Consider the following 71,003-nt stretch of genomic DNA (forward strand, 5'->3'; position numbering starts at 1 on the left):
TTGTTTCTCTTTGTATTTTAAAGATGGCTCCCTTACTTGGGGCAGATGACAGGTGCCAGTTTGAGGAAAGGAAGGACTATGGGTATTGCAGGGACAAAAACAGATGACAAAACTGCATAGAGTCAAACATTTTTATTTCCTTTATTTTTTTTAACTCCTTGGTAACTCCTTGATTCTCAGGGGAAGATACTTTCTAGCCAAAGTGTCCCTTACTTGCAAGAAGTCTCTGTTCGGAATCAGCTTCTCCAGAACAGAACCCAATGCTGGGTACCTCATGAGTACTCAAGGACTGTTCTCCAATGTCAAGTCAGCTGCTGCCATTTAGCAATGTTATCTGGGGCTGGCCCTCGGCGCTGTGTGTAGTCCATGGCCAGGTGGCTCCTGTACAACTTGGCCTCTGCCAGTCTCCAGCCTCAAGTCCAGCAAGAAGCTCTTCCGCCCCTGTAAAGTAGCTGGAGGGCAAGGCAGTGTCTGTCTGTGTACACTGAGCCTGACCCAAACACAGATGGACAGGACCTTGCTCTGGCCCAGCTGACCAGAGGCAAAGTGAAGGAATGGGGCCTGCAACCCTGCCTCCCACTACATCCCTGACACCACCAGTTCCCTCTGATACAAGCTCTGCTCCGAATTTTTCCTCCTCCTCCTCCTTCCCCTCCTCCTCCACAGACACAGAGCCCCATCTTTCTGAGCTCTATCTCCTTAGTCCTAGACCTACAGCCAGTGAATCCGAGGCAGAGTCTGGATGGCACTGGGGTCCCTGGAAGCCTGCAGGCCATTTAGATAGGGCAAGACCCAGTGGCCGTTCCTCATAGGTAAAGAGGGAGAGACATTTGTCAGGGTCCTCTTGGAGGCCACAGCTTGCCCCAAAGAGCCATAGGGCTATGATGAAGCGAGGCATGCCTCCATTCTAGCTAATGAAAACCATTCTAGCTAACGAAAACCACATCATGCTGATAGTCACCTATTCTACCTATAGGAGTGGAATTTGCTCCTTAAACACTATACTCAAAGTCTGTCCATAAGTCATCACTGTCAACAAAAGAATATAATTCTTGTACTTGATATCTGGGAACTTATTTATTTATTTATTTATTTATTTTTATTTAGAAATTAAATTTAATGGGGTGACATTGGTCCATAGGAACACATGGGTCTCAGGTAAACATCTTTATAGTGTTTGAACTGTTGATTGTGTTGTGTGCCCATCCCCCAAAGTCAAATCATTTTCCATCACCGTATATTTGGCCCCTCCCCCCCGTAACCACTTCATTTTTGTCTATGTCCACGAGTCTCAGTTGTATACCCCACCTACGTGTAAAGTCATAGTTTTTAGCTTTTTCTGACTTACTTATTTCACTCAGTATAATGGTCTCAAGGTCCATCCATGATGTCTTTTCTGAATCTTTATACCTTTGCTCATGCTCTCTCACCTAACAAAAGTACCCTTTGCTGCTTCTTCATTCATCAGGTCCCAGCTCTCCTTTAAGGTCAAATTCAAGTTCCTCCTCTCCTGACAGCCTCACCTCACCTTCCCAGCCCTGGGTGCCATGCTCTCTGCTCAGCATATTTTCACATCTCTTGTCATGTTATATGGTAATATAAAGACCATTGAATGACCTTCCTGTCTCACTCAACTTAGGTGGTGAACTCCTTGGGCAGGTATGACATCTTTGTGTCTGAGATGTTACTCTATTGTGTATCACACCTTTTACAGTGAATCCATCACTAATTAAGGTTAGTGTGCAAAGATGTTTTCTCTCCATTTAGTCTTCACAAACACCCTATTTAACACTTCCCATTTTACAGATGGAGAAACTCAGGCTAAGAGGGGAAAATTTACCCACATTTATGCAGCTAATATACAGCAGAACCAGCATTCAAATTCAGGTCTATGAAACTTCAAAGTCCAGGCCCTTAATCAACTATACCATGATTAGTCAGGTTTGAAAAAATGACAATGTCATCCTCACAAAGGTGACAAGTGACAGGATAAACCCAGTGTACAAAAGGCTCCCGGCAGCCTTGTTATATAAAAGAGGCAGAAACTGGAAAATAAAACCTTATATCTAGTTGAAACCAGAGGACATAAGTTATAGCTGTGGATATAAGTGCTTTGAAAATGCAAAGCACCGAGCTGGACCTTAACGTCATATTATAAAGAAAAAGACAAACAAAAAATATTGTGGGCCAGATCCATCGATAACACTAAGAATATAAATATGACCTACACTGAGATAAAAGTCCTGCCTGACCTGTGCTGGCACAGTGGATAAACATTGACCTGGAACACTGAGGTCGCCAGTTCAAAACCCTGGACTTGCCTGGTCAAGGCACATATTGGAGTTGATGCTTCCTGCTCCTCCCTTTTCTCTCTCTCATGTCTAAAATGAATAAATAATTTTACAAATGAAAAAAAAAGAGAGATAAAAGGCCTTTCTTGTCATCGCTCTATTTTTATTTTTTTTATTTTTTTTGGTATCTTGTCATTATAAAATAGACTTATGTCTAGTTTGTTAGCCAGAAGTTTTTGTTGGCCAGAAGTTCTGAGACATCTCGATATATTAACTTCAATGGCTGATTTTTAATTTCACACAACTTGGAGAATGATTTTGTTTTACTTTATGTTGTGAAACTTTATTTTACTCATTATATGTTTGTTTTAGGAAGTTTAACTTCCTTTAAGGAACATAGGAGCATAAAGAAGCTTTTTAAAAAACCATAATGCGCCCTGGCCAGTTGGCTCAGTGGCTCAGTGGTAGAGAGTCGGCCCGGCATGTGGATGTCCCAGGTTCAATTCCCAGTCAGGGCATACAGGAGAAGCACCTATCTGCTTCTCTACCCCTCCCCCTCTTGTTTCTCTCTCTCTCTCTCTCTCTCTCTTCCCCCCTCCTACAGCCATGGCTCAATTGTAGCGAGTCGGCCCCAGGCACTGAGGATGGCTCCATGACCTTTGCCTCAGGCACTAAAGAAGAGCTCAGTTGCCCAGCAATGGAGCAACACCCCAGATGGGCAGAGCATCATCCCCTAGTGGGCTTGCCGGGTGGATCCCAGTCAGGGTGCATATGGGAGTCTGTCTCTCTGCCTCCCCTTCTCTCACTGAATGAGAAATAAAAATAAAAATAATGAAGAATCCCAATTTTCCAGGACAGTACTATATCCTGAGAAGCTGAGTATATGGTGTGTGAAGCTAGAAGTTCTGAGACCAGCCTGGCTTTCATCCCAGCCCTGTCACTTGCCATGAGGATTCTAAACAAGTTACTTATCCTCTCCATGTCTCAATTCTTCTTTAAAACGAGAATAATAGTATCTACTTCACAGGTAATATAAAATATGCTAAATAGCCCTATCACTTTGTAAACTTTCAATAAATATTAGCTATTTTGTTCTTGCTGACATTTGTGAAATAAGCCAGGGTGTGAAGGTGTCATAACTAATCTAACCGTTCCCTCACTGATGGTCATTACATGTTTCCTGTTGATGAACAGGACAATGTCCCGCCCTGAAAAGGGTTTGGTCTGGTGGAAAGAGGCAAAAGGAAGAAATGAGCAAGATAATTCAAGCTATGATACATTAAATCAAATTAAATTAATAGCAAGAGCAATATATTGGAGCACATAAGTGGGCAAAAAGTACACACATTATGGAAGGTGGTCGTCAGGGAAGGACTGCTGGAGAAAATGGCATTTGAGCAAAGCCATGATGGACAAGAAAGAGCCAGCTATGAATAGTGGGAGGTCAAGGACTCAGGCAAAGGAATGACAAGTGCAATATCCCTGAGGTGGGAAAGAACTTGGCATGTTCCGGGCATGGAGGGTCAGTAAATGAGGGAAGGAGTAGAACAGATGTGAGGGGCCAGACCACACAAGACCTCTCAGAGCCATGGCGAAAAATAAGGGCAGCCAGAAGCTATAGCAGTCACACAATCTAGCTGATGTTTCTCATTCACTTGTGCTCTTCAGTAGAGAATGGCTTACAGCAGGGGTTCCCAAACTACGGCCCGCGGGCCACATGCAGCCCTCTGAGGCCATTTATCTGGCCCCTGCTGCACCTCCGATAGGGGCACCTCTTTCATTGGTGGTCTGTGAGAGGAGCACAGGATCCATCCTCATCCTGTGCTCCGGGAGTACTATATGTGGCGGCGCCACAAAGCGCAGCATGGCTCACGTACAGTACTACTCCCGGTGACGTGGAATGCACGCATCATGGCTCCGGAAGCGCGTCATATCAACTGTTACAGCTAGCAGTGACAAATATGGAACCGGACATTGACCATCTCATTAGCCAAAAGCAGGCCCATAGTTCCCATTGAAATACTGGTCAGTTTGTTGATTTAAATTTACTTGTTCTTTATTTTAAATATTGTATTTGTTTCCTTTTTTTTTTTTTTTACTTTAAAATAAGATATGTGCAGTGTGCGTAGGGATTTGTTCATAGTTTTTTTTATAGTCCAGCCCTCCAATGGTCTGAGGGACAGTGAACTGGCCCCCTGTGTAAAAAGTTTGGGGACCCTTGGCTTACAGAAAGGCAAAGTAGAAGCAGGTGTTCCATGAGTCAATTAGGCTAATGCAGTAATTGAGGTGAGTGGAAGCTATGGTCTGGAATATGAAGCTAAGGGAACACTGGAAGGAAAAAAATGTCCCCTGAGTGTAACAGCTGGGGACACGACCCCTTGTCACCGCTGGTCACAGTGAGGCCCAAGCTTGCTTTCCTGATTGTTATTTCCTTGTCTCCACAGGTCCTTTCCCTTTCTCTCCTCACAAAAAGGCAACCATTATCCAACTTTCTCAACTATTTTCCAATTTAATACCTGTAATGAAATCTTGTCGTTTTAATTGCTCTGATTATCAATAATTTTGAGCATTTCCTCAAGAGCTTATCAGCTCTTTGGGTTCCCCCTGCTATAAATTGCAGGTTCAAATTTTTGGTCCATTTGTATGTTGGCATGGCCATCTTTTTCTTGTGGCATATTTAGTAAGAATTCTTTGTGTATACTGTTACTCCTTCGGTGATTTGCAAATGCATTGCAAACATCTTCTGTTATTCTGTCAACTATCAACATGTTAACTTTTCTGTGTATTCTTAGTTGACACATATCCTTAGTTATTATGTAATAAACTTTAGGAGTTTTTTTCCTTATGGTTCATGGTTTCAAAATGTTAAGAAATCCTTTTTGCCCCTAGATTCTGCTACATCATCTTCTATTAACTTTACACTTTTCCACTTTATGTGTTGATATGCCCATCTTTTTTTTCTTCCTTTCCCTCTCCTTTCTCCCTCCTCCAACTCTTCCTTTCTGATCTTTCTTCCTTAAAGTCAAGCTCAGAACCAGTCCTTCCAAATGCTTCAAAGGTCATCTTGGGGGCTTGTGTATTGCTGGGTTGTAACCATCACAATAGCTGGTGGATTGGGCTTGTGTTGGCCTAGACTAGAAGAGAACACTCCAGGTGATGGAGTCCTTTGTATGGATCTTGAGTGCAAAACGGATACATCGGTCTGTAGCTTGTCAACCTTGGCTTCAGTTACTTGCAACCATGTTTCAACTGATTTCTTTGAGTTTCCAAGCAATCCCTTTATTTACTTGATGAGGTGCTGGCACTTCTTTGATGAGAGGTTCTCCTCACTCTCAGAACCACTTTCAGGTGACATGATAGATCTCTTGCACTTGGTTTTGGCAACCTTGAGTGTTATTTCTTCTATGGATGTTTCTTCAACTTGCACCTTTGTCTCAACAATCATGTATCTTTATCATTATCCTCTTCTTCCTGAGACACAGTCAGGTCTGTTGGCATAGCAAGTGGAAGGATGTGGTATTCTCGCCAGCTGTGGCTCTCTCTGCCTGGGAAATTTGCTAGGTGATCTTCTCTTTCATGGTATGCTTGTTGGATATGAGAAGGTTGTTCCATAGCCCATCTTTTTTATATGGGGTTAAATGGGGAGGTTGTTTTATGTCACTCTATGTAGTGAGTCACTGGAGACCATGTCACCTATTAAACAATTCTTTTCTTTTCCTATTGCTCTGTAGTACCAATTTTATCACATATTAAGTTACCTTAAATATCAGGGTCTGTCTATGACCCTTCTGTTTTGTTCCATTGGTCCTATTCTTACATCAACAACCTACCACTTGTGTTAGCTCTGTAGTTGATTCTACTAGCTGATAGGGTAAGACTTTCCTCTTAATTGTTATTTTTTAAGTGTGATTTTGTTATTTGTGGATATTTATTAGGAGGAGGAAATTTGAGCTTATTGTGAAGGTGGAACTGTGCTTACAGCACCTCTGGCTTTACTGCAGTTTTTATGTCACTGTGTATTCAAACGTGGCAATAGTTTTCCCTATGGGCTTCTAGGTTTATTCTTTGTTTAGGAAGATCTTCCTCATCTCAATTTATCTAAATATCCTCTAATGTTTTATTTTAAATCTTCTGTAGTGTTATTTTAATAGATATATTTATATTAAATCTGTATCTGAGATATTTAATCTGAAGAATTTATTTTTTTGTAATTATGAAGTTGGGGTCTAACTTTATTTTATTCCAATGCTAAGTTACTTTTTCCAATCATAGTCTATTCTTTCCCCACTGATTTGAAATGCTTCCTTTATCAGAGACTAAAATTCGATATATACACAGGGCTGTTTCTGGGCTTTTCTTGGTTTATGGAAGGAATCCAGAATGTGTTGACAAGAATGGAAAAGCATTAGATGCCTTTGAACAGGAGAATAACAAGTTGAAAGGGGTGATCACAAAGTTCACTGGCCAGCTAGGTATGTGTGGGATGAATCATGAGAGACAGAGGATTCTAAGAGAAAGGTGCTACTGAATGACAGAGTGGGAAGGAAGGGATAGGTACCTGAGGCATGTTGAAGAAGGAAAGGTAAAGAATTCATTCTTGCTGAGTTCATGGGAAAGTGAAGTCAGCTGAGCTGTTGAGAGGAATGTACTTTTCAATGCTGGGTTATCTGAGGCCACAGGGCTGTGGACGAAACTCAGATCCTAGTCAGCCCATCAATGGGAGTCTGTTAGGAGTCCCCAGACACAGCCAGAGGTAGAGGCCTCTGACTCCCTGATGCTCAGGGAGGAGGGGCTGCTGTGTGAAAAGGAACTTAGTCCCTTCCAGTCTGTGCAGATGAGGCAGGCTCCTAAGGAGTTAGGGAATCCCTTGACAAGTGGAATAAAGGAAACTGAGACAAAATAATTAAACAAGGCCAAATCATCTCAGCAATATACAGCCAGCTAATGAATTACAAAGTTTTATCTTCCCTAACCAAGGACACCCAGAAGTAAATGGTAGACCAGCTTTGGTCCTGGTCTTCTTTTATAGCATTATTTTTTTCTTAAGTGAGAAGCAGGGAGGCATAGAGACAGACTCCTACATGCACCCCAACAGGGATCCAGCTGGTAAGCCCCCTACTGGGCGATTCTCTGCCCATCTGGGGAGTTGCTACATCACTCAGTAACTGAGCTGTTTTAGTGTCTGAGGTGAGGCCATGGAGCCATCCTCAGCATCACTCGGGGCCACCTTGCTCCAACAGAACTATGGCTATGGGAGAATAGACAGACAGAGAGAGAAAGGAGAGGGGGAAAGGTGGGGAAGCAGACGGTCACCTCTTCTGTGTGCCCTGACTGGGAATCAAACCAGGACATCTACACACCAGGCTGATACTCTACCACTGAATCAACTGGCCAGGGTCAGCATTATTTACTTACTTATTTTTATTAAATGAGAGGAGGGGAGGCAGAGAGACAAACTTCCACATATGCCCCAACTGGAATCCACCTGGCAAGCAGCATTCTTTAAAAATAAAACTAACTAGAAAATAGCCCTGATGTTACTCATATTTTAATAAATCAACATATTGAAGGACACACCTGAAAAGCTAATGAATATTTCGTTAAGACCCTCCCCTGAGACTGCTTCTAGGATTCCTGGCAGCTAAAGAAAGATAAAACGCCTCAAGACAAAGAACCCAGTGGCACTCTTTCTATACAGCATGCCCATGCCTTTCTCCCTTACTCTAAGGGTCCCCATGAGACTTGTCACTGGGGAGCAGTGGGCAGCAGCAACTCTTCCGGGGCTCACTCCCTGAACCTGTCTCCAAGGCCCCCTTTTCTCTGACTTTCCAGAGAACCAGAGCAGCCCTGCCTAGGCTCTCTCCTTTTGCTTCTTCTATTCTAAACCCTTCTGGCTGCAATAAACATACTCTCAAAATCACCTGGACTCATGTTATGAAATCTTTCCTGCACAAAGTCAAGAACCCACACACTCCCATCCAGCCCAAGGCAGATCCATTCAGGGCCCAGTCCCCTCCAGTAACAGAGACAGCGGCAGAGTTTCCACATGAAGGAACTCTGGGGACAGGGAGAGAGGGGCCTTGATTAGAGTATCAGGTGTGCCTGAGAATGGTGTGTTAGCTTACATTGCATGTTTATTTGGAGACACATTGGATTAGAGGAGAGGATTAGGCACCTCTCACTTGTCTGTGGATGTTGTTTCTTTGCCTGGCACTCCTTACCTTCCCAGCCCAATTCCCACGACTCCACACTGTAGTTCTCTGTTCCCTCCTATCCCACACTGGAGTCCACACTGGACAATTTAGCACTGAATTCAGTCCCTCCCCCCCTCACTAGATTATAAATTCTCTGTGTCTCCTTCCAAAGCCTTCCCTGAATCTTCAGCACCCAGCTGGGCACACAGTAGCACTCAGTAAGTGCTTGCTGGTAGAATGTTGACTCAGTTTGCTGTTGTACCAGCTCCGACCTGGGTCAGAGGCTATGCTGAAGGTGTGGAGGAAGAGGCCTCCACCCACATCCTATTCAATTTGATTTCATTTAACAAAGTGAGACTTTGGCCCTGGCTGGTTGGCTCAGCGGTAGAGCGTCGGCCTGGCGTGTGGGGTACCCAGGTTCGATTCCCGGCCAGGGCACATAGGAGAAGAGCCCATTTGCTTCTCCACCCCCACCCTCCTTCCTCTCTGCCTCTCTCTTCCCCTCCCGCAGCCAAGGCTCCATTGGAGCAAAGATGGCCCGGGCGCTGGGGATGGCTCCTTGGCCTCTGCCCAGGCGCTAGAGTGGCTCTGGTCGCGGCAGAACGACACCCCGGATGGGCAGAGCATCGCCCCCTGGTGGGCAGAGCGGCGCCCCTGGTGGGCGTGCCGGGTGGATCCCGGTCGGGGGCATGCGGGAGTCTGTCTGACTGTCTCTCCCCATTTCCAGCTTCAGAAAAATACAAAAAAAAAAAAAAAAAAAAAAGGGGAGGCTTTGCTCTTGAGGAGTTTGTGCAGATGTGCAGAATGAGCAAATACAAGTATTGGAGGGCTAGATTTTCCTTGCACTGGCTAAAGTGAATGAAGCGAGGTAGGCTGTGGGTTTTGTGGTTGGGCTTCTTCAGTGGGAAGAAGATCAAGTTCCAAGCTTTGAGGAATGCCCTGGGGTTTGGGACTTGCCCTAGGCACGTTTCATGGGGGAAGGGTTGGGGAGTAGAGAGAATGTGGAGACAGGTGGGACCCTCAGCGAGACGGTTCCCTGGACCCAGTGGTGGGGTTCAACCAGTTCGCACCCGTTCAGCAGAACTGATACCTAATTTTTCATTCAGTTCAGCAAACTGGTTGTTAAAATGGCACTTGTAAGGGTTCTCTCTAAGGTGGGCGCCTAGGCAGTAGCCCAGTGTGTAAATCACAAATTGACATTCTTTACTCTCTTTTAACGTTCATCGGTGCAACAGCGAATTCCAAGCGCTTGTAGTAATGTTCATTCTGTCCATACGTGAAAATATTGTAAGTGAGGATGCCAATCAAGAAGCAATATGGAAATATTTTAAATAACAGTTTTATTGTTTTTTGTCAGGTATTATTTGATTTTTTTTATTAATATTTTAAAACGTCAGAGAACCAGTTATTAAATTATTTGAATCCCACCACTGCCTGGACCTTACCATATCCCTCACCCTGTCACTTTTTGGACACTGCTGTGCTGTGGGTTGGGCTGCCTACCACATCAATCAACATCTAGTTGCCTTCTAGAAGATCAACTCTAATCACGCCACTTTCCTGCTCAAAAATCATTGATGGCTCCCCATTGCCTTAGAGGATGTCTGAATTTAAAGCATGGTCTTTGAGGGTCATGACTGTTGGGCCTTAATGTATCTTTCCAGATTTGTTCCTTCACAGGCCTCCCTTCTCTCTGCCCAGCTTCTGCCCCCTCCTCTGTCCTACTCTCTAACTCTACTCTGACACCAGACCGCTTGTATACCTGAGCAATACCTTGCTCTCAGGCCTCCCTATTCTTCCTTCACGCTGCTCTTTCCTTCTGTCATGCCCTTCCCACATCTCATTAGCTACTGAGATCTTACCCATCCTCCAAGGCCCACTCAGATGCCACCTCCTCCATGAAGCCTTTTTAGACCCACTCTTTCCCTTCCTAGATGACATGCATTTTTCACCTGTGCTCTCTCATCCGTTGTTAGCTCTGTACACCACAGATGTTTACAGATGTGAAGGATTTATACTGATCCTCCTAGGATACCCCTGTCCCACAGGTGACTCGCACCTCTGAGCCCCCGAGGGGTTGGAAGCATTTGGCTCACCAGATGGACTGTCAGCAACTTCAAGCCTGGGATTTTCTCTTTTAGCATTGCAGTAGGCACTCACTAAGTGTGCAAATGAAATTGAATTTAGTAGAGTCCACTGAGGGGTGTGCGTGCTGAGTTTGTGTCCTTGGCAGTGGGATAGATGTCAGGGGCAGGGAAGGACATGGGCTGGGTGGGGCTCAAGCCAAGGCCCCATTTCCACTATGGAGGGCCGGGCAAGCAGAAGGGAGCAGGGTGGGGACAACCTCTACTTGGCACTGGAAGAGGTTCCACAGATACCTCTGACCAGGTTCCATCCCTGTGCTTGGGCTCAATCAGCCCTGTATTCAGATCTCACCCTCATTTTCATAAATGCACTTTAATCTGTGGGCCAGAAAAGCCGGTTGTGGGGCCCCAGGCGATAGCTCAGGCAGGAAACTCCCACTATACCCAGCTGGGTAGCCAAGCAGGTGAAGCCACCTCACCAGGCCCCCTAGTGAGATAGGGATCAGCTGGGTGGGGAGGGAGCATCCTCTAAGCTGCCATGAGACCAGGCAGGGGCTGGGCACACCCTCTTTCTACCTGGCCTCCCAGGAAGGAGGACTGGGGGCACTGGCCCTTGACCAACTCTCGTTATCAAGGATTTGGGCAACTATTTTCTTTTCATTACCTTCTAACTTTAGGAGCCCTGGCTATGGCCCCTGCCTCCATGAGGTCCTTGCCCCCAGCTCCTGTGGCTTCAAGCCGTGGGACTAAGTGGAGTTTAAAAGGCAGGCACCATTCACCCAGACAGGCATCTCTGAGCCAGGACCTCAATAAGATGAAGAGAGTGGGCTTATCCTAAAGTTATGAGGGTCAGCATCCTCTTCCTGCTGCCCTCTGTTCCCACAGCTGGTTATTCTGAATTTCTAGGGGCAGCAGATTGCTAAATTCTTGCTAGTCCCTGCATTTCCAAGATCTTAAGACCTGAAGGTCCCTTGATACCAAGAGGCCTAGGCCAGGGCTCCCTATCGGCTTACCCGCCTTAATCCCTCCCCAGGCAATCCCAGCCAATGCCAAGAGGCATCCAGAGGGCAGAGCTCTCTGACTCAGAGTATAAATTCCTGGTCTTGCAACCCAGTTGGAGAGCCGTTGCGATGCTCCAGAAGCAGATACCAGCCTGGGTCTCCCACTACCTGCCAGACCCAGGTCAAGCAGAAAATGACAGGCCCTTGCCCACCTGCCCCTTGGAGGTAAGGAAGCAGTATTGGGTGGGTGGGGCCAGAGGCTGAGGGCAGGAGACAGACCCAGGGATGCTGGGGGCATTGTGGACTCCAGAGACGTGGAGCACCTCTCTTGCAGCAGTCCCTACCTAGCACCAGGGGACGTGTTCTGGCCCAGCTGGGGCTGAGGCTCTGGATGGTTGGCCCAGCTGTGGGAACCCATGGGCTTGACAAGATGCCATGGAGTGGCTCAGGGCCATCTGGGAGCCAGGTCAGGCCAGCAGCCAGGTAGACAGTGCTCATCACTGACAGGAGTGGGTCCATATTTGGCCTACCCTGGCAGTGAGCAGGTATTTACCCTGTGAACATCCTAAACTGCCATGCAGTGTGAGTGTGTAGTGTGATGTCTGGTGAGATCTGTCACCATCAGCCAAGAAGCCTGCTACCTGGGTCTCTCCAACTTCTCTCAGCCTGACAGGAAGAGCCATGTTCGCGGTCAGATTGCCGGGGCTCTGGACCAGCTCTGCCTTGACTTTCCTATCTTATCTCACTCTTCTAATTTGCTGTAGGTGCGCCATGTCAAGGACTGGCAGCCACAACTTATTTCCCATTACCTTCCCCCATCCCACGCTAACTCACTGAATGAGATGGGCGAGGCCCTGAAAGGATCTTGTCACTTTGGGGTGGGTGAAGGAGACCCTGATCAGCCTCCAAGGAGCGCAGGAGAGGAGCTCTGTGCTGCATGGTGCTGCTGCCTGCTGCCCTGGCCACAATAGACAGGACTTTCATGGTTACACCCGCATTTCCCCGCAGTCCTCGGGGAAACTTTAGTCAGCAGCTAACTATCCCTCACAGCCTCAGAGGTGCAAGTCTGCTGTGGGAACAGGGGTATCTTAGGAGGATCAATATAAATTCTTCACATTTTTAGACATCTATGATTTACAGAGCTAATAACTGGCTAGAGAGCATAGAAGATGAAAAACAGATGTTAGCTGGAAGGGGAAAGAGTGGGTCTGAGGAGGCTTCATGGAGGAGGTAGTCAACACTTGCTCCTCCCTTTCCAGTCTTACTGAGCCTCCAAGAGTCTGGGCTGGGCTCTGGAGTCCCTCCACAGAAGGGACAGAGCTTCCCTCAAAGGGGAGAGTGAAGCAACTCAGAACTGCCTCTGTCCCCCTCGGACGTGGAGGGCCCATGCTTCAGAGCTGGACTTTTTGCCCTGCCCCCTCACCTAGCCTGGGTGGTAAAAGGGAAAACAGCCATAGTGGCTCCTTGCAGATGACCCCTGGCCTAGGATGTTGCTCGGACCAGCTGGGAAATGTTCTGGATTCCCACAGAGTCACCTTACCACCCAGTGCTCTCCCTTTTAGGAAGGGCCCGTGCATCCTGGAAGCGATCACCTGGTCTGAGCTCTGACACAGGTGTTGCAAGGAACTGTGGATCCACCCAGCACTCTGGAAAGGAGGAGATGGCATCACTAGCCCAGCCTGCCCTGAGAAGCCCTGGGGAGGGGAGTTCCCACAGGCTCCATGGGAGCTGTCTTCCCCTCTTTAGCACCCCAGACCTTGTGGGTGCTTTGATTAGGGTAGGCCCGACCCGAGGGTGAGCATCAGAGCCATCACTTCAGACCCTCCTCCCTATGCCCACCCTTACCTGGGAGCCTGACCCTGAGTGACTATCTAGAATTCAATATTCATCTAATTTGTAGTGGTAGCTAGATTCTTGAGGTGTGAAGAGAGTCCCAAATTGGGAGCTGAGGGTTTCACTCCTGCCTCTGCTATGAACTAGTCTAGGGTATGACCTGGAACAAGATTTTAGCTGGTTTGGTTCATTCATGGTGAGGGCCAGCGTCCTGTCATCTGAGTCCGGTCACTTCTGGGCTGTGTGATCCTGTGTGAGATGCAGTTTCTCTGCAGAGAGACTCAGTCTTCTCTGCCAGTCAAGCGTACTGGTGCCTTCTACAGGGCATGGTAGGAGCGCTGGGTGAGAACAGACAGGTGCGCCAGGTGGAGTCAGGCCCTGGCGCACTGGGGCAGGGGAATGAACTGGGTTTTCCAGCCTTCCCACCGAAAGGTCTCTGTCTAAAGTGAGGGGTGGAAGGGGTACTATTGGATTGTATAAAGGCCACTCCTGAGAGTCAAGGGGCTACATCTTTTCCATATGAGCTGGCCAATACCCCTTATGTTAAGGAGGTCTGGAGAGAAGTGAAGGCCTGGCAGGACCAACCCCAAGGACCAAGGCCAGGGAGGAGGCTAGAAGCAATGTGTGTCCAGCCTGAGCAAGGGTATCCGGAAACCTGCTCTCCAGCCATCTCCCCACACAGCTGTACTGGCTGTTATGTGTCTTAAATGCACTTCTGGACTGTTTGCAAGAGTCCCTGCCTGGAGCTCTAGCACCTGAGTGCTCCCTAGTCCTTACCCTGGGACCCTCCAGCACCCCATGCACTTCGGGATTCACGCCTGTCCTCGCTCCAGGGCTGTGGCCCAGCGGGCACAGTGCCTGATCCTGCCTGTTGTTAGCTATTTCAACTTTTACCATGCCTGCTAGCCAGGGCATTCTATCCTAGGGACAGGCTTGCCCAAGTCCCTAAAGTTCTTACCCTTAGCACACCATAAGCTACCCTTACTTGGGTTTCTTAACCTCCCTGGTTTCTGGTTCCTATCGGCAGAATCACAGACACTGTGCTTTCTTCTTCTGCATCTTTCTTCTGTGAATCAGTTACCTCTGGGGCCATGAATTTTTGCTTATCTCTAGAACCACTCCAGCCAAGCATATTATATCAGGGGAAAATACTCATTTTAAGCTATGAAGGTCATTTTTCATAGCCGTGCCTCCTAAAAACATCTGGACCCCAAACCTGAGTCCCATGTTCCCTCTGCCTTCCTCCCAGCTTGCCCTCTGGGCTCTCTCTAACCCACCAGGCCCTCTCTCCCTGCTGGACTTTGGAGAGAGCTTTGAAATTGGGTCTCTCCTGCAACTGCCTGGGCTAGAAGGTAGACCACACGGAGCCCTCTGTGACTATTAGAAAATGGAAACTTCTCCAAGAACCCTTCTACTCTGACGAGCTCTGGTTGTTTAGGAAGGAGAGATCATGGACTCTGTAGAGCGCTGCAGGTGGGAAAATGGCCAGAGTTTGGAAGTTATTTTTGAGCTTTGGGGAAATTCAGGGTAAAAAGAATAATTTTTCAGGAAAATATATTCTAGAGCAAAAGACCAAAGATGAGGAGATAAGGGCCAGCAGCACCAGTCTTCCTGTTTGCCAAGGGCCACTTTCAAGTGAGGTGACAGTGTAGTCATGGTTATGAACATGGGCTTAAGAATTAGGACTGAATTCAAACTTGGGTTCCTCTGATTCTAGCTGAGTGCCTGAAGTCAAAAGAGTTAGGTTGCGATTCACCATCTGTGAAGTGAGGCTAACTGCCTCATGGGGTATTGCAAGGTTTGAGCAACACAAAGCGTGGAGGTTATATACACAACACCTAGCAGATGGCAGACACTCAGCAGGTGGCGGCTGATGTGGTTATTGTTACTGAGTTAGAGAAGAAAGAAATGGTCAGCATCGTTGGAAGTTATCAGATGACAGCAGAGAGCTTTTCCTGGAAGGCAGGGAGGCCTCAGGTGAGATCCTGTGGACACTCATTCCCTTCTAGAGAAGACACAAGAGAGCCGGGCAGGGCCAAGGGCAGTCCCTCGTGGAAGCAGGATAAGGGTAGTAATGGCCGAGAGGACAGGGCCGTGGGTTCAGAGCCCTTTGACACTATAAAATGTCCCTGAGGACTGACCCCTGCCTGGCTGAAGCCCAGGGCAGCTCCCCACTTGGAGTCCTCGTTGTCCTCTGAGAAAGTGGGCCGGTGGGAACAGGCTTTGCCAGAACTGCTCTTCTGTGTGAAAGTTGACTCCTCCTTTCTCACCAGATCAGCCCATGATACCACTTTGCCCAGGTGGGGAGTGAGGAGTAAGGAACCCACTGTGCCCAGAGGGGTGTGGCCAAAGGCCACAGCCATGATTCTAGAGCCAGAAGAGAAGTGGTTTGTGTGGCCTTTGGCCCAAGTGACAAAGCTCAAAACAGAATCCTGTTAGAGCAAGTTATTGACTGTGAAGATATTCAATACTTTAGAGCTAATCTCACAAAAAAGAATCCTTAAATTTTATATGACTGGCAGATTGTCTTTTTTTCTGATTTTGAGGCAGCTGTTAGGGAGAGACAAGGAGGAGAGCCTAAAAATGACTTACAAATCTGTCTCAGGGACTAAGTACCATCCTTCCCAGCCATCCCTCTATTGTTGCTGGTTAGAATTAAGCCCCGGAAGAGTCTGGAAGGACAAACCTTAAAATGATAACAGCTCATGACAAGGGAAAGAAATTGTAACTATGTGTGGTAATGGATGTTAACTAAACTTATTGTGGTGATTGTATCATAATATATAGAAATATGTATCAATATATCAAATCATTATGTTGTATACCTAAAACTAGTACAGTGTTATATGTCAATTATATCTCGATTTTTAAAAGATATTGACACCTCAATTGAAAAGCTCTTATGAGGATTATGCCTGGCCAGGCAGTGGCATAGTGGATAGAGTATTGACCTGGGATGCTGAGGACCCAGGTTTGAAACCCTGAGGTCTTTGGCTTGAACATGGGCTCAAGAGCTTGAGCGCAGTCACTGGCTTGAGTATGGGATCATAGACATGACTCCATGGATGCTGACTTGAGCCCAAAGGTCACTGGCTTAAAACCCAAGGTCTGTAGCTTGAAGCCCAAGGTTGCTGTCTCAGCTGGAGCCCTCCAGTCAAGGTACATATGAGAAAGCAATCAATGAACAACTAAAGTGCTACAGCTATGAGTTGATGCTTCTCATTTCTTTCCCTTCCTGCCTGTGTGTCTGTCTGTCTCTTTCTCATGCATGCGCTTAAAAAAAACAGATTCATCTAAACCTGGGTAAAACTTTCAGGGAGCCTGACCAGTGTTGGCACAATGGGTAGAGTGTCAACCTGGAACATTGAGGTTCCAGGTTTGAAACCCCTAGATTGCCAGCTTGAGTGCAGGTTCATTCAGCTTGAGTGCAGGGTTGCTGGCTTGAGCCTAAGTCATTGGCTTAAACAAGGGGTCACTGGCTCGGCTTAAGCCCCCCCTGGTCAAGGCACATATGAGAAGCAATGGACAACTAAAGTGATACAACTATGAGTTGATGCTTCTTATCTCCCTCCCTCCCTCTCTCTCTCTCCCTTCTTCTTAAAAAAAACAAAACAAACAAAAAAAAAAACCAAAAAACTTTCAGGGAGAGGGCTTCAAATCCCAAGATTCAGACAAGAAAGACATGAACAGAACAGGCATGAAGTTATCCCTCTTCCAGGGTGTGCTGGCTCAGAGTGGGGTTAGGAGAAAACCCCTCACCCTGGAACCAGAGAGTCCTCCAAGGCCCAGAAATGTGAATTGACCATGGGGAGGCTTCTTCCGTCCAGGCAGTGAGAGTCTGTGGCCAGCTTGAGCTGCTCTCTCTGTGAAGGCCACCTGCCATTATTGCCTGGATAGTGAGTCCACTGTCCTCTCAATCCATAGGAGGGGCAGTCTCCATGCTACCTGCTAACAGTGAGGGTCATCCGGATGAGAAACATCAGACAAGCTGACATGGGTAAGTATCTTCCTCTCACTTTTCTTTTTCTCCACCTATGGGGCCTGGATGGAGACAAGCCCTGGCTAGAGAAACGGTCAGGTAGGGAGGTGTGTGTGCGCGCATGTGCGTGCATGTGTGTGTGTGTGTGTGTGTATATGTGCGTGTGTACGTGTGTGTGTTCTACACTCAGGTTGTATTTCAGACTTTGGAGTTTATATCAGTCTTCATGCCCCTCCGACTGGCTGTAACCTGGGCTCTCTCAGCCCCTGTGTTCAAGAGCACAGTTCGCCTCACTCTCTGCTCCCACTGCCCTCTCCCCAGTGTCCTTCTCCAGGAGCACCAGCTTCTCCCACACTGGGAACTCCTTGCATCTGCATGAGTTTAGGGGGTGTTTGGGGTGCAGAGGAAGGAGAGGCCCTTAGGCATCATGGAGCCAGCTGCTGACCTTGTCCCAATGCTTGTTCTTAGGACCTGGATCCCATATTGGGTCCTAGGGCCCATGCTGGTTCTGCAGGTTGGCCTCATGATGTGGTTTGACTCACCAAGGCTATTTTTTTAAGTGATTAGGAGAGATAGTGAGACAGACACCTGCATGCACCCCAACTGGGATCCACCCGGCAACCCCTGTCTAGCGCCGATGCATGAATCAGCTGAGCTATCTTTGGCAATTGAGGCTGACACACTCGGACCAACTGAGCCATCCTCAGCACTGGGGTGATGCTCGAACCCATTGAGCCACTGGATACAGGAAGGGAAGGGGGAGAAAATGGAAAGAGGAAGTAGGGAGAAGAAGATGGTCGCTTCTTTTGGGTTCCCTGACCAGGAATCGAACCTGTGATGTTCATATGCTGGCTGACACTCTATCCCCTAAGCCAACCGGCAAGGGCCACCAGGGCTATTTATACAACGTTTTTTTGCAGCCTTATCTTCACCTTCATCCCAGCCCTGTGGCTTTCCTAGGCCATGGGGCTCAGGGAAGTCTCTGGCTTCAGGAAGAAGTGACATCGTTTAGGTGGGCAGGATATTCCCCTCATACCTGTATTTGGGGTGGCATTTCAAGAGATTAGGAAAACCTAAAGTCCCTCTGTTTGCTTCCTTTGTCTTTGCTCCATCCCTAGAGAAACCTTGGACCTCAAGGAGGAGAAAGCTCAGTGTCAAGGCCCCACCACTGAAGGGGTGCTCCCATTCACTGGTGACCACATAAGGATGGCCCAGCAGCTGCCAGGGTTCCTCAAAGCTGCATTATACTCCCACTGCCCTGAGATTCAACTCAGGGACAGAGAATACACAGAGCCAAGATATCAAGCATACTTTTTTTTTTTTTTGTATTTTTCCAGAGCCGTTAACGGGGAGAGACAGTCAGACAGACTCCCGCATGCGCCCGACCGGGATCCATCCGGCACGCCCACCAGGGGGCGACGCTCTGCCCACCAGGGGGCGATGCTCTGCCCCTCCGGGGTGTCGCTCTGTTGCGACCAGAGCCACTCTAGCGCTTGGGGCAGAGGCCAAGGAGCCATCCCCAGCGCCCGGGCCATCTTTGCTCCAATGGAGCCTTGGCTGCAGGAGGGGAAGAGAGAGACAGAGAGGAAGAAGAGGGGTGGGGTGGAGAAGCAGATGGGCGCTTCTCCTGTGTGCCCTGGCTGGGAATCGAACCCGGGACCTCCGCACGCCAGGCTGACGCTCTACCACTGAGTCAACCGGCCAGGGCCTCAAGCATACTTTTTAACAAGGGGAGACATCTGTGCCCAAAGTGGTTGTAGAATAGTCACAGACTATGGTATTCTAATCTTATCACTACAGAATTCAGACCCAAAGGAGGACACTGAAAACTGTGAGTAGCGAAGGAAGGCTGCACTGGGGGCCGGGGTTTGAGAGGGGCAGGGCGTGAGCATCCAGAGGTCCAGGGAGCTCAGTCTGGGAAGGGGCCATACTCAAGGACAGAGAGGAATATATCCCCAGAATACCTGCTGGGACCAGCTGAGGACCAGACTTCCAAAAACCATTTGATCCTCCCAACAAACTAAGGGTAGTACAATGAGGCCCATTTTGCACACGAGGGTTAATGAAAGTGTTCGGTCCCAGGTCTAGAAAGCTGGGGAGAAGAGGGGGCAAGTCAGAAGAAGGAGGACTGGGGACAGTGGTGATGGGTAAGGAAGCCAGGCAGAGGAGAGATAAGCATCTAAGTGATGGGGTGCCTGAGTTCTGGAGGAAGGGATTGCATGGCTTCCCCAGGGCTCTTGTGTGGATTGTCCTGGAGGCTTGGAAACTTTCTTGGAAGCTGTCACTGCCATGCACGAATGAGTGTAGAGGATGGAGGAGGGAGGGCCCTGTGCCCTAAGGAAAGCAATGGGATCAGAAGGATTCAGACCATGTCCCCCGGACAGTGAGTACCAGAGCCCGTTCCAGCAGAAGCAGTTCTGGTGAATGTCCACTGTGGGCTTAGTTCTGCCAAAAGGGCCAGCAGAGGGCCAGGGATTCCTCCTCAGGCTTCTCAAGGCCTTGCTGCCCACCAGTGAGCGATCCAAGGAGACTGGAGGAGTCCCATGGGCTTGGGGCACGGTGGCCTCTTTTACCTTCATCTCCCATGCCACACTTCCCCCGCTCCCCTCAGGGACAGCACAGCTCTCACATGCGCTCAGCTGCACACGCCCGCCTCCAGCCCTCTCCAGGGGTGTCTGTCCCAGCCCTGCCTGTAGCTGTGTGCTCAGACCTTCCCATCATCCGGGCCTTTTCTGTCCTTTCCCGGCCACCCCCTCACCAGAGGTAGGGGGATAGGGGAGCAGACAGCCAGAAAAACGGGCGGAGGTTTGGCTTCACCACCCCTTTCTCCTCCCCCACATGCACTTCCACACACAGGCTGCCTTTTGAGGGTACCTGGTCTCCTTTCAGCACCCCTCGCTGTTTATGCTTTCTTCATTTTCCCTGAAGAACAGGGTTGGGGGACATGCACGGTGGCACATTGTGTCTGGATGCCACAGTGTCACGGCTGGTGTTTGAGACCATTTTGATGCCTCCCAGGTCCTGGGTTACCCTCACCCCAAATTATTCCCTTTTGGCTTGGATCAAAAGCACTTTTCTTTATGGTTCGGCCTCTAGCATTTGTCTGAGTTTCTAAGAGTTCAAGGAGATGAAAGAGAAGAGATCGAGCAACCACCCCCTAGTCAGGGAGTGAGCCACCCAGACCTGGGCCAGCACTGGCAGGCAGTCAGCCCAGAAACCTCCCAGCTACCACAGGTTTTTATTCCTCCTGGGAAAATAAAGTAAAATGCAAACAAGCATGCCAAGGGGTGTGAAACAGGTGTCTGTAGAGGTATCAGGAAGACTGTGTTCTCCACATCCGTAGGAAGCATTGAGTCATTTCCGCACCCATATTCCAGGAAAGGATGCATGTCACTCAGATGACCAAGCCTCTGTCATTCCACAGGGAACAAGGATTAGAACCTATCTATGCCTAGGAAATCCCCTACAGTCTCTGAAATTCTCAGATTTGGGTCACTTTCAACTGACCATTCTTCCTTGCAAGCACAACAGTCACTGTCCTTACAGTCAGCTAATGACGCCGGCTCCGAATCTCCATCTGGGCCTCACAATGGACTCCATCATTTCTCCCTTCCCAGAGTTACCTCTTCTTTGGGAGGCATTCTCCTTCTTCCCAACTTGTGGGGTAGGAGGTGGGGCCAGCGCTCTGTTTAAGGACTGAAAAACAAATTAACACTTGAGGTATGGGTGTCTGATCTTCCGTATCTCTTCCCGGTCCAAAATACTGAGATTTTATTTAATAGGTTTAGTGAGAGAATTTTGGGCATTTTATTTACCTAGAAAAGGGATTTTTAGAGGGAGTTCATTATGTCATGCTAAGCAAATGGGTGTGAAATGGGCGGCGGCGCTGCCTGTAGGCTTCCAGTGTACAGGAGGCAGACCCAAGGAGAATGCTACAGGCCCAGGGGCCTCCGCCGATCCCTAGGGAGTCTCCCTGTGGGCGGAGGGATTAGGCACATCAACTTGCTTACCTTGATTTGTGGTGACTCAGCCTAGAATTTCTGGGGTACTGATACAGCCCAACAGCAGGAAGTTAGGCTTATACATTCATTCATTTACTCAATAAATATCTAGTAAGTACTGACACATGGTCTCCTGGTCTGCCAGTGGTCGGAGTGCAGTGAGTCAGTGTTCTGCCTGGAGAAGAGCAGAAGGCTCTGGGCTGGGAGGGGCACGTGGCCCAGACATGAGGGCTTGGGGAAGGCTTCCAGAGAGGTTCCTTCTGAAACCTGAAGGGGCTAGCCAAGGAGGTGACATGAAAGCAGAAGAGAAGGGCATTCTAGGCAGAAGGATGACAAACAGCATGGCACCTTCTGAGACCTACAAGAGATTGGGCTTGGCTGGAATCTCGAGTGCAGGTGTGAAGATGTGTGCACCTGTGTGTGTATACATGTGTGTGTGCATGTACATGTGTGTTTGGGAGCTGGGCAGAAGCTATTGTGTAGGGAGGGTGGAAAGATAAGGCTAAGGCTGGGGAAGTTGTCATGTTGAGTGGCTGGGACTCCTCCCTGAGGGCATATGGGAGCCATTAAAGGATTTTCAGTTGGGGAGTAACATGGTCATATCTAAAAAGACCCCTCTGGTTTCTCCTGAGAAAAAAGATTAGAGTAGGGCAAGACAGAAGACAGGGTGCCTAGTGGGAAAGAGGCAGCAGAGACGAAGGTAACCTGTAGTGAGGCACTGGCAGTGCAAGTGGGGCGATGTGGGTGGGCTGGAGAGATCAAAGGAGTTCAATTGACTCAATGCAAGAGTCAAGGACAGGCCTGACCTGTGGTGGCGCAGTGGATAAAGCGTCGACCTGGAAATGCTGAGGTCGCCTGTTCGAAACCCTGGGCTTGCCTAGTCAAGGCACATATGGGAGTTGATGCTTGCAGCTCCTCCCCCCTGTCTCTCTCTTCTCTCTCTCTCTCCCTCTCTCTCTCTCCCCCCCCTCTCTAAAATGAATTAAAAAAAAAAAAGAGTCAAGGACAGTAATACTGGGTGTCTGGCCTGGACGCCTGAGTTGGCAATGAGGAGTAGCAGATTGGGCATGGAGGGGGATGATAGGAATGATGAGGTCTTTTTGTTTTGTTTTGTTTTTTATTCTGTTTGGTTTTGGTCATTTCTTGTGTCTGGATTAAATGATGATGAGGACATGTAATGGACTGTCATTTCACTTTTATTCAATGGGAGGAGGGCTGTGAATTCCAATTCACTGAATGATAAGCCCTTAAAGATTAACCAGACCCTGGGATCAAGTCAGAAGCTAAGGATACTTGTGATGCAATCCATGGTTATTATCTCTGTTCAAGTTCTCAGTGTAGTGACAATGTAGGAATAAGTCAGTTCGGGGCTGCACCTCTGTCTGGTTCCACTCTCACAAGACGTTATAAATAACAATTGTGCACCAGTTTGGATCTGTCCTCCCAGTACAGAACTCGCGGGCCCACACCAGCTTTACCATCTAGATGACTCTGACACTGGAACTATTACCTTTTCTCATTTTCTAAGTATCTGATGTGAACCCTGGGAATTAGCCCAGCAGGTTGCCAGGAGGGGGATAAGGGAAGCCATGGCACCTCTCCCTCCTCCCAGGAAAAATGGAGAGAGCCAGGCGGGGTGCTGTTTTCACCCTGTGCCTTCTACTGCTCCAACCAAAAGGCCTGGCAGGACTTCTTCCATGCTGGGAGGGCCTATTGGGATCACAGCCTTTTCCCTTCCCCAGGGCACATTCAACATCAGCACACTGAGGCTGTGCAGTTCAAATGAAAAAAGAAACTGCGTGGCTTTAGATGTGAGGGTTTCTTGGATCACACAACTTGTGCTGAAAGATCAGTGTAGGTATGACTTGCCAGTAGGTAGAGTTGGGACATTACGTAGGTAGGTGTTGGTCCCTGTTCCTATATCCTGCTAAATAGCTTGTTCCTCCCTAACCTTTTCCCACTGGGGCCCTCGGGGTTGACTCACAACAGACTATGTCCCTTCTAATCCTTGCTTCTCCTCAGCTCAGAGGAAGACCTGAACGTGACCTTGGTTTCCCTGGTGCCTTAGGTTAATGCAAGAGGGAAACTGGACCCTTTGGGGCTGGTCCTCAAGACCTTTCCCTAGTGAGACAAAACTGTACAGCCATACTTTGTCCCAAATCAGAGAGCTAAGTGTTTCTGATATGAGCCAGAGGCCGTCTGTCCATGAGAACCGTCAGTGAGACCTAGGACCCCTATGTGAAACCTCTAGCCTGCAGTCTGTGACCTTCTCGGGGTTTTAAGACAAAAGTCTCTGGAGAGTCAGATTCATGAGTAAGGAGGGGACCTGAAGGAGACAAGGCCTTCTTGCTCTGGAAATGACTTGTCTGAAGTTTTCTTTTGACTCCCCACTCTTTCTTCTCTGGACCTGGGTTGGCACCTCACCCTTCTCTCCCACCCTTTTCTTGATTTGACAGTGAGCCAGACAGACTGCTATGTGAGCCTCTGGCTGCCCACCGCTTCTCAAGAGAGGCTGAGGACTAGGACCATCTCCAACTGCACAAACCCAGAGTGGAATGAAAGCTTCAACTTCCAGATCCAGAGCCAAGTGAAGGTAAAATGCAGAAGACTGCACCTGTCTGCCCCACCTGCATCTCCATCCCCTCCTTGCCTGCTTGTCCTTCTCTTTGCTTATGTGTCTTTCTTATGCCCATGTGTCTTTCTTTCCACCTACTTCTTGTCCTCCTATTTGACCTGTCTTCCAACTCATCCACTCCTTTCAGCCTCCCATTTTTTTTTTGTATTTTTCCGAAGTTGGAAAGGGGGAGGCAGTCAGACAGACTCCCACATGCACCTGACCAGGATCCACCCAACATGCCCACCAGGGGGTGATGCTCTGCCCATCTTGGGGCATCGCTCTGCCGCAATCAGAGCCATTCTAACTCCTGAGGCAGAGGCCACAGAGCCATCCTCAGCGCCCGGGCAAACTTTGCTCCAGTGAAGCCTTGGCTGCGGGAGGGGAAGAGATAGACAGAGAGGAAGGAGAGGGGGAGGGGTGGAGAAGCAGATGGGCGCTTCTCCTGTGTGCCCTGGCCGGGAACCAAACCCAGGACTCCTGCACACCAGGCTGATGCTCTACCACTAAGCCAACCGGCCAAGGCCTCAGCCTCCCATATTTGTTACTCTCTAAGTCTGCTTATTCTTCCACCTTCCTTCTGGTCTCTCTTATCCTACCTAATTTTTCTGGAACTGTGTCTCCTGGCCCAAATAGAATGTGCTTCCAGTTCCTTCCAGAACATAGTCCAAGTAGAATACACAGAACAGAAGAGCTATTCTATTTAGTGGTCCAAAACCAGTCTAATTACATCCAGAGGGCTTTCTCTATCTTAAATTCTTTTTAGCTTGCTTTATAATTTCTAATTCCCTGGGTGTATATTCTTTCATTTGTTGATGTACTTTATGGCTTTAGTCTTTTGGTTTTTAAATTTTTATTTACAGTGACAGAGATAGAGTCAGAGAGAGAGATAGACAGGGACAGACAGACAGGAAGGGAGAGAGATGAGAAGCATCAATCATCAGTTTTTCATTGCGACACCTTAGTTGTTCATTGATTGCTTTCTCATATGTGCCCTGACCGTGGGGCTACAGCAGACTGAGTAACCTCTTGCTCAAGCCAGAGACCTTGGGTCCAAGCTGGTGAGCTTTGCTCAAACCAGATGAGCCCACACTCAAGCTAACAAGCTCGGGGTCTAGAACCTGGGTCCTTCTGCATCCCAGTCCGACACTCTATCCACTGCACCACCACCTGGTCAGGCATGGCTTTGGTCTTATTCAGACATACGGTTACTCTGAGTCAAGTTCACATCTCCTTGCAGAATTCTCCCTGAGCATCCTGAGCTGTGACAGACTCAGCAGACTGCTCCTTATGAGAAACTTGGCCTCGCTGTGGGGCATCAACTGGTGTTGAAATGCTTGAGACCCGGGAGCTCTATCCAGCTCACTGCTTTCATATTTTAGGCATGCTTCTCCATTTCTGGTTCATGACAAATACTTGTAATATTTATTGTTTTAAAAACATCTATTATATACATGGTTTTGGTTAGTGGTGGAATTGAAATAATTTAACAACCAGTTCTCTGTCCTAATGACTGTTTAAAGAATAAAAAATGACATACCAAAAGGTAGTTTATTTTTTTTGTATTTTTCTGAAGCTGGAAACGGGGAGGCAGTCAGACAGACTCCTGCATGTGCCCGACCGGGATCCACCCGGCACACCCACCAGGGGGCGATGCTCTGCCCATCTGGGGCATCGCTCTGTCACAACCAGAGCCACTCTAGCGCCTGGGGCAGAGGCCAAGAAGCCATCCCCAGCACCCAGGCCATCTTTTGCTCCAATGGAGCCTCGGCTGCGGGAGGGGAAGAGAGAGACAGAGAGGAAGGAGAGGGGGAGGGGTGGAGAAGCAGATGGGTGCTTCTCCTATGTGCCCTGGCCGGGAATCAAACCTGGGACTCCTGCATGCCAGGCCGACGCTCTACCACTGAGCCAACCGGCCAGGGCCCAAAAGGTAGTTTATTATTTCATGCATTTAATACTTAAATAAGAACAATAAAAGAGGCACACAAAACTAGATTATATTATAAGAAAGAGTTTTAAAATATTAATAAAAATATTAAATAATACCTGACAAAAAACAAAACTGTTATTTAAGATATTTCCATGTTGCTTTTTTTAAACATTTTTTAATTGCTGAGTTTTCTTTTTTTTAACCATTTATTTTATTTATTTATTAATATTTTTACAGAGACAGAGAGAGGAATAGATAGGGACAGACAGACAGGAAGGGAGAGAGATGAGAAGCATCAATCATTCGTTTTTCATTGCCACACCTTAGTTGTTCATTGATTGCTTTCGCATATGTGCCTTGACCTTGGGGCTACAGCAGACTGAGTAACCCCTTGCTTGAGCCAGTGACCTTGGGTCCAAGCTGGTGAGCTTTGCTCAAACCAGATGAACCCACGCTTAAACTCTGACCTCGAGGTCTTGAACCTGGGTCCTTCGCATCCCAGTCTAACGCTCTATCCACTGCACCACCACCTGGTCAGGCTCTATGTTGCTTCTTGATTGGCGTCCTCACTTGCCATTTTTTTCACCTATGGACGGAATGAACATTACCACAAGCACTTACAATACAATGTTGCACAGATGAACATTAAAAAAGAGTAAGGAATGTAAATTTGTGATTTCCACATTGGGTGGCTGCCCAGGCACCTACCTTAGACAGAACCCTGATTACAAGTGCCATTTTAACAACTGGTTTTCCAAACTCAACAAAAAATTAGGTATCAGTTCTGCTGAACTGGTGTTAACTGGCTGAATCCCACCACTGGTTTTGGTGAAAGAAAGGGATTTCAATGTGCACCCAATTGACCATCTTGAAATCAGAATTTACACTTCCTTTGTCTAAAGATCTAGGAGGCTACCGGGTTGGCTCTGAAATGTACCTGTGTTTCTAATAATTACAAGGTCAACCTATCTCATTCAGTTGCAAACCCCCAAACCACCTCATGTCTACCAAATAGGGAGCAACAAAGCAAACCCAGTTCCTATCCATGTCTCCCAGGATCCTTAGAACAAGAGGCCTCAGAGGTTAATTCATGTGACATGACACCATTGACCTCAGAGTTCCATCAGATGACAGGGTAGGTGCTCAACTTTTGACCTACTGCCTTGGTAGGTCCATGAGACCTTCTTAAGAGCTGGTGAACCAGAGGATGGAGTTCCAACACCCCCCCCCCCAAAGCCTAGCAGCGTCAGAATGCTTCTATCTTTCACACATCACTCCCCTGGCGTGTTAAGATGTTAGCTTCCCTGATCTGGGTTTCCTAACATCACAGGGGCTGTCTTCAGCTCCTGATACCTCAATGCTGAACACATTTCATGTCTTGGCAGAAGTCTTGATTGCTCTGTCCTTCTGTCCTTCCCCCAGGTAAAATGAAATCCCTCATACATCACAGGCCCCTGCCAAGCTTGCAAAGTTCTCCAATAGTAGACTCAGAGCAGAGGGGCAGGAAGGCTTCAGAGATTTGGGAAGGATGGAGTAGACAATTTCCTCTCGAAATTCATTTCCCTACAAATGCCTCTCACACCTGAGCAGGGACCTTTGTGCTGATCCCTGTCCCTCAGACCCACATCCTTGCTAGGACTGAGGTCAGGCCCCTTGTCCTGGGAATGGGCAATGGGTCAGTGAAGCCATTTTAACCAGTCATGCACCCTGTCTTCTCCCCTAGAATGTGCTGGAGCTGAGTGTCTGTGATGAAGATGCAGTGACACCAGATGATCATCTCTTGACAGTTCTTTATGACCTCACCAAGCTCTGCTTCAGGAAGAAAACGCACGTGAAGTTCCCTCTTAATCCAGAGGTGGGTGGAGCTGCCAAGCTGTCACAGAGACGATGACTACTTGGAGTAGCAAACCTCTCGTGTGGTTCCCTTTCCTCACACAGGGCACCACTTGTCCTTGCAACAATGAGCTGCTCAAAGACCAGACTGAAGGACTGAAGCCCCATCCCCTGCCTTACTCAGATATTTATTAGCCAGTACAAATAATTCAAGGAAGCAAACAGAAGAAGTTTTCAGGGGGTGAACTAAAAGAGAAGGAACATGCTGACTCCTAAGCTCTGTTCTGAGAGCCTGAACAATTTTCTGTTTCTAAATCTTATCCTGATGTTTGCTGTTTCCAGAATGCACTGTTTCTAGCACAGGGTCAGAGAGGCTTGTGGACTCTTGTCCACTCAGGGCTTTCGCTCAAGGGCACCTCACTGTCTCTAATTGTTAACCTAACTTGCATGTTTTCATAACGTATTTCTACATATCCGCCTTTTTTGTCTTAGTAAAGATTAACAGAGAATAAGATGGTCAGGTGGTTCAGTGGAAGGTGAAGGGCAAGCACAAAGAGAAGCAGGTTTTTAGGGGTTACAGGCATGCCTGTATTTTGTAAAACTTTTTCAGCACGTCTGGTTAGATGCTTTAAAGTGTCCCAGGTGACGTTAGGTGCTCCCTGAGTGCTTGGGAGTGAGTTAGATGTCCTTGTTTTGGGGGAGGGTTCATTTCCAGAGGTGGATTCACTATCAGCTTCTGGATCTCTGGAACTGGGTTCCTTTCTAGGGGCTGATGCCAACTCATAATAAGCCTTCAGGTTTCTCACTGGTATTCAAAGAGGACCTGTTAATGACAAAATTGCAACATACCCTTGCCCCAGGTTAGTAATTTTACTGGATTCTGCCACTCAGGGACAGCTAATACATCACAGTACAACATGAGAGGCTTAGGATGTTGCTCAGCTGGTATAAAATGCCTCTCGGCTGCAGTAAGTCTAGATGAGGAAATTTTCAAAAAATTAATAGTAAAAAGAGTCTTACACAATTGTACTTATGGGGTAAGTCTCTCCTCCTGACACCCCCTTTTTTGTTTGTGTAGTTGGGGCTTAAGAAGTCTATTGGCTCTTTCTGTAATACCTGTAAATTTGGGTAAATTTCTCAAGCTCCTGAGACTCTTAAGAATGTTCTAATGTTCCTTTTTATTTTTCTTTCAGTACAATTCTTTTTCTAAAATCCTTCCTTTCTCTCCTTATCTTTTTCTTACCTTTGTCCACTTCGTTAGTTCCTTCTCTCTCTTTTATTTTTCTCTGCACAAACCTTCTACAACCTGGACAAACCCCTGCAACTTTCATAAACTTTCTTATCCATTTGGAAATAACCAGCTTTTAGAACTTACTTATTTTCTTCTTTTTCCTCTATACCTTATTCCTTTTATTATTAAAACTCTACAATTTCTTGGCCCTGGCCGGTTGGCTCAGTGGTAGAGTGTCGGCCTGGCGTGCAGGAGTCTTGGGTTTGATTCCCGGCCAGGGCACACAGGAGAAGCACCCATCTGCTTCTCCACCCCTCCCCCTCTCCTTCCTCTGTGTCTCTCTCTTCTCCCGCAGCCAAGGCTCCATTGGAGCAAAGTCGGCCCGGGTGCTGAGGATGGTTCTGTGGCCTCTGCCTCAGGCGCTAGAGTGGCTCTGGTTGCAACAGAGCGATGCCCCAGATGGGCAGAGCATTGCCCCCTGGTGGGCATGCCAGGTGGATCCCAGTCGGGCACATGTGGGAGTCTGTCTGACTGCCTCCCCATTCCCAGCTTCAGAAAAAAAAAAAAAAAAAAAGAACCAAACCCTACAATTTCTTTTCAATTAATTAGAATTCTTCATTTTAAAAAAACTTAATTTTCAGTGAACACTAAGTTAGTAATTAGCAATTTCACATTGATACTTTTATGAATATATTTCATAACCTTTGAAAACACTTTTTTTCTCTAAGCAAACATATTTTTAGAAGACATAACAGAGATAACAGGAAACTTTTTTAAACCTAGGTAAAACAAACATATTTTTTGTTAAGAACTTTTAAAGACATTAAATTAAACTAGTAGTGATATCAAATGTATTTCTAGATCACCTGGTTAAAAAAAACATTTGGAATAGTATTATACTTTACTGTATTATTAATAATTGCAGAGAAGGTAATTATTTGTCCTTGGCAGCCTTCCAGGATGACTGAAGAGAAGGAAGGGAATGGGCTATTGAGTCACTTGGATTTTAAGTGTCCCTTTTTATTTTTTTTACATTGAGGTCGTGGCATGACCCCTCCCACTTTTACATCTTGTACAGGATCTGGAGAGTTGTTAATGCTCCTATTGTTCTCAGGATTCCAACAGTTCCCAGGTCTCTAGGAGAAGACTTTAAGATATTTAAATGACCTGGTTTCTTTTTTTATCTTTCTAAAATTACCCTTATTTATTTAGTTATTTTTTAAAGAGCCAAATTAAGATTATCCTAGTTACAGTATTAAGTCTAGTTTTAACTTGGCCTGGTAATTTGCATAACACAACAAGAATAGTAATTGATCATATTGGCTTTTTTTATCAGCTTTGCTGGAACTTTATAAGGAATTTTAAAATTGAGTTTTAATTAACCCCTCAGGACACACACAAAAGCCAACCTCTGTTGCAATTAGGCTCTGACAATGTCCTTCTTTCCTACAGTTGGAACAGGTTTGTGGCCTTGGTCATAGACTGTCTCCCTTTCCCAACCCTCAGGTCCCTCCTGAATGCCTTGTCCCAAGGACACTTCCCAGAACCTTCTCAGGGTGGGGGAAGTTGCTTAAAAGGAGGGAAGGGTTGAGTGAAGAAGATGCTTAACAAAAAAGTTGCCCTAGTGCAGTGGTAGTCAACCTGGTCCCTACTGCCCACTAGTGGGCATTCCAGCTTTCATGGTGGGTGGTAGCAGAGCAACCAAAGTATAAATAAAAAGATAGATTTAACTATAGTAAGTTGTTTTATAAAGATTTATTCTGTCAAACTTAGTGAAAATCTGACATAAAGTACTTGGTAATTATTATTATATGCTTTAACTTGCTGTAACTTTGCTTTATAAATTTTATAAAGTAAAGTTATTTCCCTACTTTATAAATCACCATTACTGTGGAACCAGTGGGCGGTTAGAAAATTTTAGTACTAACAGAGATACAAAAGTGGACAGTAGGTATGAAAAGGTTGACTGCCCCTGCCCTAGTGAGAGGTTGGGTGAGGAAAAATTTAATTTAAAGAGACCTTGAAAATTAAAGGCTCCCTGGACCCAAACCTAACATTCCAGCCTTTTGTTTTTTAAGGAAAAGGGGTGAAGGTCTCTTCTTCTGTAGCTACTTCCTGATGGTTAGGACTGGTGAAATATCTAGGGGGAGGGGTCGGTCTGAGGTTCAGGCTAGATGGTGAGAACAGTTTTTACAAGCCATTTCCAATCCTAAGGGGTCATTTCATATTCCATCCCAATTGCTTCAACCATCCCCTTGGTAAAAGTGCTTTCCCAATCTTCTAAGTCTAAACTTTCATCCTTCAGATACCAAGGGCATTGTTGTCAGATTGTGAGCAAGAGGTCAGTTAAATTCCGACACCCTGCAGTTTGGAGGAGTCCCTGTAGCTATAATTTGAGACTCCACTGCTCAGGGGAAAGGCAATTCCCCATGATGAGGGAGAGATGAAGGGAAAGGGAAATCTCCTAGCCTGATTCCTAAAAGTGACCTCGAAGCAAGCATTCAAGCGCTTTTCTCCCACTGCTGTGTCCCTTATCAAACAGGATGGGCAGATGACCTTTTCCTTTGCCAGGATTTGGGAAGTCATTTCTTCTGGTTCCTCACATGGGGAACCACTTGTCACAGCGACAATGACTAATCAGAGTAGCAAACCTGTTGTTGGGTTCCCTTTCCTCACATGGGGCACCACTTGTCATTGCGACAATGAACTACTCAAAGCCCAGATGAAATGCTCCAAAGGTCCAAGGAGGAGGCAGCAGACCTGGTCAGCAGATTGAAGGAGTGAAACCCCAATCTCAGCCTTACTCAGATATTTATTGAATATTAGCCAGTACAAATAACTCAAGGAAGCAGATAGAAGAAGTTCTCAGGGGGTGAAATAAAGTGCAAGGAACATGCTGACTCCTAATCTTTGTTCTGAGAGCCTAAACAATTTTCTGTTGCTAAATCGTATCCTGATGTTTTTGATGTTTCCAGCATGCACTGCTTCCAGTACTGGGTCAGAGAAAGCCCTGGACTCTCTGCTCAGGGCTTTTGCCCTAGGGCACCTTGCTGTCTCTAATTGTTAACCTAACTCTGCATGCTTTCATAGCATATTCCTACACCAAGCCTCTCAGTCTCCTGCCTCATGAGGAGCACCTGGCTATTCCCATGACACCTTTCCAGGGCTCCTCTTTGTATAACAGCCAAGTCAGAGAGAGACTCCTGCTGTTTCAAATCCCAGCACTATTGCTTACTAGCTTTATGACCTTGTGGAAACTTGTTAATTCCTCTGAGTTCTTTTTCCTCATCTATACAGTGATGATATTAGTACCTATCACACAGTTCACTGTGAGACTTAAATGGGAAAACATGACTAAGGTTCCTACTGTTCACAGTACAAAATGGAGATGCAGTAAGTGTTGATTCCCTGTCCTCATTTTCTTCCCTCAGCATCCTGCTACTGGGACAACCCCAGGGGACAGAGGACACAGATGAGAGTAAAGGGGGGAAATTTTGAAAATCAGAAAAGTCAGGCCCTGGCTGGTTTGCTCAGTAGTAGAGCATCGGCCCGGCATGTGTAAGTCCTTGGTTCAATTCCTGGTCAGGGCACACAGGACAAGTGCCCATATGCTTCTCTACCCTTCCCCCTCTCCTCTCTCTCTATCTCTCTCTTCCCCTGCCACAGCCAACGCTCAATTGGAGCAAAGTTGGCCCAGGCACTGAGGGTTGCTCCATGGCCTCTGCCTCAGGCACTAGAATGGCTCCAGTTGCAATGGAGCAACACCCCAGATGGGCAGAGCATTGCCCCCTAGTGGGATTGCCAGGTAGATCCCAGTCAGGTGCAGGAGTCTGTCTCTCTGCCTCCCTGCTTCTCACTTTAGAAAAATAAAAAAATAAAAAGAAAGAAAAAGTCAGACCTGGAAAGAACCTGGGATGTTATAGATTTACTTATTCAACAAATCCTTGAATGCCCACTATGGACCAGGCACTGTTTGAGACATGTGGGGGCATGTCAGGGTACAAGCACCCCTGCTCTTGCCTGGCTTACATTTCTTTTTATTTATTTTTTATTTTTTAGAGAGAGAGAGAGCCAGAGAGAGGGATACATAGGGACAGACAGACAGGAATGGAGAGAGATGAGGAACATCAATCATTAGTTTCTCGTTGCAACACCTTAGTTGCTCATTGATTTCTTTCTCATATGTGCCTTGACCACGGGCCTTCAGCAGACCGAGTGACCCCTAGCTCGAGCCAGCGACCTTGGGTCCAAGCTGGTAAGCTTTTTGCTCAAGCTGGCAACCTCGGGGTCTTGAACCTGGGTCCTCTGCATCCCAGTCCAACGCTCTATCCACTGCGCCACTGCCTGATCAGGCTCTTTTATTTTTTTTAAGTGAGAGGAGGGGAGATAGTGAGACAGATACCTACATGCACTCCAACCAGGATCCAACTGGCAGCTCCTGTCTGGGGCCAATGCTCGAATCAACTGAGCTATTTTTAGCACCTGAGGCTGAAACACTTGGACCAACTGAGCTATCCTCAGTGCCCAAGCTGATACTTGAACCAATCAAGCTACTGACTTCAGGAGGGGAAGAGGGAGAGAATGAGGACAGGGAAGGAGAGAGAAGCAGATGATCACTTTTCTTGTGTGCCCTGACCAGGAATCGAATCTGGGACATCTATATGCCAGGCCAATGCTCTATCCACTGAGCCAATTGGCCAGGGCCTCGCTTACATTTCAGTGGGGGAATTAAGGTCCAGTAAATCACAACTTGCCTGAAGTTACAAAGTAAAATGTGTAAAGGAATAGGCAGGGAAGAGGCCCCTACCCTTCCGAGTTTAACTTTCTGGGGGCAATAACATAGTCTGCCTTGCCCTGGCATAGTCCTTTGGGAAGGCAGGAGAGCAAAGTGCAGCAGAGTAATGGGGATAGAAGATGAAGGAAATGCTCTGGGGCAGAAGAGCTTGCATGCAGGGACTGGGGTCATCTTTGTACCTTGACCCTCCCCTGGATGGTCACTGATGTTCTTGATGTCAAAGACTTGGGGACAGCAGGAGGCAGAGGGGACAACAAGAGCTAGGAGCAGCTGCTTCCACTTCCTGTTAGTGGTACAGCTTCATGGGAAGGATGGGGCAGGTTCACAGAGGCTCCTGGGACAGGTCACAGCTCACAGATCACAGCTGCCTCCTTTCTTCCCTCTGCAGGGCGTAGAGGAACTGGAGGTAGAGTTCCTGCTGGAGGAGAGGTGAGTAGGCCACACCTAACACCTAAGTTGCATTTCAGAGCCTGGTCTGCCTTTTTGCTGTCCTTCTCTCTTCCACTGTCTCCCCTGGCACTCACCTCAGGCTCTCCACTGTGTATTAGAATCACTGGGAGCTTCTGAATACCGTAGGTGCCTGGGCCCCATCCCTACTCATCCTGTTCTACTGACATCAGTATTGCTTTGAAGATCTAACACTCTGGGCCAATCTCCCTGCCTGAGCTCCCCTGCATTTCTGAGAGTGGCCTCTGGAAAGAATTTTCACCACCATAGTGATGGGGGCTTGTTGAAGCCAGGCTGAGAAAGGGGTCAGGACCAAGGGGTCTCCTCCTTGACCAAGAATGGTTAGAAAAAAAACTCCTGCAAACCTTGGCCCAGAGCAGAGGCTGCCCCTGTCCTCCTCTGCAGCTACCTCTAGAACCAAGTCAGAGGAAGACTCTGACCCAACATGCGGCGTTATGTCCCATCATGCCCAACTAGGACAATGCCCCAGGGTGGAGGTCTGACTCTGCCGGGACTCTAGTGGAATTGGGTCACGGAGCTGGAGGATGGGAAGAGAAGAGAACAAAAAAGAAAGAAAAGAAAAGGCAATGAGGGAGGGTAACTGGTCCCCTGCCTAAAGGGGGGACAAGCCTGCCCCAGGACAGCAGTGTGCCTTGTGATGGGACAGCTGGCTGCTCCCTGCTTCATAGCCCTGACAGAGGTGAGCCTCCTGGATTTATGACCTGCCAGGGAGAGAGGAGGACAAGAAGAATGACCTAGAACAAGAGGGCTAGTCACATTCCAATCAGATATTTCCCTGCCTAAGGGCTCTTAGAACTACAGCAAATCCTCAGATAATGTCTCAATGTCATTTGTCATTTCGTTATAATGATGAGATGATATGGAAACTTAACTCTTATTTCAACTAGCCTACGTTAAAATTAGCTTTGTTACACGTCCTTTCACCACAGTCCCAAGAACCTATGGAGAACATTAAGTGAGGAATCACTGGATCTGAGGTGCCCCATTTCCCATTAACAGCTGGTTGACAACTTAAAATACCTTTGTTTCACGTTAAAGAAAATCTGGGCTCTCTTTCAGGTCTTGATTTGACAGAAATTTTAGGTGAGGGGTGGGATCCTTGGCTGAATTAGAAAGTGGATTGCAAAATGAAATATGTCAAAATTGGTACTGAGTTGATCTGGAGACCCAGTCATCTTGGGCTTGAGCGGACTGCTAAGTGTAACCTTTGAAGACTTACATTCTGAGCTTTATAACAGAATGACATTTCTTGTTTACCAGGCCCCCTTCTGCCTGGGTCAGAATTGTTTGTTAAACACATAGATTAAATAAAGCACAGAACAGAGAATGGGCCAGTTTCTCTACCAGAACTATTGACATCTGCTCTAGGTGGTGGTCTGGCCTTTTCTGGCAGTCTGTTTATCCTCATAATTCTGCATTTCATCTGGTTGGACACGAAGAACAGTTATTCTTTAAGGGAAAAAAAGGGAATTCCTCTTCTAACCTGTAAATCTATTTTCTTCCTAGACATTCTATTTCAAATGTATGCCAGTTTTCTCCTTGACAATCTACAAACCTGAGGTTTCTTAAGCCACTATTTTCATGAGGACCAGGAAGGCTTTGCTCTCTCATTATTGACCCAATTTAGACTTTTTTGTCACCTTTGTGAGAAATCAGTCAAGAACGCTATAACTGACCAGAAATTCTTATTTTGTCTTTCAGTTCCTCCCCACCCGAGGCCCTCATCACCAATGGCGTGCTGGTGGTAATTGTCCTTCCAGGTTCCCGTACCTCCAGAGGCCAGACGTGGCTGCTGTTCTCAGGGGAACAGACAGGGAGAGAACCCTGGACCAAGCTTGGACTAAGAGTCAAACTAACTGAAGCCAGCCCAAGGGGGCAGGGACAGGATTGGGACAGCAACTGGACTGTCCCTGGGGAGGAAATAGCTGGGACATCAGTACCCTGGCCCAGCATCCTATATGCCACAGAATAACGCTTCCTTCTGGGGAACCTCTCCAATAAAAGCTCCCACTAGGAGGTAGCCTTCTCCCAGAAGCAATCTCGGTCCCATTTCCCCCCAATCTCTGTCTCTCTACAAGCACAAGTTCAGTATTAAAAAGATATTCATAATTCAACAATTTTAATTAGATACATCTAAAACCCCAGGATTCAAAATCTGTCCCCTAAAAATCAGCCTTTGGGAGTTTACGGTGAAGGAGTTTGACCTGCCTCTGCTTCTTGAGAAGGCTATTTCTTTGGAAGTTATTTATTTTCAAAGCCCAAACAGGAAGTTCCCCTCAGGTCCCACCTCCAACCTGCTGCAGAGAATGTGACCCCTGGTAAATGGTGACCGTACATCCTAGATTTTTCAAGCGTGCTTTATTTTCAAATATTTCATCTCTGAATAATCTGACAGGACTTGCTTGGTTTCAGAATATGTGGTCAGCCCCCCCAGGGTCCCCAGGTCAGGTCATGCCCCTCGCTTCTTTGTTGCAGGCTCGGCAAGTCTCCCACCTGGAGGTTCATGCAGAATCCAGAAGGCAGAGGAAGAATGGGAAAAGTGGGTTTTTTGACTGCCTCTGCCTGTCAGTGGGGAGGGTTGGCAGAGTGGGTGGGCTGCTTCCCAGCCCTGCCAGCACCAGCATTGGCTGTTCCAGGGCTGCCCCGGGCTCCGTGGGGAACAAATTGCCTGGCAGGAGATGTCTCAGTGTACTCACCCACAGGGTCTGTGAACCCTGTCCCCCTCCCCCACCCCTCTATAAAAGGCATGCTCTTCCAGGTACCCACATGACCTCAGAGCTTCCCAGGCCTGATGAGCACCCTGGACAGGGTGGCACAGCGTTGCCCACACTGGTCTGCACTGTACCCCTGCCACACCAGGGGTTTGCTGGACCTGGTACAGTGGTCAGCAATGGGCTAGATGGGCACTAACAACGCCCCTCTAGCAGTGTCCCTTCCTCTGGCCAGTTGATAGTTCATAGAGAGTCCTAGCATTTGGTAGTGGCAGGGATCACAGATATGAGGCTCTCCTGTTCACCACTCCACCCCATGCCACTCACTCAGGGACCTCCAACCCTGTTCCAGGAGAGGGGAGCAGCGTGGCCCCGCAGGCATGGGTGAGGAAGGGAGGGAGAGGCCACTGCCCCAAACTGGTGGTATGGTGAGGGCTGCTTGTAGTGCAGCAGGGGGTGACTTTGAGATACCTCCTCGAGAAGCAGAACCAGAGGACTCAGCATCTCAGAGGGCTTTCTGGGGACTGCACTTATCAGTGTCACATGCACGCCTTATTACAGTGCAGGCTCCTGGGCTGGCCCTGTCCTACAGAGTGACAGTCTCTAGGGCAGTGTAACCAGTGCCCCATGTCATTCTAAACCTCTGTCCTGGGCACCTCCAGCTATGCTTTTTACCAGGCCATGTTCGGGTGGGGGGGATGAGAGGTTTTGGAGAGTTCTCAGCCTTATTCTCCCCTCTTACAGGGAAGGACCTCCTGGTGACAGTGACAGAGTCCTTTGAGCACTCCCAGCGCATCTCGCAATGCCCAGAGCCCTGCTGCCCAGACCCTGCCTCCTTCCACTACCCCAAGTATTCCCAGCCCCAGCTGCACGTGGACATGCCCAGAAGCCGATGGAGCTGTGGGGTACAAGGTGGCATCGGGGGGTGGCGTGGGGGACTGGGGCAGGCAGGCTGCTGGAGAAGCCCCTCACGCCTGCTCACAGAAGCACTCCTCCTTCCAGCTCTGCTGCTGTGGCGCACACAAGAAGAATGACCCTGTCAGCCAGCCCCTGGATTGCCTCACCGATGGGCAGGCCGTGACCCTGCCTGTGGTGAGCGCTTCGGTCTGGGAAGCTGAGCCTGGAGCAGCTGAGCCTGGGCAGCTGAGCCTGGAGCTCCTGAGGCAGGGAGATGGGGAGGGTCATGTCCAGAAGAGAGAGTGGGATGGAGCATGTGCATGCACATGTGTGTGTATGCCTGTGTGCGTGTGAGCATACACATGTGTGCAAGCATGTGTGCTGAATCAAGCCAGGCAGTAGACAGTGTGGTGAGTCTGCACTTCTTTGGTCGGGATCACTTGGAACTGATTGTCGCCCATGACAGACTGTATATCTTTTGCATCCAGGGAGAAAACTGTGAGTTACACATGAAGTCTACACCCTGGTAAAGTACCCTCTTTCTGTCTGTCCCTCTGATTTGTTCATCCTAGAGGGTGTGAAGTGATATCTCGGAGTGTATGTGGTTTTTTTCAGATTTTATTTATTGATTTTATATAGAGAGGAGGGCGGTGGAGTGAGAAGTATCAACTCACTTTAGTTGTTCATTGCTTGCTTGTCACTTGTCATATGTGCCTTGACCCGGCAAGCCCAGGGTTTCAAGCCAGCAACCTCAGTGCTCCAGGTCAATGCTCTACCCACTATGCAACAAAAGGCCAGGCTCGGTGTTGTTTTGACTTGCATTTCCCTGATGACAATGATGTTGAACACCTTTTCATGGGTTTATTAGCCATTTGTATATGTTCTTTGGAGAAATGCCTACTCAAATCCTTTGCCCATTTCTAAAGTGGGTTATTTGCCTTCTATTTTAAGTTGTAAGAGTTCTTTGTATATTCTGAATATGTCCCTTGTTAGATATATGACTTGCAAGTATTCTATTTTATTCTGGTGGTTATCTTTTATATTCTTGATAGTGTTCTTTGAAGCACAGACATTTTAAATTTTGGTGAATTTTAATTTATCTATATTTTTTCTTTTATTTTTTGTTTGTTCTTTTGGTATCATATTTAAGAAATCATTGCTTAATCCAGAGTCATGAAAATTCACTCCCATGTTTTCTTCCAAAAGTTTTATGGCCTATGATTGACTTTGAGTTAATTTTTATATACAGCATGAAATAGGGGCTCAACTTCATCATTTTGAATGTGGATATCCAGTGGTGCCAGCATTACTTGTTGAAAAGATTGTCCTTTCTTCATTGGTACTTTTGTCAAAAATCAAGTGATCATAATATCCATTTCCAATTTGATTAGCTCTTTGCCCTTAGACAAGTTATTTAACCTCTCTAAGTCTCAGTTTTCTCATCTGTAAACTGGAGCAATACCAAGAGTGCTGACCATTGGTGGCTGCTTTGAGGACCCAGTGAGATAGGTAACACGTGTCAAGAGCTCATTGATCTGTTTGGCAAGGGGGACACTCAGCAAATGTCAGCTGATGTTATTATCATTCTTCTATTATCTATTCCTTGTTGAGGTAAAGGAACGAGTTATTTCTTCACAGCTGTGTCTGCAGCCCTGTGGTAGACATGGAAAAATGTGATGGAAGAGCTCCCAAGCCCTGCCATCAAGGAGGTGTGACCTTGTGAGTGACTCAGGTCAGAAATTGTCAAGGTCCGCCTGACCTATGAAGGCACATTGATCTCAAATAGGATAGGGCATTGATCTCAAATGCTGGGTCGCTGGTTCGAGGCCCTGGGCTTGCCTGGTTGGGGCACATGTGGGAAGCAACTGCGAGCTGATACTTTCCACTCCTTCCCCCTGCGTTTCTCTCTCTCTCTTCTCTCTAAAATCAATTTTCCAAAAAAAAGAAAAAAAGAAATTGTCCAGGTCCATTCGCCTGGAGCCCCTGAGGGGCTCGGCCTTGGAGGATGTGAGGGATGCAGTTGGGCAGGGGGAAAGCTTCCAGCAAAGGCAAGGACCTGTCTGAGCAAAGGCTCAGAACTGAAGGTGCTCCTGAGCACTAAGGGCCAGTGGGCCCTTCCAGGAAGGAGCTGGAGGCGAGGCTGGACAGATCACGTAAGGCTGGATGTCAGGCCAGGAACCTGGACTTGTTCATGGCAGGGATGTGATATAAGGAGGGCAAGCACGGGTCATGCTGCAGAAGCTCCTTCCCTACCTGCCTTGCAGACCTGGGGGATTATATGATAGGATGGATGAGGTCATGGAGGTGAGTTTTTGTCAGCTACGTGCTCACGTGCACACGTGCGCATGCGCACGTACACACACACACACACACACACACACACACACCAATTCTTATTCTGGGAGCAAGAAGAGCTTAAGGAAGAATGTGAGCTCCATAAGAGCAGAGTTGTGTTTATCCAGCTTAGAAGAACCCTTACCTCCTGACCAGGCAGTGGTGCTGTGGATGGAGCATTGACCTGGGATGCAAAAGACCCAAGTTCAAAACCCTGAGGTCACTGGCTTGAGTCTGGGGTCGCTGGCTTGAGCATGGAATTACAGACATGACTGCATGGTCGCTGGCTTGAGGCCAAGGTTACTGGCTTGAGCAAGGGGTCACTGACTCAGCTGCAGCTGATGACTGGTCAAGTCACACATGAGAAAGCAATCAATGAACAACTAAGGTGCAACAACGAAGAATTGATGCTTCTCAGCTCTCTTCCTTCCTGCCTGTCTGTCCCTGTCTCTGCCTGTCTCATTAAAATAAACAAACAAATAAATAGAATAGCCCTTCCTGTAGAGCCTTGTCCAGAGAGATTGCCAGAAGGACCCAAGAATCCTTTGTCACCCACGTCTGGCCTCAGTCTATAGAAGGTGCCTAGGGGAAGCCTTTCTGGACTTCAGATCTAACTGAAGAGGCAGAGGGCTTAATGAGTCCCTAATTGTGTTGAGTACCTGCACCAGCTAAGGCTTTGGGGCTTTCACATTTGTTATCTTCATAAGACCTAAAGACAGTGCTGAGAGTTAAGCATGATTATCCTCATCTTACAGATGAGAAAGCAGAGACTCTAAAACTGCATCTTCTCCATGGAGGTGGGGTCTGTAGCAGTGGTGAGATTCAGCCAGTTTGCAGTAGTTCAATAGAACCAATATCTAATTTTTTGTTTAGTTCGGTGAACCAGTTGTTAAAATGGCACTAGTAATCAGAGTTCTCTCTAAGGTGGGCGCCTGGGCAGCTGCCCAATGTGGAAATCACAAATTTATATTCCTTACTCTTTTTTTTTTTTAAAGAGATACAGAGAGAGTCAGAGAGAGGGATAGATAGGGACAGACAGACAGGAAGGGAGAGAGATGAGAAGCATCAATCATCAGTTTTTCGTTGCAACACCTTAGTTGTTCATTGATTGCTTTCTCATATGTGCCTTGACCGTGGGGCTACAGCAGACTGAGTAACCCTTTGCTCGAGCCAGCGACCTTGGGTCCAAGTTGGTGAGCTTTGCCCAAACCAGATGAGCCCGCGCTCAAGCTGGCGACCTCAGGGTCTCGAACCTGGATCCTACGCATCCCAGTCCGACGCTCTATCCACCGCGCCACCGCCTGGTCAGGCTATTCCTTACTCTTTTTTAATCTGTGCACCAGTGTCTTCTGAGTGCCCATAGTAATGTTAATTCTATTCATAGATAGAAAAAATTTTGATGAAACTGTTTGTAATATTTATTCATTTCATAAAACTCATATACCTTTGACAAAATATTACATTTTAATTCCCTCACGTTTGTCACTTCAGTAAACAAATATATAACATAAAGAGAAAAAATGCCAAACAACCAGGGGGTGACAAGCTGTCATTTGTTTCAAAGAGCTAAAAATATTGTCAGAACAATTGCTGTAAATTCAGCAGAAGCGGAAAGGGGTTTTTCAAAGATGAACATAATATGTTCAGAGAAGAGAAGTCACCTGTTTCTAATATATCAAACACAATGACTATTACTCTAATCAGCCTACCTCTAAAGGAATGGAATCCTACTCCTACAGTGAAAAGATGGTTAAGGGTAAATCACACAGCCAATGATGCTCAGATAAAAGTGAAGAAAATTGCCAGTGAGGATGCCAATCAAGAAGCAATATGGAAATATCTTAAATAACAGTTTTATTGTATTTTTTGTCTGGTATTATTTATTATTATTCCATTAATATTTTAAAACTCATAACATAATCTAGTTTTGTGTTCCTCTTTTATTGTTCTTATTTAAGTATTAAGTGCATGAAATATAATAATAAACTACCTTTCAGTATATCGTTTTTTATATGTAAAATGGTCATTAAGGCAGAGAACCAGTTGGTAAATTATTTGAACGCCACCATCTATTCAGCCAAGGTTCTCTGTCCCCACAGCCCGCAGACACTGGATGTGCGGCTGGGCTACAGCCTGTGCCAGGAAGAGCTGGCGTTCTTGCAGAAGCGGAAGGTGGTGGTGGCTGAGGCGTTGAAGCAGGTGTTGCAGCTGGAGGAGGACCTGCAGATGGACGAGGTGGGTTAACAGAGCTTGTCCAGCCTGGGCTCAGTGCTTGCTCTGAACTTGGTCTTCTAACACACACCCTGATGCCTGCCCCCGGGCCGGCCTCGGCACTGTCTTTCCTGGTTGCGCTTAGTGCTAGGTTTGAGGTGAGGGCTGTGTTGGGTATGGCGCAGGTGTGTGTTTACAAGGGGAGGGGAAAGCAGAGTAGAGAGAGAGAAAGGAAGGAGCCCTAAGAGGTCCTGAGGTGACAAAATGGCCTCCTCTACCAGCCAGGAGAACACATGAAGCTCCACCTCTTACCACACTCCACACTTCCTCTCAAAGGCCCTAGGACCTTCAGTTCTCCCTCCCCCCAAAGTATGCACACATATAAACACTCCCGGAAGGAACAGCAGGTGGAAGCTGGATAGATGCGTCCATCTGCACAGCCAGCTTCTTCCCGTGGAGCAGACAGTGGTGCCTTGCTTAGAGCCCTCTATCACCTCCCCGGTGTGGACTGAGGCCCACACTCACCTGGGCATCAGCCCTCTGAGTGTCCACCTTCTGAGGTGAACCATAGGTATGGATGGAGACCTCGTGCCTGGGATGGCTGTGCTGGGGTGTTAGCCAACAGAAGGATCTTATCATCTTCACCAAAAGAAAACAGTTAGAGTAAGTCTTGGCAAAGAGCCTATGTAAGACTTCAGAGCCCTTTACTGGTAACAAATATTCATTTTGGAGCAAAGGTCTAATTGTACAGAGTGGCTACCCACTCTGAAAGACAATTCTCAGGTCATTCAGTTCCCCACTCTCCACTCCGGTAGCCCGCTCTCCCTCCTCTGCCCTTCTCAGCTCCTGTCTGTCACTCGAAGGCTTCTCCACCCAGCACTGCCCAAGCGGTCTGCCTCTCTGTCCCCCAGGTGCCGCTCATAGCCATCATGGCCACTGGGGGTGGAACCAGATCCATGACCGCCATGTATGGCCACCTGCTGGGGCTGCAGAAGCTGAACCTCCTGAACTGTGCCAGCTACATCACTGGCTTGTCAGGGGCCACCTGGTAAGCATCTGGGGAAACTGTCTGGTGGAGGCCAGAGCAAACAGCAAAAGGGCTGGCCTGGGGTCTCTGGTGAAGTTCTCCCTGCCCCACGTTAGAGTGACTCATGAAGCCTGGGAAGCTCTACCCCTTACAGCTGGGTGACCTTGGGTATACAGGAGTCACAGGCATCCACTATCACTGACGTTGCTGTTCCTCTGGGGCTGTGCAGGGACCCGGGAGCATGGTGGCCTACTATGCGTGAACTCCTGGCACCACTAATCCCACCCTGCTGAGGGGAGGCAGCTACTCTCTCTCCTAAGGTGGGTATGTGCCAAATCTCCCAGGGCAGGTGGAGCTGGCCCAGCTATGCTGGCTGCTCACACATCCCTGCAGGCTTCCTCTGGCTCCGACCTCCTCGTTCTGCTGATGAGCAAGGAGAGTGAGAACTTGGCTCCCCAGGTGAGACCTGCCTGAGGCTCAGCTTCTCCGCAGGAGCACCATGCGCAGTCCCAAGGTCCTTGTAGGGATCCACAAAAAAAATTTTTTTCAATCAGGAGAAAAGAATAAACTTTTAGGTTGAAAAAACATTTTAATAAAGAATATTACAGCCCTGGCCGGTTGGCTCAGTTGTAGAGCGTCGGCACAGCATGTGGAAGTCCAGGGTTTGATTCCCAGTCAGGGCACAGAGGAGAAATGACTATCTGCTTTTCGACCCCTCCCTCCCCCTTCTCTCTCTCTCTCTTCCTTTTCCACAGCCATGGCTCAAATGGTTTGAACAAGTTGGCCTTAGGCACTGAGGATGGCTCCATTGCCTCACCTCAGATGCTGAAATAGCTCAGTTGCTGAGCAATGGAGCAGCAGCCCCAGTTGGGCAGAGCATCGCCCTGTAGTGGGGCTTGCCAAATGCGGTCCATGCAAGAGTCTGTCTCTCTGCCTCCCTGCCTCCCTGCCTCCCTGCCTCCCCCCTCTCACTTAATTTTTTTTAAAAAAAGGAAAAAGAATATTACTATATTTGTCTTTATAAAACATTTTATTTTATTTTATTTTTTTACAGAGACAGAGAGAGAGTCAGAGAGAGGGATAGACAGGGACAGACAGACAGGAATGGAGAGATGAGAAGCATCAATCATTAGGTTTTCGTTGCGCATTGCAACACCTTAGTTGTTCATTGATTGCTTTCTCATATGTGCCTTGACCATGGGCCTTCAGCAGACCGAGTAACCCCTTGCTCGAGCCAGCGACCTTGGGTCCAAGCTGGTGAGCTTTTGCTCAAACCAGATGAGCCTGCGGTCAAGCTGGCGACCTTGGGGTCTTGAACCTGGGTCCTCTGCATCCCAGTCCGACGCTCTATCCACTGTGCCACCGCCTGGTCAGGCAAAGACATAATTTTTAATAAAACAAAATTTTTAATCTTTTTATGGTGAAAGGAGGCTCAAAAGTCATATTGCAGCCCTGGTTCAGAGTGGCCGGGTCCCTCTGACTATCTAAGGCCTTTCTCGCAGCCAGGTCTGTGTCTTATCCTGTCTGGGGCTGGTGGGCCTCTGAGCCCTCAAGGTCCCAAGCTGAGGTCCTCATCCTGGAGGCACTCTGGGTGACTTTCATTTGGATGAGTGGGTGTAAACTCTCCCTAGGAGAACCAAGGGCTCCAGGGGCATCAGGGGCCCTGAGGCTTCAGCCCAGAGGGGACATAGCAGGAAGAGCTGACAGTTATGAGCATTGTCTCTGCGCAAGCACTGGGGTGATCGTTTATGATGGATTATCTCATTTCTTTCTCATAAGAAAACTATGAGGGAGATGTTGTCATTATGCCCATTTTATAGCTGGAGAAACAAAGGAATTGTCCAGGGCCACTCAGCTAATGAGTAGTATTGCTGGGATTTGAACCCAGGTTGTCAGAGTCCAGGGCCCAGGTTCTTTTTGTTTTTAGACAGAGACAGAGAGAGGGACAGAAAGGGACAGAGAGACAGGGAGAGAGATGAGAAGCACCAATTCTTTGTTGCAGCTCCTTAATTATTCATTGATTGCTTTCTCATATGTGCCTTGACGGGGAGGGGGGGCCTACAGCAGAACGAGTGACCCCTTGCTCAAGCCAGTGACCTTGGGCTCAAGCCAGTGATCTTGGGCTCAAGCTAGTGAGCCTGCTCTCAAGCTGGTGACCTCAGGGACTCAAACCTGGGTCCTCCACATCCCAGTCCAACGCTCTATCCACTGCACCACAGCCTGGTCAGGCGGGCCCAGGTTCTTAAGATTCCTGTTAACTGGCTGCCCATGGGTAGAAGTTTAAGAAGATAAGGGGGTACCTGGCCTCAGAAAGCACTGGAAAGGATTCTTTAAAAATCAATTATTAGTAATGGTTTTGAAAGTTGTTTTTAAAATATAAAAATAACCAAGTGAACCTTACGAAGAACAAGGTGCTTGTTTTTTTTTTTAGATTTTACTTATTCATTTTAGAGAAAGGTAGGGGAGAGAGAGAGAGAGAGAAGGGGGGAGGAGCAGGAAGCATCAACTCCCAAATGTACCTTGACCGGGCAAGCCCAGAGTTTTGAACTGATGACCTCAGCGTGGCAGTTTGACGCTTTATCCACTGCACCACCACAGGTCAGGCGAACAGGGTGCTTTTTGTGGAAGAAATCTCCTGACCAACCTCAGCCTTCCCTGACCAGAAACAAGTCCTGTGAAGGAAGAGGTCACTATTCAGACAACTGTACAGCTGCAGACATGGTTCACTGTGGGTGGGGGTCCCAAGTGCTGTCCTGACACAGAAGAAAGCTGGACCAGGACAAGAAGGGGCAGAAAGGAACAAAGACCCAGGTCCAGGGGGACCCCCATCTTTGTTTTACTCCTCCCCACTGCTGCCATGTAAGTTAAGGAGGGGAAACAAATCTTTAGCCAACATCGTAATTATGGGAATTAATGTGGCAGAGTAGAAACAGTCCAGGATGTGGAATCAGCCAAGCCTAGGTTCAAATAATGGCTCTACCACTCCACAGCCCAGCCCTTACATTCTATTCTAACCATGTTACATTGTATTAACTGATGTAATCTTTACAATAACTCTGGGAGATAAGTACAACTCTCCCCTTTCCACGGATGGGGAAGGATGGGGAAGATGAGGTCGAGAGTAGTTAAGTAACTTGCTCCAGATGACATAGTTAGTGAGTGGAGGAGTCTAGATTTAAACCCAGGAAGATCTGGGTCCAGAATCCTCACTCTTGAGCAACATGCTATACTAGGCACACCACAGGCAATCAAGAAATGGTAGCCATTGTGCCTGGAGTAGTAATGTTCACCCCTGTCCTCCAGGCTTCTCTCCTGCAGGCTGAGGTTTCCCATGAGCTGCCCACCTTCTCTCTGGCCAGGGTCTGGGGTTGATCAGACCAGGCCTGGCTCAGCTCTATCAGCCATGCCTGTCTTTCTCCAGGACCATGGCTACCTTGTACCGTGACCCTGACTGGTCCACAAAAAACCTGGAGCCTGCCATCCTCGAGGCCCGGAGGCACGTGATCAAGGACAAGATGCCTGCTCTGTTCCCAGAACAGCTCCTCAAATACCGGGAGGAGCTTCAGCAGCGCAGCCAAGAGGGCTACAAGGTCAACTTTACAGACTTCTGGGGCCTACTGATCGAGGCTTGTCTGGGGGATGAGGTAGGTACCCAGCTTCTTCTAGGCCACACCTTTCCAATTCTCATCCTTCATAAGAATGTCTGGACTTACATTGCAGCAGGAGTTAGGTTGGACCTGCAGGTGCATCCTTGTGCTGTAGAAGGTATGAGGTGACGAATGTGTGATGGAGAAAGATGGTGGGACTGTTCTCTGACATCTCTTTAGAGTATAACTGAGATCCACTTGATGGGGGTGGCCTAGGTGCAAAAAGGCCCTGGCCAGTTGGCTCAGAGGTGGAGCGTCGGCCTGGTGTGCAGGAGTCCCAGGTTCTATTCCCGGCCGGGGCACACAGGGGAGGTGCCCGTCTGCTTCTCTACCCCTCCCCCTCTCCTTCCTCTCTGTCTCTCTCTTACCCTCCTGCAGCCGGGGCTCCCTTGGAGCAGAGTTGGCCTGGGCACTGGGGATGGCTCCATGGCCTCTGCCTCAGGCGCTAGAATGGCTCTGGTTGCAACAGAGCATCGCCCCCCCCATGGGCAGAGCATTGCCCCCTGGTGGGCGTGCCGGGTGGATCCCGGTTGGGCACGTGTGGGAGTCTGTCTGACTGCCTCCTGGTTTCCAGCTTTGGAGGGATACAAGGGAAGAAAAAAAAAGGATCATGTCCTCTGAGAGCCACATCAAGACACCTGTGGGAGAAAATAGGGAGGGAGCTGGAAAAGGCTGAAGAGCCATCACACTGTGGTGCAAGTCTGACCCCTACTGGCGGAAAGAGGGAAGAAAGGCTGCATGGAAGCATCAGGGTCCGCAAGGCCTTCGAGAGTCCTCCAGCCAAGCTGGCCATTGGAGGAGCCTGATACCCCCTAGAATGGGCCTGCCCCGGTATCTCTGCCCCACTAAGTTATGGGCTGGGAGCTGCCCAGGGGAGGTGTGGCCTCAGCACAAACTTAGCATGGATTTCAGAGCACAGCAACTGGAACCCTCACTCAGTGACACTCCCAGTAGTTGGAGGTCTATAGGTTACCACACAGAGGATGGGCCCGATGAGGTTCCTCCCTGCTCTGAGATCCAACGATCTGAGCCATATGTGCCCAAGAAGAGAACCAGCCTGTGTTGAGGCCCAGCTGTTGTGAGAGCCACGTGGGACATGCTGGAGGAGTGGGACCGTGGGATGCCGTGGTCCTGGATATCCGGGTGAGCTCAGCTGACCCCTGGGTCCTTTCAGCTGCACAGGCTCCAAGGAGGACCAACTTTGCCTGTTGCTTAGACTCAAAGCAGAGATTCCCACCTCACTTCTATTCATGCCTGTGGCTATCTGCCTCGCTCCCAAAGGTGTCTGAGATGTTCTAATCTCAATCAGAATATTCCAGAAAGAGAAGGGACAGCAAATTTATTTTCTAGTATGTCCCCTTTTCCAGAAAATCTAGACAATTTATACAACCAAGGATGGCCCAAACTACATCTTCCACATTCATTCATTCCCTCATTCAATCTTTAATAAATGCAGTACCTCCTGCATGCCAGGAACTGTGCTGGGCCATGGGGATTCAGACACAAGGCACTCACAGTTTTTGATGGCCCCCACCCCATCCTGTCCCTTTTGATAACCTACCATCTAACCTGTCCTCATGATGAAGCAGGACGGGCAGAGACTGAGGGTGTTGGCTTTGGAGTCAGGCAGGATGGGGTTTAAATTCCAGCCCTATTCTGTGCTAGTCCTTAAATAGGAATTACAGCAATAAGTGGTAGTTGATATTTTTAACAAGAGTTATTGCCCCACGTGATGAGGAGAAATGCACCAAGGCTTCAACATCGGAGGTCTGAGCACTGCCTCCTGGGTTCTGTATGGGGAGGAGCCAGGGTTCCCGGAAAGCAGGTCTAGGATCAACATTAGGAGGTCTCTGCTCTTCCACTCTGGCCAAAAGTAGGAGCCCCTTTTCCTTGGGCCCCCTTGACAATGAGTGTGGAGTTCACCTAAGGAACTCTTCTGTGTGTCTGCAACTTCCTCTATTTACAGGACAGTCGGCTCTGTGGTGCCTAGACCTCTAGGCCCAATTACGACAGGTATCCCCTTTGCCTTTCAAGAGAGGCCCAAGAATCCTTTGGCCCACACATGTGTTTACCATCCCATACAGATTCCATGGTCTTCACAAGCTTGGGTAACCATGGGCGGTCACGTAGTAGGCAGCTTTTTGGCCTGGGATCAGCACCTGGGCCTCTAGGGCCTCGAATGACCTTGTCTATACTGGCTGACTCACTTTGGAGGGTAGCCAGTGGCCTTAGCTTATCTAAAGGACTCCCACTCTAATTATACAGCACAGTGCTCTGGGAACTTAGAGGGACCTTTGCCGCCATCTGGTGCCCAAGTTTTCAAGCCTCTTGTTAAAAAGAGGGGAAGGAAAGAAGAAAGGAAAGAAGGAAAGAAGGAAGGGAGGGAGGGGGGAGGAAGAGGGAGGGAGGGAGGGAGGGAAGGAAGAAGGAAAGAGGAAGGAAGGGGAAAAGGCTATTTTCCCCCCTCCTAAACACATTTTATTGCAACACACAAAGCAGATAAGAAAAATGGAGCTGCTCCAGTTTGAGTGGGTGGAAGATGACAGGGATAAAGAAGGGCAGTGGTTGCCTCTCCCACCCCCACCTCTTCATTCTCTGGTTCTGGAGATAATGAGGAAAACCCTAGGACTCTGAGGGACAGCCCTAAACTGCAGGTCTAGTCCCTCCCCATCTGTGTCGTAAATGATGAACAGTCCAATGATGTGTACCCTCTACCTGTCCCTTTTAAAAGCAGGTTTAACTGGTGTCAGCTGGAGCTTTTACAGCAGCCTGGTGTGCTCAGGTCCACGCTGTGCCCTTATGCTGTGCTGCCCAGGAGCTGTTTGTCTGCTTCTGTTCCTTAACCATTTTGTTTCCCAACAGAAAAATGAATGCAAACTGTCAGAACAGCGTGCTGCTTTGAGCCAAGGCCAGAACCCCCTGCCCATCTACCTCACCATCAATGTCAAGGATGATGTAAGCAACCAGGATTTCAGAGGTAACACTGATGACTTGCAATTTACAGCAGGGTCATTTTCCAGCAAAGCCACCTTGCACACACATGCCTCCACAACTTTGGCAACTTCCACATCAAAAGGTGCTCCTGACAACCAAAGAAATTAATTGTCTTTGTTACCCAGAGGCAGATTAAGGTCAGTTGAGGCCCCGGGCACAGAAGAAAATATTGGGCCCCTTAAATAAAAAGACATAGACAAGGAAAATAAAAATATATATTAACCATATTTTTTTAAAAATAAAGAAATATTACATACTATTAATGTTAAAATTGCACATATGAAACCAAACTTGGTATCATTAGAAACAAGTGTAAAGTTGGGCTTTTGCGGGGCCCTTCAGAAGTCGGGGTCCAGGGCATGCGCCTGGTGCGCCCGCCATTAAATCCGCCTCTGTTGCTACCCCTTTCTGCCCTCAGGAGTGGGGAGGGGGACAGGGTTCCCTGGTTTCCCTGGCTGGCAGTTTGATGGGACAGGGGACGTAAAGGTCACAAGGGAAAGGATCCTAGATATTTCTTACATGCCCAGAGGGAGCAACTCTAGAGACCTGCACTGGTTTGGGGTCAGTTTTGGTCCCTATTTATCTGGTTTTCAGGAGCCAATGAGCAGTGCAGGTTGCAAAACTGTCTTGACCAGCTAGCAGAAGCTGACCATGATGCCCCTGTATCCTATGGGGAAACTACGGCCTCACTGTCCAGGTCTTCCCAAGGCCAGCTCTGTGTCAGGCGTCCAGGAGGAGAGGCATGGCTGCACCACCTGAGACTGACACCCTGTTCTGCTGTTTGTGCAGAGTGGTGCGAGTTTTCTCCATATGAGGTGGGCATGCAGAAGTATGGGGCCTTCGTCCCCGCTGAGCTCTTTGGCTCTGAGTTCTTCATGGGACGGCTAATGCGGAGGATCCCGGAGTCTCGGATGTGCTACATGCTAGGTAACTCCTGGCTGGGGGGGGGGGGGGGGGCTTCTGGGAACTCTGCCCCATGCTGGCCAGGGCCTTGCCTTTTAGTTAGAGAATGACAGGGAGGCATACTCTATTCCCCCAAGAATTGTCCCAGGTGAGACTGGGAATTGCAGGCTGAAATGGAAGCTTCTGGAACTCCCACCCTTTTCCTCTCTGGCTCTAGGAAGCAACATGACTGCTTCTAGGGGCCAACCTAGCTCCTAGGGCCAGAGGGGACCATAGGATAAAGGCAAAGTAACTGGGGAGGCCTGGCCCAGCTCCCAACCCTATGGTCCTCCCGAACCAGTGCCCTGGGTGCAGGGGCCTGACTATGATGTTCACTTGTTTAATTCTCCCCTTCAGAGTCTAAACTTCATCTACCAAACGGCAACCTCGAAAAACAGATAGTTATATCCCAGGTTTGATTTTCACTCAGGGCACATATGAGGAGAAACCATTTTCTCCTTTCCCCTTCCCTCTCCCTCTTCTCTCCCTCTTCCTCTCCCACAGCCAGTGGCATGTTTGGTTTGAGCATCATCCCCAGGCTCTGAGGTTAGCTTGTTGGTCCTAGCACAACAGCCTTAGGTGCTGAAAATAGCTTGGTTGATTTGAGCATTGGCAACAGATGAGGGTTGCCTGATGGATCCTGGTTGGGGGCACATGCAGGAGTCTGTCTCACTATCTCCCCTCCTCTCACTTAAAAAAAAAACAAACACAAAAACAACCTGACCAGGCAATGGCGCAGTGGATAGAGCATTGGACTGGGATGTGGAAGACACAGGTTTGAGACCCCGAGGTCACCAACTTGAGCACAGGCTCATCTGGTTTGAGCAAAAGCTCACCAGCTTGGACCCAAGGTCGCTTGCTCGAGCAAGGAGTTACTCAGTCTGCTGAAGGCCCATGGTCAAGGCACATATGAGAAAGCAATCAATGAACAACTAAGGTGTTGTAACGAAAAACTGATGATTGATGCTTCTCATCTCTCCATTCCTGTCTGTCTGTCCCTATCTAGACCTCACTCTGACTCTCTCTCTGTCTCTGTAAAAAGAAAAAAACAAAACAAAACAAAAAAACCATAAAATAGATAGTTGTCTGCACTCCCCCTTCAGCTATCGCAATCAAGCCCAGTCCAAATCCAGCCCCATGTCTTTTGTGAAGCCCTCCCAGAAGCCCCTAGCCTTGGTGGCCTTTCCTCCTTCTAAAGGTCTATGCTATTGGGCATGTGGTTCAGTGGGTCATAGATCTGTAGTTAAGACACTTGGACTTGAACTTTCTGAGCCTCGGTTTTCTTAATTGTCAGGGTGTGTGTGTGTGTGTGTGTGTGTGTGTGTGTGTGTGTGTGTGTGTTTTAAAGAGAGAGAGAGAAAGGGGGGTGGAGAGGAACAGGAGGTATCAACTTGTAGTAGGTGCTTCTCATATGTGCCTTGACCAGGCAAGCCCAGGGTTTTGAACCAGTGACCTCAGTGTTCCAGGTCAGTGCTTTATCCACTGCACCACCACAGGCTGGGTAGTTTTCTCAGCTGTAAATTGGGCTTAAGAATAGAACCTGTCTTATGAAGTTCCAAATGGATCAACAAATGTGAAAGATTTCACATGAGTATTATCAATGTGTTGCATTTTAAAAACATGATAAGGCCCTGGACGGTTGGCTCAGCGGTAGAGCGTCGGCCTGGCGTGCGGGGGACCTGGGTTCAATTCCCGGCCAGGGCACATAGGAGAAGTGCCCATCTGCTTCTCCACCCACCCCCTCCTTCCTCTCTGTCTCTCTCTTCCCCTCCCGCAGCCAAGGCTCCATTGGAGCGGAGATGGCCCGAGCGCTGGGGATGGCTCCTTGGCCTCTGCCCCTGGCGCTAGAGTGGCTCTGGTCGCAGCAGAGCGACGCCACGGAGGGGCAGAGCATCGCCCCCTGGTGGGCAGAACGTCGCCCCTGGTGGGCATGCCGGGTGGATCCCGGTCGGGCGCATGTGGGAGTCTGTCTGACTGTCTCTCCCCGTTTCCAGCTTCAGAAAAAAAATAATAATAATAAAAATAAAAATAAAATAAAATCATGATAATAAGAAATAGCATTATATTTATCAAGTGTTACTCATGTGCCTGGCACTGTCTTAAACTAGTGTATTACTTGATGCAAGAGTGGGCATTTGGGCTTGAACTTGAAGCTTGCGCCTGTCGCTGCTGGGGCTGTGCCTTGTATGCTTCATGCCCTCTCCCAGCTCTGAGAGGAGGGTGGAGAAGAGCTGAGAGCTGGGGACCACCAGTCATCTGGGCTGAGTTGCACTGTGGGCAGAGGAACATCAAAGTCTGTCCTACCCTCTGAGCAGCCTGGCTTGGAGGAATCAAGGCCAAAGCAGACGCAGTCAGTGTTTGCGTGGGTCTTGGGGCTTGTGGACAGAACTGCTCACGGCTGGACCTGCTCTCTAGGTCTGTGGAGCAGCATCTTCTCCCTGAACCTGCTTGATGCCTGGAATTATGCCAAATCCTCAGAGGAGTTTTTCCACAGGTGGACAAGGGAGAAAGTGCAAGACATTGGTAGGTGACACACTGGCTTCCCCTTTTGGTTGGGTGATAAGAGGTGGGTGATGGAGAGCCATGGATCACAGACTGAGAACCAGCTCATGTTCTATGTATCTCAATACCATCTGTGTGGCCCACAAACATGGGAAGGCCGCTAGGGCTGGAGGGTCCGCCCTGCCTAGAGGGGAGGGTGATTGTAGGTGAAGGCACATGCACCGAGGCCCAGCCTCAAGCCCCCTGGGGCCTACTCTGGATGTTTTGGGGGAGTGGATCCGCTGTGTAGTAAGCTTGGCATGCTGTGTAGCACCCAGGAGAGCTGAAGAGGGGAGTATCTATGAGCATAGTTAAAGGTTGCTCATCTAGACCGTCCTCTCTGGCACCTCTCCTTATCTGTCACCTCCTCCTGAGCAATCTGGGACCCAGCTCTTGTGACCTGGTCTCCCCTCTCCCCTGCAGAAGATGAACCGCTCCTTCCTGAAATCCCCAGCTGTAATCCCAATGCCCTGGACACCTCGGTGGTGATCCCAGCATCTTGGCTCTCCAATACGTTCCGCCACATCCTTACCTACCGGTCCTTTGTGTCTGAGTTCCACAACTTCCTGTTGGGGCTGCAGCTGCACACCGACTACCTCCAGAATGGCCAATTCTCCAAGTGGAAAGGTACCCCATCCTGGCTGCTACCTGAGGCCTGCTTCTGTTTGGAGGAAGGAGAAGTCAAGGCTGTCATGGAGATAGGATGAGAAAACCCTTCTGACATGTTCATGAGGTCATGTGGCAGACCACCCCCACCCTGCCCCGATGGATTCCTGGGTGTGTCCTGGTACACATATTTAGTTAATTGCAGCTGTGCAACAAAACTCAGCAGGTAGAAATTGGCCCACAGATGGGGAATGGGGGCCCTGACTTTCTGCAATTGTCCTCTGGGGGCACCTATTTATGTGATTGCTGCTGCCGTGAGTTGGGCAGGGATGGCCCAGCTCCAGATCTACCAAGTGGGAAGCAGCAGAGCCAGGCCTTAGACTTCGATCTTACAGCTTCAACTCAGTGCCTCCTCCCCACCATGTTGAAGCTCTGAGGTTCATTTTCTACGATCTTTGATATTTTATCTGGCCATGGCCTCCAAATGGCTGCTTGTGTCTGGCCTAAACATCCTCATCCTCACCGTCTGGGCAGGAAGGGCAACCAGCTCTGGGATCCAAGTTTGTACCAATTTATAGGAGAGTTTTTCACCCCTGTTATCCCACAAGCCCTGTGGCTGAGTCGTAGTGTGCTCTCTGTGCATATTCCATAAAAGACTTGCTAAAACCCCAAGCTAATGCTGTTCTTCATCAGCCCACCCAGAGGGGCACCCACTCACCTGGGCATCCTGGACAGACGTGGGGTGGCTGGAGGTCCAGGCTGAGGTGAATGAGCTCTGGGTAGGGCAGTCCATCCCTACCAGGTACCTCTGACCATCTGCTGAGATCAGGGCGCTGGGCTGTGATGGTAACTGGAAGCCTTGGATTTCAGACACTGTGCTTGACAACTTCCCAAACCAGCTGACAGAGTCTGTGAACCACTTATGTCTGCTGGACACTGCATTCTTCGTCAACTCCAGCTACCCACCCCTCCTCAGGCAGGAGAGAAAAGCCGACCTCATCATCCACCTCAATTACTGTGCAGGGTCCCAGACAAAGGCAAGTGTGGCAATAAAAGGCTGTCCTCTTCTGAGACAGCCCACTGAATGAGAACCACAAACTAGGGAATGGAAGGATATGCAACCCCTAGCAGGGGTCCCCAAACTTTTTACACAGAGGGCCAGTTCACTGTCCCTCAGACCGTTGGAGGGCCGCCACATACAGTGCTCCTCTCACTGACCACCAATGAAAGAGGTGCCCCTTCTGGAAGTGCGGCGGGGGGCCGGATAAATGGCCTCAGGGGGCCTCATGCGGCCAGCGGGCCGTAGTTTGGGGATGCCTGCAGGCCTACAGGCTCCAAGGTTTAGAGTGGAGAAACTCAGCCCCAGGAGGCAGCCAGCTGGCCTTCACACGCAGGGGGACCGTGGGGTTTGGGAAGATTCACTGAGCTGATTCCAGTTCTTGCATCTGACTGTTATATTTGGCAATTCTTTAGCCGTAAAAAAAAGGAGTTTTAAAAAATAACCTTGATAGAGCCCAGTAAATTCTAAAGTCTTAGACCACTTCAAGAGCTTATAATATTCAATTTGCAAAATAATCACATTGTTTTCCTCTCCCAGGGACTATGACCCTTCGTGTAATTATACTAAAGAACTAGGACCAAAGGCTTTTATTTATTTACTTTTGAAATGTTCCTGCCTTTTAAGTGAAACAAGCTGATTTTTGTTCTACTTTAATTCAGTCCTATCCTGAAGCCAGGAGAAGGGGAGTGCAGACAGATGATAAGGATGACAGTGATAATGACCTATGTTTGTAAATGGGTGACGACATCCTTTCCTATACACCATCTCACTTGATACTTATACTGGCTCCTTGAGATCGATGGCACAGCTGCTGTTATTTCCATGTTGTAGCTGAGGGAACTGAGGCACAGAGAGGCTACGTGGCTTGTTTAAGATGACACAGCTTGTGAGCATGGAACCAGGAACAGACTAAGGGGTTCTGACCCTCTGAATCCACTGCTCTCTCTGTTACATTACGTTTATAAAGTAACCCTTTCAGAGTCCTTTGCAGCCCTGTGATGCTCCCTCAGTTCCAAAGCCCAGGCAAGTCCCCCATCAGCCTGCCAGCCATGACTGAACAAGGCCCAGCTCCAGTCACCGTCAGGCTGGCGCCCACATCTACCCCGGTCTGTGTTTGGGGCAAGCATCATCGAGAGGACTTCTGTCCACTTTCCATGGGGAAGGGGCTTGCAGCTGATACACACCAGCCTACTGCCTCAGGCCCTTTGTCCTGACCTGCCTTTGTTCTAAAAATAACACAAATAGGCCAAACAATTGGACACTTGAGTTGTTAGCTGGGGAAATTAGGAAGCTGGATCTAAGATCTCTGTGTTTCTTGTCCACCCCCATGCCTCCTAATACACAAACATGTCTTCCTGTGCTATTCTATCTAGCCAATGAAACAAACCTGTGAGTACTGTGCCACGCAGAACATCCCCTTCCCCAAGTATGATGTGCAAGAGGAGGGGAATAGTAACCTCAAGGAGTGCTACCTGATGGAGAACTCGCAGGAACCTGATGCCCCCGTCGTGCTTTTCTTCCCACTCATCAGTGACACCTTCCAAAAGTACAAGGCCCCAGGTAAGCCGCCTGTGAGCTCTATCCCACTGCCACCGGCCTTGGACTGACAGCTCCTGCCTTTAAACTTATGCTGTCTTCTAATAGCGCTAAGGAGAAGCCTGGCTGAGCTCCCGTCCGAACCAACCTTGGTTTGGCAGAAAGAAAAGACCCCCATACCTCCATCGGCTGGGCTGGCGGTGTCAAACTCGACTCCCAAACTCAGTCACTGAGCATTTGTTGACACCCAGCTGTGCTCCTGGCGCTGTGTTGGTGCTAGGGCAACCCTAAGCTGGGCAAGCTGTGTCCCTGCCCTAGGAGCTTGGAGAGGCGCTCATGTTCATGCAGGTGTGTGCACCATGCATACATACAGAGGTGGGCTGGGGGAGAGGCAGGGCACGAGTTATTACAACCTAACATAATAAGCAGAGTCTATAGTGAGTCCTTCTGCTGCCTCCAGGTGTGGAGCGAAGCCCCGAGGAGCTGGAGAAGGGCCAGGTTGACATTTACGGCCCCAAAACTCCCTACGCCACCAAGGAACTGACGTACACAGAGGCTGCCTTCGACAAGCTGGTGAAGCTCTGCGAGTACAACATCCTGAATAACAAGGACAAGCTCCTGCAGGCCCTAAGGATGGTGGTGGAGAAGAAGAAACTCCTGAAGAGCCAGTGCTCCTCAGTCCCAGGGAGCCCCACCGATCCCGCATATGTGTCCACCGCGCCCAGAGCGGAGCCCGCCACGGCTGAGTGGTCTGCGCAGCCGCCTCTGTTAGCCGGCAAGGGGTGCGAGCAGGCTGACCTGGGCTTTCTATCAAAAAAATAAAAATTGTAAAAAGTTGAGGGAGACAGAAAGAGACCGTAGGAAAAGAATACAGTATGTATTGGGGTTTTATACCCACTGGAATCTTAAAAATCTTTCCCTGCAGGGGAAGGGACCCAATAGCTACAGGCTCCCACATATGCCTAAAGTGTGGGGAATAAAGGCAATGCCTGAAGAGGAGGCTGCTTCCCCAGAAGCTCGAACTCAGAGCTAGAGCTCAGAACCCTCCCCTCCCTGCTCCTCCCTGCCTCCTGCCTAGAGGACCACAGGGAATGCACGAGAGGACCTGGGAAGCACTCTGAGTTTTCTGGGAAAACACTTCTTAAAATTTAAGGCAATAATGTTCTTGTGAATGCTATAAGCAATTCTATTTTATTTTTATGAATCTGTATGTTAATAGGGATTGTGATGCTAGAAGACCTAGACGGAGTGCTGGAGATATCCTGGTCTTTTCAACAACAAAGCCAGACAAGTGACAGGGTTTCAGCAGCCTCTCTCTAGCCTCAGAACTGGTGACTCCTGTCATCCTGACCAGACAGCCCTGTCTGCGCATTCAGCTTTAGTAAAATGCCAGGCAAAGCCCAAGTCTGCAACTCAGATTCATGGCATGAGAAACTGTGATGCAGCTCAGGGTGTCCAGGCAGGAAAATGCAGTTAGGCACCGGGGGGTGATGCTGCCCAATGCCCAATGACGTCCACTCCAAGGAGCCGGCGCTCGCTGACCAACCTGCCCCAGGAGTACTTCCCAGTTTCCTTCGCACCCTCCCCTCTGTTTTCCAGATGGGATTATTTATTTCTAAATGGGACTCCTCTTATTTATCCTGTGAGCCCACCACAGCCAGCACATCCCAGCTCTTGGAGAGTCACCCTGAGAGAACAAAACCAGGAAGGATCTACCCAGAAAGGACTAGGTTAGCCATGAAGAAAAAGCCCGTCCGTGGAGATGGATTCCAGATGAACCGCTGGAACAGAGAAGTCAAATCAAAGTATCCAGTTTTCCCATCAGGTTGGGAACTTTAAAAATGTGTAACCTGAGCCACTGAGATGCCCAGGCCAATGGAAAGTGTGACCAGAAAGGCATGTGGCCTGTACGAAGTCCAGAAAACCTGGTAGACGTGCCCTTTTTTCTGGGCCACCATGCTACCTAAGCAGTCCTTCGGTTGTTAGGGGACAAGTGACAGAGACCAAAAGTTTACAAAATTTGGCCTCCAATTTACATCCTTGCTACTCAAAGTATGATGGGGAACTGGTTAGAAATCTGGAATCTCAGGCTCCACCTTACCCATACTGGGTCAATCTACATTTTAAGGAGTTTCCCACCTCCTCTCTGATGCCCAGGTACCCACCCCCTAGGTGATGCCTATGCATATTAAAGTTTGAGAGGTGTGGATTTATGCCATACTTTCCCATAAGCCTGGAAAGCATGAACAATCGACTCCCCTGACCCACTGACAAACTGGGCTCTCGGACCTAGAAAACTGGTCCCCTCCCAGATATGCTAACCTGAGACTCCACCCCGCCCTCCCCACCAGAGCAGCCAGCTGCCTCCACTTTGACATCTTTTCCTTCTATCAGCATCAAACAGGCTCTCCTTAAATTATCAGAGTGAGTCACGTAGCAAGACCTGTTTGTTTTTAAAGTCAAGGCAGCCCTGCCTTGGATTCATCAAAGTATGTAGAGTGAGGTTTCTAAAACCATTGTATTATTTGAGCACGGAATAAAATGGCCATGTGGGTAAATGCTGTTGACTCATCTGCTTTCATTATCTGATGCTGTAAAATATGCATAACTCCTGTCCTCGTTCCTGCCTGGCCACTGCCAGAGGTGTAAGAAAGACCTTTGCAACCCATCCCTCCTCTCCTGGACAGCTTCCTTTTCTCCCGCAGGGGTCTGGGCGGAGGAGAGGGGGCTCCTTTCTTTATGAAGCCATGTCAGCAACCAGCAGAGCACCAGTTCTTGCTGACCGATGCTAGCTGAAGCTCCGATGGTTTTCAGGAAGTGCTGATGGAGAGGCAGGAAGGGCAGCCCGCATCAGCTGAGCACCTACTTGGTGCACGGTGGTCGGTGGTCGCAGTCAGTGAACAGACTCTGCTTTCCAAGGATTTAGATTTGGGTTGAGGAGAAAAACATGAACTGATTTGTAAACAGATTTGAGAAGTTAAATAGTGACTTAGCTTTTAAAACAATGATGGCAATGTTACAGAGCAGGAAAATGAGTAAGGGCCACATAAGAGATAAAGACAAAGTGCCATCAGCTCTGAGAAGGGCAAGGGCACAGTGTCTTGGAAAGAAAGGTCAGACGGGCTCCCTCAGCAGGTTCCCTGCTTTTTACCTGTAACATGATTAAATAGAAAAATCAAATAAAACTCCTCTCTCCCCCTGCATCCCTCCTCCTTGTCTCCTTTTTCCTTCCCAGGAGAGTAGCCAGCATTCCACACTGGCACACAACCCAGTCGCCCTGTCCCACAGCAGAGTGCTCTGCTTCTACATCCCCATGAAAACACCTCTCCTCAAGGTCACCAATGTCCTCCCAATCTGCAGATACACTGAGTCAAATGGCACTGGCCCTTTCCAGGCCTTACCTTACTTGATCTCAGCATTTGGCATTGCAGACCAATTTCCTGAAACCCTCCCTTCCCATGACTTGCTTGTCCAAAGCAATTCAATTCAGTTTTGCTTGCAAACATTGATTGCCTTCTCATTATGTGCCAGTCACTGCTGTAGGCATCGGGACAATAAAAAGGTTTAACAAATGACCCCACACTTCAAGGAGCTTTCTTTGGTCCCATGTAGGAAGCCCACATGGAAACAGAACCATGCAATACAAAGAGAAAGTTCCCTATTAGCTGTATATACAAGGGGCATACATTAGGGGCTGCCAGCCTAGCCCTAGAGGAATAGGGCCAGGTTTGCTGAACACCTTCTTTCCTGGATTTCTTCCCACCCCTGGCCTTACCTCTCTTGTTCTCCTTTAAATGCTGGTATTCATTAATTCTCTCCTTAACTCACCTCTCCTCTCACTCTATACTTTCCTAAAGCAATCTCATATACACCCAGGACTTTCCTGCTTCTGTTTTGAAAACTCTGAAACCTTTAGCTCTGGCCAAACAGATTTCCTAAGTTCTTGATTAACGTATTCTAATTCTATACCAGTTAGCATTACTTCTGCTACATAACACAAAACATCTAAAATTACAGTGGCTTAAGCAAGATAGAAGTTTACTTCTATTTCTTATCAGAGACCCAGGCTCCTTTCAACAATTGCCTCTGCCTTTGTTCAAGTTTGCCTTCCAGTGTGTTATGGCTGCTGTAGCTCCACCCTCCATGTCCTCATTCTGGGCAGCAGGGGTAATAAAGGGGACTGAGGGTTTTTTTGTTGTTGTTTTTGTTTTGTTTTGTTTTTAATATATATATATTGTATTTCCCTGAAGCCGGAAACGGGGAGAGACAGTCAGACAGACTCCCGCATGCGCCCGACCGGGATCCACCCAGCACGCCCACCAGGGGCAATGCTCTGCCCACCAGGGGGCGACGCTCTGCCCCTCCGGGGGCGTCGCTCTGCCACGACCAGAGCCACTCCAGCGTCTGGGGCAGAGGCCAAGGAGCCATCCCCAGCGCCAGGGCCATCCCCGCTCCAATGGAGCCTCGGCTGCGGGAGGGGAAGAGAGAGACAGAGAGGAAAGGGGGGGGGTGGAGAAGCAAATGGGCGCCTCTCCTATGTGCCCTGGCCGGGAATCGAACCCGGGTCCCCCGCACACCAGGCCGACACTCTACTGCTGAGCCAACCGGCCAGGGCCAAGGGGACTAAGTTTTTGCTGACTTTGAAGACACCAAACTAGTCCTGGTCTGTCTAGCTTTGTGCTCTTTTCTGTGAAAGAAAACTACACTTTTAACAAGATAATAAGAATTACCAGCTGTTGTAGCTATCTTTTGCTGAGCAACAAAACCCCCAAAAGTATAATGACACAAAATAACAATGATTTGATTATGCCCACAGTTTCCATGAGTCAGGAATTCGGAAAGGGCACACATAGCAAGGACAACTCCTATCCACTCCATGTGTGAGGCCTCAGCTCAAATGACTTGAACTGCTGGGGAGCACTCAGAGGGCTGGGGCCTGGAACAGCTGAGGCTGAAGGATCCACTTCTGAGATGGCTACTTCATTCGCATATCTGGTGCTTAGGCCGGAAAGGCTGGGGAGGATGAAGGATGAGCTGAGCTTGAATGACTGTCTGTCACAGCACCTTCGTGTGGCCTTCCCAGCGTGGTGGTCTCAGGATTGTCAGTCTTCTCACATGGCAGCTCAGGGCTCCAAGAGAGTGTTACACGGTGGCAGCTGCATGGAGTACTTATGACTGAGCCTCAGAAGTCACTTAGCACTGTACTCCATTGGTAGAAGCATTTAGAAGCCAGCCTAGATTTAAGGGTAGTGAACAAAGATCCCATCTCTTGATAGGAGGCATGTCAACAAAATGTGTAGCCAACTTTCAAATCCCATACTGCAATAATTAAATCCTTAAAGCTGACCTTGCCCCTCTTTCAATAAACATATGTCACATTTTGGGTTCTATTACTGCAGACTCCATTTCCAGTAAAAAAAATTCAATGTTAGGAATTACTTTATCTGCTAATAGAGATCAGACGATAGTGGCTTAAATGCATTCATGTACAGGAAGCCCACCGGGCGGCAGCCCAAGGCTTCATCAGGGATCCTGTTCCTCCCAGCGCTCTGATTTCCCATTCCTTGTGCAGTCCTTGGCCGTGTGGTCCAAGATGAACCCGGGAGCTCCAGCCATCATATCTATATCCCAGACTACAAGAAAGAAGAGGAGAAAGAAAGATTAAATTCTTTTCTCTTTAAATGAGACTTCCTGCAAGTCCCACACATTCTTCAGGTAACCAGAACTTGGTCTCACAATCACCCTTAACTTCAGGGAGACTAGAAAATTTTGGTTTTGCTTGGTCTGCAATGTACTAAAATTCAGAGTTCTATTACTGAAGGACAATTTATAGGCAACTGACAGTCTTGCTGCAAGTACCTACGAGATATTTCCACCTGCATGTTCTAAAAACTTCATGTCGAGTGGCAGCAGTAACCTGGGTAAGGGGCCACAGAAAAAGGAGAGCTGTGTCTGAGAGGAGAATGAAGGGGGCTCTTTGCGGGCCAGAGTTCCTCCTCTAATCTCCTCAGCATGTGTCTCCCAGGCTTTTAACCACTCTGCGATTTAAAGTTATCAGAGTAAGACCCTAGACATGATCTAGTGCAAATCTTGTGACCATCAAATTACCAAGAAAGGGAAATACAACCTTCCACAAGAATTACAATTCTAATTTTTTTTTTAATAAATTTTTATTAATGGTAATGGGATGACATTAATAAATCAGGGTACATATATTCAAAGAAAACATGTCTAGGTTATTTTGTCATCAAATTATGTTGCAAACCCCTCGCCCAAAGTCAGATTGTCCTCCGTCCCCCTCTATCTAGTTCTCTGTGCCCCTCCCCCTCCCCCTAACTCTCTCCCTCCCTCCCTCCCATGTCCTCCCTCCCCCCCCCCACCCTTGGTAACCACCACACTCTTGTCCATGTGTCTTAGTCTCATTTTTATGTTCCACCAATGTATGGAATCATGTAGTTCTTGTTTTTTTCTGATTTGCTTATTTCACTCCTTATAATGTTATCAAGATCCCACCATTTTGCTGTAAATGATCTGATGTCATCATTTCTTATGGCTGAGTAGTATTCCATAGTGTATATGTGCCACATCTTCTTTATCCAGTCTTCTATTGAAGGGCTTTTTGGTTGTTTCCATGTCTTGGCCACTGTGAACAGTGCTGCAATGAACATGGGGCTACATGTGTCTTCACGTATCAATGTTTCTGAGGTTTTGGGGTATATACCCAGTAGAGGGATTGCTGGGTCATAAGGTAGTTCTATTTGCAGTTTTTTGAGGAACCACCATACTTTCCTCCATAATGGTTGTACTACTTTACAGTCCCACCAACAGTGAATGAGGGTTCCTTTTTCTCCACAGCCTCTCCAACATTTGCTATTACCCGTCTTGTTGATAATAGCTAATCTAACAGGAGTGAGGTGGTATCTCATTGTAGTTTTGATTTGCATTTCTCTAATAAGTAATGAAGCTGAGCATCTTTTCATATATCTGTTGGCCATTTGTATCTCTTCCTGGGAGAAGTGTCTGTTCATGTCCTCTTCCCATTTTTTTATTGGATTGTTTGTTTGTTTGTTGTTGAGTTTTATGAGTTCTTTGTAAATTTTGGATATTAGGCCCTTATCTGAGCTGTCGTTTGAAAATATCAGTTCCCATATAGTTGGCTGTCTGTTTATTTTGATATCAGTTTCTCTTGCTGAGCAAAAACTTTTAATTCTGATGTAGTCCCATTCATTTATCTTTGCCTTCACTTCTCTTGCCATTGGAGTCAAGTTCATAAAATGTTCTTTAAAACCCAGGTCCAGCCCTGGCCGGTTGGCTCAGCGGTAGAGCGTCGGCCTAGCGTGCGGAGGACCCGGGTTCGATTCCCGGCCAGGGCACACAGGAGAAGCACCCATTTGCTTCTCCACCCCTCCGCCGCGCTTTCCTCTCTGTCTCTCTCTTCCCCTCCCGCAGCCAAGGCTCCATTGGAGCAGAGATGGCCCGGGCGCTGGGCATGGCTCTGTGGCCTCTGCCTCAGGCGCTAGAGTGGCTCTGGTCGCAATATGGCGACGCCCATGGGCAGAGCATCGCCCCCTGGGGGGCAGAGCACCGCCCCTGGTGGGCAGGCCGGGTGGATCCCGGTCGGGCGCATGCGGGAGTCTGTCTGGCTGTCTCTCCCTGTTTCCAGCTTCAGAAAAAAGAAAAAAAATAAAAATAAAAAAAAATTAAAACCCAGGTCCATGATTTTAGTACCTATGTCTTCTTCTATGTACTTTATTGTTTCAGGTCTTATATTTAGGTCTTTGATCCATTTTGAATTAATTTTAGTACACGGGGACAGGCTGTAGTCGAGTTTCATTCTTTTGCATGTGGCTTTCCAGTTTTCCCAACACCATTTGTTGAAGAGGCTTTCTTTTCTCCATTGTGTGTTGTTGGCCCCTTTATCAAAGATTATTTGACCATATATATGTGGTTTTATTTCTGGGCTTTCTATTCTGTTCCATTGGTCTGAGTGTCTATTTTTTTGCCAATACCATGCTGTTTTGATTATCGTGGCCCTATAATATAGTTTAAAGTCAGGTATTGTAATGCCCCCAGCTTCATTCTTTTTCCTTAGGATTGTTTTGGCTATTCGGGGTTTTTTATAGTTCCATATAAATCTGATGATTTTTTGTTCCATTTCTTTAAAAAATCTCATAGGGATTTTGATGAGAATTGCATTAAATTTGTATATTGCTTTGGGTAATATGGCCATTTTGATTATATTTATTCTTCCTATCCAAGAACAAGGAATATTTTTCCATCTCATTGTATCTTTTTCGATTTCCCTTAACAATGCTTTGTAATTTTCATTATATAGGTCCTTTACGTTCTTTGTTATGTTTATTCCTAGGTATTTTATTTTTTTTGTTGCAATCGTGAAGGGGATTATTTTTTTGAGTTCGTTTTCTAATATTTCATTGTTGGCATATAGAAAGGCTATGGACTTTTGTATGTTAATTTTGTATCCTGCGACCTTACTGTATTGGTTTATTGTTTCTAATAATCTTTTTGTGGAGTCCTTCGGGTTTTCGATGTATAGGATCATATCATCAGCAAAAAGTGATAGCTTTACTTCTTCTTTTCCGATATGGATGCCTTTTATTTCTTTGTCTTGTCTGATTGCTCTGGCCAGAACTTCTAGCACCACATTGAATAAGAGTGGAGAGAGTGGACAACCCTATCTTGTTCCTGATTTAAGGTAGAAAGTCCTCAGTTTTATGCCGTTTAATAGGATGTTGGCTGATGGTTTATCATATATGGCCTTTATCATGTTGAGATATTTTCCTTCTATACCCATTTTGTTGAGAGTCTTAAACATAAAATTGTGTTGTATTTTATCAAAAGCCTTTTCTGCATCTATTGATAAGATCATGTGGTTTTTGTTCTTTGTTGTGTTGATATGGTGTATTACGTTAACCGTTTTGCGTATGTTGAACCATCCTTGAGATTCTGGGATGAATCCCACTTGATCATGATGTATTATTTTTTTAATATGTTGTTGTATTCGGTTTGCCAGTATTTTGTTTAGTATTTTAGCATCTGTATTCATTAGAGATATTGGTCTGTAGTTTTCTTTCTTTGTGCCATCCTTGCCAGGTTTTGGTATGAGGGTTATGTTGGCCTCATAAAATGTGTTTGGAAGTATTGCTTCTTCTTCAATTTTTTGGAAGACTTTGAGTAGAATAGGAACCAAGTCTTCTTTGAATGTTTGATAGAATTCACTAGTATAACCGTCTGGGCCTGGACTTTTATTTTTGGGGAGATTTTTAATAGTTTTTTCTATTTCCTCCCTGCTGATTGGTCTGTTTAGGCTTTCTGCTTCTTCATGACTCAGTCTAGGAAGGTTGTATTGTTCTAGGAATTTATCCATTTCTTCTAGATTGTTGTATTTGGTGGCATATAATTTTTCATAGTATTCTACAATAATTCTTTGTATTTCTATGATGTCTGTGGTGATCTCTCCTCTTTCATTTTGGATTTTATTTATTTGAGTCCTGTGTCTTTTTTCCTTGGTGAGTCTTGCCAAGAGTTTGTCAATTTTGTTGATCTTTTCAAAGAACCAGCTCCTTGTTTTATTGATTTTTTCTATAGTTTTTCTGTTCTCTATTTCATTTATTTCTGCTCTGATTTTTATTATCTCCTTTCTTCAGCTGGTTTTGGGTTGTCTTTGTTCTTCTTTTTCTAGTTCCTTAAGGTGTAAAGTTAAGTGGTTTACTTCGGCTCTCTCTTGTTTGTTCATATAGGCCTGAAGTGATATGAACTTTCCTCTTATTACTGCTTTTGCTGCATCCCAGAGATTCTGATATGTCGTATTTTCATTTTCATTTGTCTGTATATATCTTTTGATTTCTGCACTTATTTCTTCTTTGACCTATTCATTTTTTAGAAGTATGTTGTTTAGTTTCCACATTTTTGTGGGTTTTTCCCCCTCTTTTTTGCAGTTGAATTCTAGTTTCAAGGCTTTATGATCAGAAAATATGCTTGGTACAATTTCAATTTTTCTAAATTTGCTGATATTGTCTTTGTGGCCCAACATATAGTCAATTCTTGAGAATGTTCCATGTACACTAGAGAAAAATGTATACTCTGTCGCTTTGGGATGAAGTGTCCTGTAGATGTCTATCATATCCAGGTGTTCTAGTATTTCGTTTAAGGCCACTATATCTTTATTGATTCTCTGTTTGGATGACCGATCTAGAGCCGTCAGCGGTGTATTGAGGTCTCCAAGTATGATTGTATTTTTGTTAGTTTTTGTTTTAAGGTCAATAAGTAGCTGTCTTATATATTTTGGTGCTCCTTGGTTTGGTGCATATATATTAAGGATTGTTATGTCTTCTTGATTCAACTTCCCCTTAATCATTATGAAATGACCATTTTTGTCTCTGAGTACTTTTTCTGTCTTGTAGTCAGCATTATTAGATATGAGTATTGCTACACCTGCTTTTTTTTGGGTGTTGTTTGCTTGGAGTATTGTTTTCCAGCCTTTCACTTTGAATTTGTTTTTATCCTTGTTGCTTAGATGTGTTTCTTGTAGGCAGCATATAGTTGGATTTTCTTTTTTAATCCATTCTGCTACTCTGTGTCTTTTTATTGGTAAGTTTAATCCATTTACATTTAGTGTAATTATTGACACTTGTGGGTTCCCTACTGCCATTTTATAAATTGCTTTCTGTTAGTTTTGTATCTAGTTTGATTCTTCTCTTTTGTTTTTCTATCATTTGTTTTTGTTTGTTTGTGTTCCATACTTCTTTCCTCTGTTGCTACCTTTTTTAAGTCAAGTGTTTTTGTGGTGGTTTTTTTAAGGGTGGTTACCATTAAGTAATGAAAAGGGTACCTACCATATTCATTGTAGTACCCTTTCTTATAAGTATTTCTGCACTTCATCATCCTTTGCTACTGTTAATCTCCATCCTCTCCCCCCTTTTTTTCCTTTGTTGTCACAGTTTAAGTTTGGTTTTATTGTGTTCTTGGTGGAGCTGTTACTTGTGGTGTTGTTTTCTTTTGTTCTTTGAATCTGGTTGGAAAACCCCCCTTAGTATTTCCTGGAGTGGGGGCTTTCTGTTGATAAATTCTCTCATCTTTTCTGTATTTGTGAATGTTTTTATATCTCCTTCAAACTTGAAGGATAGCTTTGATGGGTATAGTATTCTTGGCTGAAAGTTCCTCTCTTTCAGGGCTTTAAATATTGGGGTCCACTCTCTTCTAGCTTGTAGAGTTTCTGCTGAGAAATCTGATGATAATCTAATAGGCCTTCCTTTATATGTTGTACTCTTCTTTTCCCTGGCTGCCTTGAGAATTTTTTCTTTGTCATTGGTTTGTGTCATCTTTATTATGATGTGCCTTGGAGTGGGTTTGTTGGGGTTAAGAAAACTTGGTGTTCTGTTTGCTTCTTGAATTTGAGGCTTTAGTTCCTTCCACAGACTTGGGAAGTTCTCGTCTATTATTTGTTTGAGTATATTCTCCATTCCATTTTCTTTCTCTTCTCCCTCTGATATACCTATTATTCTTATGTTATTCTTTCTGATGGAGTCAGACAATTCCTGTAGGGCTTTCTCATTTTTTATTATTTTTGAGTCTCTTTCTTCTTCTCTCTGTTGTGCCTCAAGTTGTTTGTCTTCTATTTCACTAATCCTATCTTCAATCTGGGCTGTTCTGTTAGCTAAGCTTGTTACCTCGTTTTTCAGCTCGTGAATTGAGTTTTTCATTTCTGTTTGATTTGTTTTTATAGTTTCAATTTCCTTGGTAATATATTCTTTGTGTTCATTGAGTTGTTTTCTGAGCTCCCTATATTGCCTTTCTGTGTTTTCTTGTATATCTCTGAGTATTTTTAAGATTTCTATTTTAAATTCTCTGTCATTTAGCTCCAAGGCTTCCAATATGTTAAGTCTTTTCTCCATAGATTTTTCCACATCTATTTGTGTTACCTCTCTTTCTTTTGCATCCATAATATTCGATTTCCTCTTTCTTATCGGCATCTGAGGGTGGTCTTATTGATAGCACTAATTAGAATTAATAAAGAGTAAAAAGAAAAAAAAAAAAGGGTAAAACACCCCACACAAAAAAACAGTAATAATTTATTATTTCCCCCTTTTTTTCTCTCTTCTCTTTCCCTCCTCTCCCCTCCTCAGGGAAATATCATGCCTATAATGGAGGGCCTGATTTGGGGTGAAGAGTTCAAGGGGCAAAAAAAGGGAGTAGGGACCTACTAAATGCAAAAAAAAAAAAAAAAAAGGAAGAAAATCTTAGACAAGCATAAGATGATTTGCTTGTAAGTGATGGTCAACTAAGAGATATAATGAGAGGGATAAGAGGGAATCAGAAAAAAGGACCAAAAAAGAATAATAAAGAAGAAAAAATAAAAATAATAAGTAAAAATCTGTTGTATTAAGTGGAGCGAAGACTAAATACAATGGAGACCTTGGGTTGGGAGGACCCAAAATGCCACAAAAATAAACAAACAAGAGAAAAAATAAATAAAAACAAAAGCAAAAAAGAGAAATAAAGCCAAAAAAAAGCCTTGAGTCCCAAATTAACTAATTTGTTCGTGATTGAGGATTATATGGGAAGAAAGTAAAATGAGAAAAGAAAAAACGAATAGAAAGGAAAAAATAAGAAAAAGAGAAAAACGAAGGAAGAAATAAAATAGGAGGAGAAAAAAACAAAATAAAGCAAGACAAAAAAACAAAACAAAAGAGGAGAGAGTGAGAGTTAAGTGTTTTGGAGTATAACCTTAAAGGAGGGTGAGGATGAAGAAGAAAAATAAAATGCAACACTCATGGGTAGTGTAGTTCAAGAAAGGGGAAGCATAAGATGGGCAGAGAATAGAAGGACCGAGGTGGAGGAAATAAAGGCAAAAAGATAGAAGAAACAAACAACAACAACAACAACAAAAAAAAAATTAGTGGATCAAGTTGTAAAGTCTGTGGGTTTTTCTTGATTTTGAGAGGTTAACTTCTTCCTTTTTCTTTTCTCTCCCTCTTCCTAGTCGGTGACTCTGTACCCCAGGCTCTGCCCCTGTGTCACTCTTAGGTAGGGATTTGCAGTTGATGGGATTCTATGGCAATGTCATATAATTGGCTTTAGTCTTGCTGGAAGTAAAGGCTTGTTGGCGTTTGCAGGATCCAACAATGAGAGAGTTTGCTTTCCTGGATTCTCTCTCCTAGTCCCTCCTTTCTGAATTAGCAGCCTGGTGATCCAGCTATAAGGCTGCAACTGCTTCTGCCTGGGGAGTAAGAGGCTCAAAGAGCTGGGAAATCCCCACTCTATCCCCACTCAGTGCAAGGCTTTGGGAAAGGCTCTGAGAGTCAGGGCCTCCAGTGTAATCAGGCGGGGGTGGGAGTCAATTGTTGTCAAGGTGACTGTTCAGCGCCTATCATTTAGTTGGACCTCTCAACCCAGGCTTTCCACACTTTGTAGCCTGTTTTTGCAGGGAAGAAGAGGCACTAGTCTCTGCTTACGACTAGTGTAGTATAGACCTTATTATCTGCCAAGTCCTTCTTGTTAGCGTTTATCCCTGAATATGGAGGCTCTATCAATCAGAAGTTGCCCCCGCCCCTTTAGCGAGAGGCACTAAAAAATATCACGCCTCTTGTCTTGGATCGCTGAACTGAGAGAGATCTTATCAATTAGAATCGAGGGTGCGCAGATTTTATGGGTTAAGCTAATTTCAGTGATTGGGTCGCAGCTGTGTTTCCGAAGGTATTTTAGGCTGCCTGCGCGCGCCCCTCCCCCAACGCTTGATTGTTAGCTTGAATGGCTGGGTGAGGTGCCCCGCCCACGGAGAGAATCTCCCAAGCCTCTCCCGCTTGCCCTGCCGCTGGCGGCTGGACCGCACCAGGCGCAGGATAATGGAGCCCCCTGGGTGTGCGGGCCAGTAGGGCGCCTTGGGCGCGTGGAATGCCCAAGGCACGCGCGCGAATGGGGCGCTCCGGGCACCGGTGGCCGGCGACCCCCACTCGCAGTGTGCGGGCCGCTGGGAACGTCAGCAGTGCTCAACCGGACCGGGCCGCGCACGGCGGCTCGTGGCGGCTGCTCGCGGTGGCGGTTCGCGGGGGTTCGCGGCAGCTCGCGGGGGCTCGCGGCGGCTCGCGGTCGGCCGCTCGCGGCGGCTTGCGGTTCCCAAGTATATGGGCTGACTCACCGCAGGCGCACTCCCTGGCGGCTTGAATGAGCGTCGCTGCGGTAGCTTCCTCCACACCCTCGTCTCTCAGATTCAAGTGATAACA

At 47.3% G+C, this 71,003-nt stretch overlaps 1 protein-coding gene across 1 annotated transcript; it reads left to right on the forward strand.

Annotated features, from left to right (window-relative positions):
* Positions 1-11,691: 11,691 nt before the first annotated feature.
* On the forward strand, positions 11,692-59,311 carry PLA2G4E (phospholipase A2 group IVE). The gene is made up of 20 exons (XM_066276967.1): positions 11,692-11,795; positions 17,328-17,400; positions 23,840-23,976; positions 27,651-27,782; positions 34,175-34,215; positions 35,956-35,998; positions 36,730-36,793; positions 37,710-37,870; positions 37,968-38,057; positions 38,351-38,388; positions 42,296-42,431; positions 43,319-43,455; positions 46,856-47,078; positions 49,944-50,058; positions 50,865-51,002; positions 53,433-53,540; positions 53,982-54,185; positions 55,035-55,201; positions 56,598-56,784; positions 57,221-59,311. Exons 1-20 carry the CDS (start codon positions 11,700-11,702, stop codon positions 57,580-57,582), a joined length of 2,652 nt encoding a protein of 883 aa, XP_066133064.1. The 5' UTR covers positions 11,692-11,699; the 3' UTR covers positions 57,583-59,311.
* Positions 59,312-71,003: the final 11,692 nt, after the last annotated feature.

The sequence above is a fragment of the Saccopteryx bilineata genome, chromosome 4 (assembly GCF_036850765.1).
Source record: "Saccopteryx bilineata isolate mSacBil1 chromosome 4, mSacBil1_pri_phased_curated, whole genome shotgun sequence".
Classification (NCBI taxonomy): Eukaryota; Metazoa; Chordata; class Mammalia; order Chiroptera; family Emballonuridae; genus Saccopteryx; species Saccopteryx bilineata.

Bases quoted from the DNA above. Each gene is read 5' to 3' on its own strand.
- PLA2G4E (XM_066276967.1), top strand. From the start codon at position 11,700: ATGCTCCAGAAGCAGATACCAGCCTGGGTCTCCCACTACCTGCCAGAC. The intron at 38,058-38,350 runs GTGAGCGCTTCG...TTTTGCATCCAG, and splicing joins AGGCCGTGACCCTGCCTGTG to GGAGAAAACTGTGAGTTACA. The intron at 55,202-56,597 runs GCAAGTGTGGCA...TATTCTATCTAG, and splicing joins GTGCAGGGTCCCAGACAAAG to CCAATGAAACAAACCTGTGA.